The sequence below is a fragment of the Trichosurus vulpecula genome, chromosome 4 (genome assembly GCF_011100635.1).
Source record: "Trichosurus vulpecula isolate mTriVul1 chromosome 4, mTriVul1.pri, whole genome shotgun sequence".
Classification (NCBI taxonomy): Eukaryota; Metazoa; Chordata; class Mammalia; order Diprotodontia; family Phalangeridae; genus Trichosurus; species Trichosurus vulpecula.
The window spans coordinates 430953488-431019759 of record NC_050576.1 but is presented as its reverse complement, the minus strand read 5'-3'; the positions used below and the strand labels follow the sequence as shown (position 1 = coordinate 431019759).

At 43.8% G+C, this 66272-nt stretch overlaps 1 protein-coding gene across 1 annotated transcript; it reads left to right on the top strand.

Moving 5' to 3' along the window:
- Positions 1-10600: 10600 nt before the first annotated feature.
- On the top strand, positions 10601-65911 carry PASK (PAS domain containing serine/threonine kinase). The gene is made up of 17 exons (XM_036754753.1): positions 10601-10790; positions 25302-25531; positions 26335-26505; positions 27968-28108; positions 29486-29620; positions 30607-30870; positions 34463-34625; positions 37620-37767; positions 39345-40018; positions 57782-57960; positions 58311-58478; positions 59785-59910; positions 60024-60158; positions 61595-61794; positions 63183-63316; positions 64760-64909; positions 65868-65911. Exons 1-17 carry the CDS (start codon positions 10601-10603, stop codon positions 65888-65890), a joined length of 3231 nt encoding a protein of 1076 aa, XP_036610648.1. The 3' UTR covers positions 65891-65911.
- The last annotated feature ends 361 nt before the right edge of the window (positions 65912-66272 follow it).

The following is a 66272-nucleotide window of genomic DNA, read 5'->3' as shown; positions in this document are numbered from 1 at the left end:
GAAGCGGCCCGCCTCTTGGGGAGTCGAGAGTTCGAGCCTTCAGTCGGTGGGTCGGATCCGTCCTGCCGGCTTCTGCCGGAGTAGCCGCCGGCCCCTGCCCTCAGGTAGGCTTCGATTTCAGCCCCGGGCCGGCCTCCGAGCGGGGTGGGTGGGGGGAGCCCCAGCCCGCTGCCGGACTCCGCTGTGCGTCCGGGGAGCCCGAGGTGTCCGGGCGGGAGCGGGGCCCAGCGGGGAGGCGGCTCCGAGAGGAAACTGAGGCACGGGGCGGCCTCCCGGCCCCGGGGCGGCGAGCGGGACGTCCAGGTCGGGTCTGCCCTGTCAGCTGGCTACCCCGCTAGTGACGGCGCCTCGTGGCCTCGGTGTCCTCACCACTGGGACCAGGCCAGATCGTGGGTTTGGGAAGCTCCAGTGGCCGGAGACCGACAGGGTTGGCCCGGGAGGAACAGCCCGTGTGTGTTTGCGTGTGTGTGTGCACGTGTGTGAGTGCGTGTGGACATGTGTGCCTAGGTGTGTGCACACGTAAGGATCTGAGCATCTCCATGTGCATCTATCTCTAGGGTCTGCTGGCCCGCCCTTTGATGGGCTGGCCCTGGAGCCGGCCGTCGGGTTAGAGGACCCCGCCCTGGGTGTGAGAGCGAGGGCCCTGTGGCCGCAGGCAGGTGCCCTGCTCAGGGTGCCTCAGGAAGTGCCCGCTGCACCCAGGGCTCTCGGTTTCGTTCCTTTCCTGCCGCTGCCTGTGGCTCCTGCTGCCCTAGGGCGGGTGTGCCTCTGGGGTCTGTTAGGTTGTGACAATAGTAAGGAACCCAACCCCCAGGGCTGGGGAGGTGGCCACGTCCTGAGGGAGGCTCCAGTGGCCGGTGGGCGGGGCCCTGAGCTTAGACCAGATCTCTTCTGACTCCACAAGTCTTTCCTAGAGCCCTGGGCAGCAAGGACCTTGGATGCCGCCCCAGGGGCCGTGGATCTGGTTGAGCCTCACACCCCAAACCAGTAGCCATGTGGACCCATGCTTTGAAGATGTGGGGAAGGCTCTCTTACTTCATTCTGAGGCGGCCTGAACCTTGGAGGGACCCTGACTTCTGAGCTCTCTGCGCCTCCTTCTGCCTTTGGGACCAGACAGAACTAGGCTCAGCCTTTGGCTCCATGATCGTTCCTCCCGACCTTGAAGACAGCTGTGTTCCCCCTCACTCACTTCTGTCTGTACGTGCGTCTCCAAATCCTTCACCTGATGCTCAGTCACCTCCTTCTCCTGGCTGGGCACAGGGCGATCACATAATCTTAGAGTTGGGGCAGACAGGCTAGGTCAGGGGTGGGGAACCTTCGGCCTGGAGGCCACGTGTGACCCTCTAGGTCCTCAAGTGCAGCTCTTGGACTGAATCCAAACTTCATAAAAAGATTTGTTCTGTAAAACTTGGACTCAGTCAAAAGGCTGCAGCCAAGGACCTAGAAGGCCACATGTGGCCTCAAGACCGCGGGTTCCCCAGCCCTGGTCTAGGTCAACCTGTACTGAAACAGGCGTTCTCTCCACAGTGTCCTGGCAGCCCTCACCCTGGGTTGTGCCATGATTCCTTTTATCTCGACCTGTTCCTGAGCTGCTCAGTGGAATGGGAGATCACCCTCATGCTGGTCGTGGTTGCCCTTGGCCGCCATATCTCTGCTTGAAAAATAAACCAGCTCTTTTTGGACGAAGGTGCCTTTCAGGCTCGTTTGATACGGTTATGGCATTTGATTTGTATCTTTTAAATTTCTGTGCAAAATTACTATCGTTGGTACCTATCCTTTCCTCCATTTGTTTCCCATTTTTTGGCATCAAAACTTGCTTAAATAGGTCAGTGTTGGAATTGCTTTCATTGTACACTATGATTTTTTCACTTCTATCTTTTCTCCAGCTGCTGGCTTATTTCTACATTTGCATATAGACTGTTGATTCAGAAATGGCTTCCACATCTGTAATGTGTTCTTTTGTGTATGTTAAAATAGAATGAATTTGCTGGGAAAATCTGGCATTTCTTAACGCCCAGCACAACACATTTATAAGTATGTCTTCTTTCTTCTCCTTGGTCTACCACAACTGAGCGGGGGCACTAAGCTTCCTTGCTTTCTATAGAATACTTCCTTGCCCAGTAAACAAACAAGTCAGAACCAGTAAATCATTCATATAGTAAATCAGGTCTGGTCTGGGGATAGAGCAGCTAGTTTTGGGAACAAAGTGGGAGGCGGGAACACCTTTCTTATTCATAATTCTAGTGCCTTCCCTCTGTTCATTATTTTCTATTGATCCTGCATAGCGCTGGTTTGTACAAATTTATTTGCTCATCACTCCCATTAGACTGTAAGCTCCCTGAAGGCAAGGACTGTCTTGCCTCTTTTTGTATCCCCAGTGACTGGCACACAATTGGTGTTTAATCAGTGTTTATTGGCTAACTGTTTGATGTTGTGTTGTAATTCCCCGTGCCAGTGCCTTTCTGTTGTGAGACTTCTGTATAGATGACAAGTCTTTTTCCACCGTCATTCCTTATTCCTCAATTCTTCACTGGCCTTTGAATGGAAAGCACTGAGTATCAAAATATGTGCTTTAATGAAGGCATATTAATAAAATGTTGCTTTCAAAACTACCCCATTTGTCTATACTTCCTTCTCTCCCCTGTGTGTTTAACAAATGTTATAATAGCATGTTTTTTTGGCATTGGCATTACAACCTTCACTTCCCATTACAAACTGAGATAGGAAAAAACAAACCCAAAGCTAAAACCTTTTTAACAGATAAGCATCTCAAGCAAAATGACCATACGGTGGCCATGGTCAAAGACACCCATCCCTATTACCTTTCTGTCAGGAGGTGAGTAATGGGTCACCACAGGTCTCTCTAGAGACATGATAGATTGTTGCATTATGCGGGTTCTTAAATCTTTCAAAGTTGTTTTTCTTTATAGTGTTGTTGTTTTTGTAGAAATGATTCTCCTGGTTCTCTTTCCGTATTCCCTCCTGCTTCCCACAAGGCAGAGATGAGCCAGCCAAGCTGAAGCTGCAGGACCCCTTGAGGGAGAGATGGAAGGCAGTATGTATCAGGAAAATCAGATCACCACAACCACCACCACCCTCCTGACCCTCATCTTTCTTTGGACCTTGATGGTGACAGTCTAGGGTGCTGAACTGAAGTGCTGTGGCAATAGCATTGCTTCCAGCCCGCTGCCCACAGCCATCATCTCAGGAAGCAAATCCTGGAGAGATGCAGCTGGGTCTTGCTGGTGCTACAGCCACTGAAGACCCAGAGAGGAAAATTCTCGCCAGCAAAGTCCTTGACCTTGTCGGATGCTTTAACATTCAGAAACTGATGCCAACTTCTGTCAGTAGAAATGACATTAAAGAAGAGGCATTATTACCAACCGCTTCGCTGCTGCCCCTCCTAGGGACCAGGCGACCTTTCTGTCTGATGTGCAGCTGAAACCTTCCAAAGGTGTTTTCTCTCTCATTAGACTGGAGCTCTGACTGTTTTGTGTCCCTAGTGTTTAGTACAGGGCTTTGTACATAGTAAGTGCTTAATAAATGCCTTATTCTTTCATTCATTCATTCCTTACTTTGATCTCCATCAGTTCATACTTCCCAGGATTCTTTGAAGTGGTCTCTTTTGTTGTTTCTTAGAACACAATAATATTTCATGACATTCACGTGTTATGGTTGGTTTAGCCTTTCCCTTGTTGGTGGTGCCCTTAGATCTTGGTTGTTTGCTTTCAGAATCATGTAGTTTGTTTGGTTTGACTCGTATTCCCTCTCCGGTAATGTAAGTCCCTGGGGACTCTTTGAAGATGTTAGGATTCTGAAGGAAGACTTGTTTATCTCCCTATTAGAATGTTAGCACTACAGCATCATCCGGGCCCTTCTGACAACTCAAATGAATTGACCTTTCCAGGTTTCTCTTGACTCTTGTATTTGTATTTCAAAGCTCCTACTTATCTCTTACCTTTTCATCAGGCATGCTTGAAAGTCCCCTATTCCATTAAAGTTCCATTTTATTTTTCTCCTGTACAATTATACTAGTTTTGCAGGTGAAGTTAGTCTTAATTTGCCTTTTGGAATGTGGCATTTAAAGATCTCTTTCTTTATCACAGAAACTGTCAGACATTGTGTGATCTTGATTAATTCCTTGGTACTTGACCTATTCCTTTCTGGTTGATTGCAGTATTTTTTTCTGTAGTGCAGGAGATCTTGATTTTTGCTATGACATTACTGTGATTTTTCTTTTTGGAGTTTCCTGAAGTGATTGATGGATTCTTTGTATCTTCACTTTGGCCTCTGGTTCTAATATATTTGGGCATTTTTCATTTATGATTTCTTAAAATATAGTGCTTGTACTTTAAAAAAAAATACCATTTCATGGAGTCCAATAATTCTTAAATTATTTCTCCTTACCCGGTTTTCCAAGTCCACTATTTTTTAAATGTATTTTACATTTTCTCCTATTTTTTCAGTCTTTTTATTTTGTTCTAACATTTGTTGTCTCATGGAGTAAGATTGATTTCTTTGGTCTAGTCTAGTTTTAAGGGAGTCTGTTACTTTAGTAAGCATCATCACTTGTTCTGTTGAGCTGTTTATTCTCTTTCTAGTTCCTTCTTCTGGAACTTTCACTGCATTTTTTATCTCTTGCTTCATTTCTATGAGGTGTTCATGGAGTTACTTGCTTCTTTTTAAGGATCTCCAGATCTACAATAATTCTTTTTTACTGTTAGTCCTTTCTTTATCTCATCTTTCCAAATTAAGTTCCTGAATGAGGCCCCTTTTTCCTGCTATGCTTTTGGATGGGATGGTCTGCCCTTCTTGGTCTGGCTCTGGGACCCCTGGATTCCTTCTCTAACTTGTACCTCCTAAGCTCCACTCTGGATCTTTAAGATTCAGACCATAGTTTAGTTGTACAGTGGTCAGCGTGTCTTACACAAAGTCAGGAAATCCTGTATTCAGATCTGGCTTCAGAGACTTCCTATCAGTGTGACCCTGGGCAAATCACTTTACCTCTTTCCTCCTCAAAAATAGGGATGATAATCGCACCTACTTTCCAGGGTTATTGTGAGGAAAAAAAATGGGATTATATTTGTAGAGTGCTTAGCACAGGGCCTGGCTCATAGTAGGTATTAAATACATGCTTGTTTCCTCCCTCCTTTTGTCCTTCTCTTAGAACAAAGTGCTAGGGACCTTGGAGCCCCTGGGCCTCAGCTATCCCTGTTTGAGTACTACTGCTCTGCTTTCCAGTCTCTGCTCCTCCCAGGGCTTCTAAGGTCCAAAGTTTTCTAACACCCTTGGGTCTCTGGGGGACAGGAAGGGCACAGAGCCTTGCAAGCTGAATGTGTTTCTGACCTTTCAGGGTTGTGTGAGAAGCATCATTCACCTGTGCTGGGGCTGGTGTTGATGGCAGCCCTCTTTCCCTTTGCCTTATGGAAGAAGTCGCTATAGTTTCTTATCGGATTTCTTGATTATTTTTTGATCTGGTGCAGATTTCAGGTTTTTTATGGAGTAGGTATGTGGAAGATGGGTAATTAGCCTTGTTTTAGATAGTTAACAACAATATTACTTGCAGCTACCGTGGCTGTGGAAGGCCCATAACACCAGCTCACAGGAGGGCTGTTAGCACGGGTTCTTTGATCTGCTTTTCTAAGGAAAGCAACTTTAAGGGGTTTACAATCTCACTTTAATTAAACATACATATATCATTCACTTAGTTAAGGGGAAAAAGTCAGTACCCTGAACTTCAGAGAAAAAACAAAATTTATATAAACAGAGCAAATAAACACAAATCAATAGACAGGCTTCTAGCTGTCTGACCAAAACATTACATACATAGTTACCAGAGAGAAGCACCAACATCTGGGTTTTCAAAGCTGGGGTTGGGGGGGGGGTGCTCCTTAATGGCTACCCAGAATCTCATCTGGCCAAATCACACAAATGCTCTTCCAATGAGTGAGTTCCCAAAGCAAAAAGCTAACCTCCGAATATATATATATATATATATATATATATATATATATGCTTCTTCAGGGTGAGAGAGTGTCACAACCATGTGACTCAAACCCATGTGACCTAGGCCTTCCTGTGACTTAAGCAGGTCATCAAAGATTCCTGATTCAATCAAAGACTCTTGATTGAAACAGAGGCAAGACTCAAAGGCATTTGATTGCCTTAGTGCTGAGAAGCACTCCAAAACAAAAGATAATAAGATGTTCCACTTTGCTTGCCATTACAGACAGCTATCTTGACTGGAAGTCTGAACATATACTTTAATTCTGTATAATGAAGGCTTGCTTTTAGCACATTGTACCTTTGATGAACAGCCCATTTCTTGAAGTTTAGCCTTGATTATAGCCAACAGATTTTCTTTAAAAAAAATATTTTCAGTTCCGAATTCTCTCCCTCCTTCCAGATACTCCTCCACCCACTGAGAAGGCAAGAAATATGATATTCATTATGCATATGAAATCATGTAAGACATATTTTTGCATTATCCAAAATAAAGTAAAAAACAGTATGCTTCAAGCTGCACTCAAAGTCCATCAGTTCTCTTTCTGAGGGAGGACAGCATTTTTCATCATGATTCCTTTGGAATTATCCTGGATCATTGCATTGATTACAGTAGCTATGTCTTTCATAGTAGATCATTGATACAATACTGATGTTACTATATATAATATTATTCTGGTTCTGCTCACTTCACTTTGCATCAGTTCATATAAGCCTTCCCAGGTTTTTCTGAGACCTTACTTGTCATTTCTTATAGAACAATACTATTCCATCATAATCATACACCACAGCTTGTTCAACCATTCTCCAGTTGATAGGCATCCTCTCAGTTTCCCATTCTCTGCCACTACAAAAAGAGCTGCTACAAATATTTTTGTTCAAGTAGGTACTTTTCCTCTTTCTTTGATCTCTTTGGGGCACCAACCTAGTAGCAGGGTCAGAGGTTTTATGACCCTTTGGCCATAGTTCCCAATTGTTCTCCAGAGTGGTTGGATCAGTTCACAACTGCCAATAGTGCATAGTGTCCCTATTTTCCAACACCACCCCCACCCCCAGCATTTGTCATTTTCCTTTTCTTTCATGTTAGCCAATCTGAAATAGGAGTGAGGTGGTACCTCAAAGTTGTTTTAATTTGCATTTCTCTAATTAAAAGTGATTTAGAGCATTTTTTAATGGGACTGTTAATAGCTTTGATTTCTTCTTCTGAAAACTTCGTATTTATATCCTTTGACCACTTATCAATCGGGGAATGGCTCTTGTTTTTATAAATTTGGCTCAGTTTCCCTATATAGTTGAGAAATGAGACCTTTATTACAGAAACTTTCTGTGAAATTTCCCCCATTTTGTGCTTTCCTTCTAGTTTTGGCTGTATTGGTTTTGCTTGTGCAAAAACTTTAAAATTTAATGTAATCAAAATGATGTATTTTACCTCCTGTTATCCTCTCTATCTCTTATTGGTCATGAATTCTTCCCTTATGCATAGATCTGACAGGTAAAAATTTCCATGCTCCTCTAATTTGCTTTTGATATCACCCTTTATGTCTAAATTATGTACCCATTTTGAGTTTATTTTGGTGTACGGTATAAGATGTTGATCTGTGCCTGTTTTTGTTGAACAGTGAGTTCTTGCCCCAAAAGTTTGTATCTTAAGGTTTATCCACACTGGGTTAGTGTGGTCATTTACTTCTGTGTATTGTGTGCCTAATCTGTTCTATAGATTAATCTGTTTTATTTATCTAGTACTGGATTGTTTTGATGATTACTGCTTTGTAGTATAGTTTGATATCTGTTACTGCTAGGCCGCCTTCCTTCACTTTTCATTGATTCCCTTGGTATTCTTGACTTTCTGTTCCTCCAAATGAACTTTGTTATATTTTTTCTAGCTCTATAAAATAATTCTTTGGTAATTTGATTGGTATGGCAATGAATAAGTAAATTAATTTCGGTAGAAGTGTAATTTTTATTATATTATTCTACCTACCCATAAGCAATTAATATTTCTCTGTTTAGATCTATATTTGTATGAAAAGCATTTTTATAATTGTATTCATATAGTTCCTAGGTTTGTCATGGTAGGTAGATTCCCTGCATTTTATACTATCTGCAGTTATTTTAAATGGCATTGCTCTATCTCCTTATTTTTGTTGATTTTGGCTTTTGTTGATAATATATAGAAATGCTGATGATTTTATGTGGGTTTGTTTTACATTTTGTAACTTTGCTAAAGTTGTTAATTGTTCCAACTGGTTTTTTAGTTGATTAGGGTTATCTACGTATATCATCATTTGCAAAGAGTGATAGTTTTGTTTCTTCATTGCCTATTATTATTCCTTCAATTTCTTTTTCTTGTTTTATTGCCAGTTAGTCTTTCTAATACAATATTGAATAGTAATAATAATAATAATGGACATCTTTGCTTCACCCCTGATCTTATTGGGAAGATGTCAAGTTTGTCCCTATTATTTTAGATCAATACTACTTATCATTTTAAGAAAAGTTCCATTTATTCCTAGCCCAGAGGCTAGGTTTAGATGTTTAAATCACATGAGTTCCCAGTCCATTGAAGCATGTTTATCCCTATCTCTAGTATATTTTTTTTCTGACTTAAAAAAAACCACCTCAGTAAGTACCTATTTTCTCATTACCTTTTTCCCAGCTGAAAAAGAAAAAAAAAAGAGAAGAAAGCCCTAATAACAAATATGTAAAGTCAATGAAGCCCATTCCCCACTGGCCATGTTGAAAAATGTGTGTCTCGTTTTGCATTTTGAGTCCATCACCTCTCTTCATCTTCAGTCTGTCTGGTGCTTTATCATTGCATTGGTCAGCATTCTAAAGGTTTTTGAAATTAGTTTTCTTTATAATTCTGTTATCATTATATAAATTGTTCAGGGTGTTGTTCACTTCACTCTGTGTCAGTTCATACAGGTCTTCCTAGTTTTCTCTGAAATTGTCGGTTTTGTGATTCCCTATGACAGAGTAGTATTTCCTGAATAACATTCGTGACCTTTTGTGATACATGGTATGGTACAAGGTTTTATATACTTCAAATATTGTAGTATTCCATCACCATTTGGAAATTTCTGTAATTCTAAAATTATTTACTTTCTCAGAATATTGATATGTTTATCAAAGTTCATTGTTCTTAATTGGGAAGAAGACTTTTAGGCCTACTGGAAAGAAAAAAAATTCCCCAAGCATTTTTGAGTGAATGACTTATAGTCTGATACAGATACCCAAATATTATAGATTTACAGGGACTTTTTCTGACAATGGTTTTGGTTTAGTCTTTTTTTTTTGTTGTTGTTGTTTTTTTTTTTTTTTTTTAGTAAGGCAATTGGGGTTAAGTGACTTGCCCATGGTCAGACAGCTAATAAGTGTCAAGTGTCTCAGGCTGGATTTGAACTCAGGTCTTCCTGACTCCAGGGCCAGTGCTGTATCCACTGTGCCACCTAGCTGTCCCTGGTTTAGTCTTGAATGAAAAAGTGAGTTTCATCAGTAAAAACTGCCTTTTCTCAATTTTTAGGACTCTCGTTTTTATATTTTTATTTTTCTGACAACTATTTTTTCTCCCTGTAGTAACAGCAGCTTTTTATTTCTAGTCTTCCCTCTGTTTTTCCAACTTTAGGAAGCATATTCCATATTGTAGAAGAGTCAATAACAACCCCTGCTACTTTCAGGTCCTTCTGAATGTCCGTGTTTATTTTATGAGGATTAATCTGGTTGTTTCTTAGCAATGGTTTGTGAATTCTTGGTGTTTTTACTTTTCAACTGCACCTTCCTTTGGGCTTTAGCACTGCTGATTTTGTTTCTTTCTGGGCTTGAAAGACCTCTCCACACCAATAGCCACTGCAATATCTCTTAACAGTCATTGAAGCTTTCTTTAAGAGAACTACAACTTTTGTATGTTTTCCTGGGGGTAATAGCTGTCCTTGAAAACTGCAGAATTAAAACCACTGCAAATGAAAGCAATGAAATGTGTGTATGGCTTGCAATCCAGCATTCAGATGACAAAGAACTCATTAAAGATGGGGAAACTGACTCCGTTGGGTTTCATCTTGTCAAGGTTAGACATTCTGAGTCAGCCCAGTGTTTGGACTACCCATGCACGTGGTCTTTATTATCAAAAAATAAAATTGTATTAAAATTATTGCTTGTCCCAAGGAACTAATAGAACATTGTCTATCTAGTTTAAATCTATAATGTTTCTATCATAAGCTTCCAGGGGTTGTGGCACATAGTAGAGAGAGAGCTGACTGCTGAGTACCTCTGGACTAATCATTGAAACTCGCAGTGTTTGGGCAGCTTTCTAAGAAGATAAGTTCTGGAACAGTTGCTGACCTGCTGCGGTAGAGGAAGTCTTCTCACTGGGGGTGCCCAATACCAGTGAAATCAATTTATTGAAAAAAAGGTGGTAATGAATCATGGTTCTTTATGCCTGGTTATTTTTGTGCAGTGCTTAATATACTACTATGGCCAGTCAGGCATTTGGTAAAGACTTTTTGATGATAATAACGAATAGATTTGAATGAATTTTTCTTTTCTTTTTCTAGTTGATTTCTTAGGGGTGAAAAGTAGGTGATCTACTTCAGGTCTTAAGATGTCCTTGAAGATTTTCCTGGAAGATGGTTGCATATATGCACCAAGGGGATTATCCTTATTAGGAAATACGGAGATTCCATTTGAAGAAAATTGCTTAGAACTGAGCAGACTCTTTCCCAGGGTTTTCCAGCACCTGAGCAGGAAGAATGGCTTTACCAGACTCTGTAACAGTAAAAAGTCACTAACGGGTAATTATCTCTTTGGATTTCTTTGGGAAATTGTACACTTGCTAATTAGAAACTTTCAATTTCACTTGTTCTTTTAATTTTCTAACTATTATATGTTTTTATTCATTATTTTAAAAAAGTGATATATTTGAGAGAGAAAGAGAATTCAGTTATGGAAGAACTTTTCATTTTCATGTGCATTCCTTTTTTATGATCTTTGTAAATTGAAATATTGGTGTTTGTTAAATTTGGAAAAAAAAAGAAAACATATTACTCTAATACTTGGTTACTATTAGGTTTGTGTCCCTGAGGCAGATTTATGAAAAATTACCTGGGTCCATAGTAATTTTGTGCTTGGGAGAGAAAACTCCGTGGGATGATATCCCAGCCTGTAGGTAGGCTGGGTGGCTGATGAGTGACTCCCAGAGGACGTGTGTCCTCATGCTGAAATAAAGGACAGGGCTAACTAGATAATATTAACTCCATCAAATGTAGTCTTTGACAAAATCCAAAAACAACACTCAATTAAGGGGCAGTGAGGCAGGGGTGGAGGCAGGACCACCAGCCCCTCTCAGCCCTCTAGCTCCTGGGTAGTGGCCCACGGTAACAAGCATCCCTTCCCATCTGCCCAGCAGGCCATTGCTTCTCCTGCTCCCAGATCTGCTGAGGTTGTGGTGCTGCTGGGGCTGAGGCCACTTTCCCCTTCCTCCTTCTTTGTCTGCTTGTAGAGCTCCTCCAAAAACATGCCTGGAGGCCAGTCCTGGTCTCCCGTTGGCTTCCTCTCTTTCCAGATTGGCCATCCAAAGCCGTGCCAGAAACCGGGCTGTGACAAAAGAACTCAGTTCAGGCATTCCAGAGGCTTTAGAAGCTGAGTATGTGTTCTGGTATTTTGATGGGACCAAAGAAGCTGGACTTCAGGGTGGAGCTGAGCTCACTGTCGATTTAGCTGCCCTGTATAAGGAGGGTTTGTAAACATATACTGGCTGGAAGAGATTATCTGTGCCTCTTTTTGTGTTCCTACTGCTTATCATAGTGCCTGGCTTGTACAGTAAGTGCCTAAGAAATGTTTAGTGATCGACCGACCATTATTAAGTGTCTGCTGTGTTCCAGAAACTGTGGTAAACATTGAGAATACAAGAAAGGCAAAAACAGTTCCTGCCTTAAGGAGCATATTCTAATGGAGGAGATGACCTGCAAACAGCTATGTGTATACAAGATATAGGCCAAGTAAATTGGAAGCACTCGTCGGGGGAAGGCACTAGGTTTCTGGGGGACAGAAGACTTGAAGGAGGCCATGGAGGTGAGGAGGGAGAGCATTCTGGGCCTGGGGGGGTCAGCCAAGGAAGAGTGAAGAGGTGGAGGGTCCAGCACATAGAACAGCCAGAAAGCCAGGTCACTAGGCTCTAGAGCGTTTCCAGTAGAAAATGAAAGCCAATAAAACAGATATAAAGATCTCTCCGGACTATACAGTAACTTAGAAAACCACACTTTTATCTGTTGCCTTTTTTTAATTACTATATCAATGCATTACAGTCAGATAGGAACTATATTTTACTCTGGCTTAGGCTACACTTCTGGGTGTGGTGGGCTCCATGTGACCCCCAGGCCATGGGTTTGATGCCTCTGCCAGAGAGTCCACAGAAAGGAGGAGAGTGCAGGAAGAAAGGAAAAGCCAGGTTATGAAGGGCTTTAAATGCCTGACAGAAGATTTTACATTGGGTCCTAGAGGCAATAGCAGTTTATTGAATGGGGAGGTGACCTGGTCCTACCCACGCCTTAGGAAGGTCACTTTGGCAGCTGAGTGGAAGATGGACCAGAGGGAGGAAAGACTTGAGTCAGAGACCAGCCAAAATGCTTTTCCAGTAGCGAAGGTCTGCACCTTCAGGTGCAGGTGGTAGGGTGGCTGTGTGAGAGGAGAGAAGGGGACAGATAGCAGAGATGTGGTGCAGGTAGCATCAGGAGGCCTTGTCCACATCAGACGTGTGGGCTGAGTGAGAGAGAGGACTTGAAGATGGCACCTCCACCGGATAACTAGGCAGATGGTGGTTTCCTGGATAGGAAGAGGGAAGTTCAGAAGGAGAGAGTGGTTTTTGGGGAAAGACAATGACTTCAGTGTTTGAGATGTCCAAGGGGTAGTTGGAGAAGGAAGACTGGAGGTCAAGAAAGTGGTTAGGGCTGATTAGAGAGATCCTAGAATCATTAATATAGAGAGGATAGCTGAACTTACGGGAGCTGAGATCACCAACTAAGACAGCCTAGGAGGAGAAGGAGAAGGGGTCCTGGGACAAAGCCCTGCGGGCACGCATGGTCAGAGGGCATGACCGAGATGAAGAATAAGCAAAAGAGGCTGGGGAGCCATCAGACAGAAAGGACAGGAAACAGGAGAGACCCGGAGATGAGAATATCAAGGAGAAAAGGATGATTAAGAGAAGTCGAGGGTGATGATCGAGAAAAGGCCATTAGAATTAAGCAATCCCTAGGAGGTAGTCAAGATGGGCAGCTAGGTGGCATAGTGGATGGAGTGCCAGGCCCAGAGTCAGGAAAACCTGGGTCCAAATATGGCATCAGGATACTTACTAGCCATGTGACCTTGGGCAAGTCACTTAACACTGTTTGTCTCAGTTTTCCCATTTGTAAAAATGAGCTGGAGAGGGAAATGACAAGCCCCTCCAGTATCTTTGCCAAGAAAACCCCAAATGGGGCTACAAAGAGTCAGACATGACTGAAAGATGACTCAACAACAACAATATTGTGGAGTAGCAGGAAGTAATGTAGCTCAATTTCTCTACCAAACCTCCTCCACAAAAATCTACAAAGCATTTTGAACAGGAAATCTAAGAAAAAGTCACATTGAGTTATTTTTCCAATCCATGGAGATGTAGGGAGTCAGAGACATATGTGGATGTGGGCGACAGGGTCTGGCCAGGAGCATGCCACATGGGACAGGGCTCCAGGGCTGGAAGAGATCCAAGGGGATCCCTGAACTAGCACAGGGTACAAGAACTGGTGGCATCTGATAGCTCTGTTGCCAGCTACACAGTTCGGGATCAGAGTGAGGGGGCAGATCTGCATAAAGAGATGGTAGACAAAAGTGTTTGCTAGTAGACCCTAGCTGTTTATTGAACAGTTGTATGATTTATCTGGGGAGCAGATCAAGGACTTAGTTCTAGCCTCCAGCCTGGGGAAGCAGGGCAGGAGTCCCAGACCAGAGGGGAGTGGTTCTGAACCCGTAGAACCTCTCACTGGGCTAATAGTGGCCGAGTCCATCTTCTGTCTGTTGGAACTCCCAACTAGGGACAAACCTGGATTTTGAACTTCTTGCAGAGCTCATCACCCCAGATCACATCACTTTGAGAGCATTGAAAGCTTGCAGACCCCCAGCCTGAGCTGTGAAAGCAGCACAAGTATGTAAGAAGACAGAAACTCAGGCCAGACATTCTTGCCAGGAGTGTTCAGAGTCCAGCATGAATATCATGTCCAGAGTCAACAAGGTGGCTGGAAGAATGAGCAAACAAAAAAAAGAATCCCGCCAAAAAGAGCTGTCATGGGGACAGGGAAGCTCAAGACACAAACCCAAAAGAAGAAAATGACTTAAAAACATTTACAAGCAAAGCCTCAAAGAGAAATGCATCTGGGACACAAGTCCAATCAGAATTCCTGAAATAAAGTGTAACAGTTAAAATAAGGTAAACTGAGGCCCAAAGTTCTGAGCATGATCAATTTATTTGTGAAGTGTAAATTTACCAATAAATAGGATCTCAGCTTCCTCAGTAGGCAAAGACCCCAAATGAGGGGGACAGTTTTCTTTTATAGGTTTTGGGGAGTACAGAACAAAGAACAGCAGCGTAGGTAACATCATGGGACTGAGGACAATATGATTGGTTACATAGCTGAGGTATGGGGAACAATATGATGGGTTGGAAGTTGGTAACAAGGGGCTCCCCGTGATCCTCCCCTTTCTCCCTGTGACTAAGAAGTGTTCCTTGTTTTAGTCCTCCTGCAAGACAGTGGCCCAGACTTCTTTGGATAGCAAACCAGTCATCCTTGAAGGATAACTTGATGGTGTAAAGATAAAAGGCCTGACTCCCTTATAGCAAGCCACGTCCTCCAAGGTTATCAGGATTCTTTGAGGCAAGAATAGAACTGTGATTACAATGAGAACAGGATTGCTGAACTTAACCTATTACAGGCCAACTGAATTTCCACACTAAGTTCAGAGACAAAGAACTATGACTTAGGCAGTTACAGGACAAAATCAATTAGTTGCAATAAGATCAATTAAAAAATGGTACAGGATCAATCTTGATCATTTCAAAAGCAAGAGTTAAAAAGGAAAAAGAAATAAAAATGATTTTAAAAACTAGTTGAGAACAGTAGAGGAAAAAAATGGGAAAAGAAATGAGAACTGTGGAAGAAAGATATGAAAAGAAAATTAACAGCTTGGAGCAAAAGTAAGGTACAAAGGCTTACTCAAGATAATAACTCCCTGAAAATTAGAATCATCCAAATAGAAGCTAATGACTCCATGATACATTAAGAAATATTAAAACAAAGTTAAAAGACTGAAAAAATAGAAGAAAATATGAGGCAGCTCATTGTAAAATCACTGACTTGGAAAACAGATTGAGAAGAGAGATAATTTAAGAATCACTGGATGAGGGGCAGCTAGATGGTGCAGTGTCTAGAGTATTGGCCTTGGAGTCAGGAGTTCAAATTCGACCTCAGACACTTGACACTTAACTAGCTGTGTGACCCTGGGCAAATCAGTTAACCCTGATAGCTTCAAACACCCCACCCCCCCAAAATTAGATGACCTGAAAGCCCTGATCAAAAAAGAGCTGGACATCATATTTCAAGAAATCATAAAAGAAAACTGCTCAGATCTCTTAGAATCAGAGAGGTGGAATAAGAGGGAGGATAGATTGAGGGAAGGGTTACTCAGAGGCAAAACAAACTCTTAAAGAGGAGTCAGGAAAAAAGTATAACAGAATAGTATGGAGGGAAATACTTGATTAATATCACAGCTGGGAATAGAATGAAGTCACCCGTCAAACAGAAGACTATAGCAGACTGGATCAGAAACTAGAATCTAACAATATGTTGTTTCTAAAAAACATAATTAAAATCAAAAGATACACATAGGGTTAAAATAGGAGACTGGAGCAGAATCTACAGAATTACACTTCGGCTAAAGTAAAAAAAAAAAATAGCAAGGATAACAATCATGATCTCAGACAAAGCAACACCAAAATTGGACCTAATTAAAAGAGATAAACAGGGAAACTATATTTTGCTCAATGACACTATAATCAGTGAATTAATATCTATACTAAACATATATAAACCAAATGGCATAGTATTGAAATTTTTAAAGGCAAAGTTAAATGAGTTATAGGGAAAAATCATTAAAAAACTATAATAGTGAGGGACCTCAGTTTACCACTCTCAGACATAGATAAATCTAACCAAAAATATAAAAAAAATTAAGGACCTGAACAGAATTTTAGAAAGGCTAGATATGATGGACCTTTGAAGATTAAATGAGTACAGAAGGGAGTATGCCTATTTCTGAACTGTGCATGGCATTGTTACAAAACCTGACCATATATTTGAGCATAAAACCTCATAAACAAGTACAAAAAAGCAGGAATATTAAATTGTGTTTTGCCAACCATAATACAGTAAAAATTACATTCAATAAAAGACCTTTGAAATGAGGAAAAAACATTAATTGGAAACTTAATCCTAAAGAATGGGTGAGTCAAATCATAGAAGTAATTAATAATTTCATTAAGGATAATGATAACAATGAGACAACACACCAACATTTTGAGGACTTAGGGGGAAAATCATTAGTAACTTTGGAGAGACCAGTTTTAATTGGATGAGTCTGACAGACTACAGAGAGTTAAGAATGTGAGAGTTTGTTTATAATGAGACTCTTTCAAAGTGGTCTTTTGCTCTTCAAAATAGGGTTTATACCTCCTCAAAGCTTTCCATTTAAGGGAATCTTTCTTTTAAGTGAGCTTTTATTTATATTTTCTGTTTCTCATATCCTGTAGTTATCCCAAGTATCTTTCCCTTTTCCCCTCCTAGAGCACCATCTCAAATGACAAAAATGGGCCTGGCTTGTGCTTAAAGTGACATAGAGGCATTTTTATTCTCTTTGTTTTTAAGCCACTAGCGTAGAGGAATCAAACAGCCAGATTTGTGCTCAAAGAAGGTTGCTATGGCAGCAGCATGCAGGATAGACTTGAAGCAGTTAAGAGGCTCCAGTCATCTAGGTAAGAGGTGGTGAGGGCCTGCACTAAGATGCTCACCAGATGCTCAGAGAGACACAGTGGGAGGAAGTCTGTGCTGTGCTGGGTGCTGTGAGGAGGAGTGAGGAGGCTACGTGATGTCAAGGTCATGAACCTGGTGGACTGAAAGGACACTGGGGCCTTTGACCGAGTTGGGGAAGTCTGCTGGAGGTGTGGATGTGTTGAGTTTGATTTGAAATGTCTGAGAGGCGATTGGTGATTAGACTAAAGCTCAGGAGAGATACTGGGGCTGGATATACCTGAATTTTTAAGTGCTTCTTGTCTTATATCCTGTGGACATTTAGCCATGTACTTCCTCCTCCTCTCTTTTTTCCTCTTTAAGAGATTATTCATATTATATGCCTGGGCTGATACCACAGCCTCTATTTCCAGATTAATCAGTGTTGATCTTTGCCCTTTGAAAAATCGTATTAAATTCCTGCTGCGCAAAGTCGGCCCAAGAGATTCCATGTTTAACTCTTGCTTGATCTTTGGGTGATGTGCAACCAGCCTGTGGGGAATGGTGGTCTGAGGATGCCCCTGTGCATGTAGACTTAGCCAGGGGGAAAAGCTGAGGTAGCATAAAACCCATGTCCTCATCCTACATGTACTAATTAGTGTTTTCCTGCCTTTATATGGAAGTCATTTCCTCCTGTGTATAAAAGCAGTGTATGGTTATCAGGGCTGGGTGTACTTTAGCTGCTTGCTTTCTTGGTGTGCTAACAAAATACTTTTTGCCTTCCTTTTCCTGAGTTTGCCTCATTGACCAGAGTGAGGCCCAGGGTGAGGCTTTGGGTAGGTGGTTAGAATGGATGACATTTAAGATTCTGCAGAATTCTAATATTTTATGATTCCAAAGATTTAAAGATTTTTACTTAAAAGAAATAATCTTGAAACATAAAAAAAATACCCCTTTGCCTAGGAACAGTGTAATTGTAAGTATAGAAGTATAGAAGGCAACACTGCTTTGGCTAGGGTTTTGATTGGCTCATTTCTTTTTTTAAAAAACTTTATTTTTCTTGCTTTTTTTTCAACATGACTTATATGGAAATACATTTTTCATGATTTCCCATGTATAATTGATATCACATGCTTGCCTTCTCAATGAGTGGGAGAAGTGCAGGAGGGAGGAGGAGAATTCAGACCTGAAAATTTAAAAAAATCAATGTTAAAAATAAAATTTAAACAATATAGCAGTAGGCAATGCTAAAGAGATCCATTTCATAAAATCATGCTGTGACTATTATACATTGCTGGGACTTCTATCTCCTAGTGCCATGTTTTCGCTTGCTCTCATTCCCTCTTTCATAGAATCAGAGATCAGTAAGCCCTCTGGGTTTTCTTCCTTCCACCTCTCTTTTCTTCTCTCTTCTTTTTTAAAAAGATTTTTTTGATTCATTTCATCTTTAAATATATAAAGGCAAAAGAGAGAACATTTTCATGTATATAGCACAACCTAAAAAGAGGATTCACTAAAAAGCCATGAATTTACAATTCACACTCTTTACTTTTTTTTTTTGACAAACTATATAAGGATTACTCGTCGTTTTCAAAGCTATTTGGCTTTCTATGATTCCTTCTCCATTTTCTTTTATTCTCTGCTGTGCACCTTTTAGATTTTTTCCCCTCCCTCTGATTTGCTAATTTCTAACGATTCTTTTCTAGTTATTAAAACAATACTTCTCCTTTCCAACACATTGTTACTTTTTTACTAGGTCAAAGCACTAAATATATTGTGATGATTAAAAAGGTTTGAGAGACATAATTTCTGGGCAATTTAGGGATTTTGTTAATAAGGCCAGCACATCTATTAATAAAAGGATGGTTATTCAGCCCTCTCTCTTAGACCAAAGACAATCATGCCGGCTGGGCTCAGGGCTTATGTGTTCTTTTGGAGGAGGAGTGGCAATCATCTCTGATTGGTTAACAGTTAATGAGAGAAAGAATCTTATAATGAGGGCTTGAGAGTGACTTCATGGCAGACTTGGGCTGAGAGACTCTTCCTCTCTGCCTAGAAGGTCTCCAGCCTAGTGCAATCTATTCAAAGAATGTTTGCCTCACCTGGCTACTCCACCTGGGTGGAATCTGAACAAGAGAGTCCAGTCTCATGCTCAGCAATGTCCTTCAAGGGACTGAACTTCTAAAAATCAGAACAAAGCAGAAGGGCCTTTCTTTAGTTATATCTAATTAATAAGGTTTTACTATACTTTTTGTCCTTTCATGTTTTATAGAAACCTTTTAAAAAGTCTCCCATTTGCTCCATCTCTGAATAAGATCTAATTTTAGAGAGTCTGCAATACTGCAAGACCATCAGTAAAGGTCAGAGGATGAGGAGATAAGTGGCTGGTGGAGGCTCCTTTGGTTCCCAGGCAACTTTTTGTTGACACGATGACAACAGAGAATTCAGGTGGCTTTTTGCAGCCTGGATCCCAGACATCACAGAGAACCTGCCAAAGACTTTTGAAAACAGATGACTTCTCCACACTTCTGGTGGCTCTCATACGCACAGATGGTATGGCCAGGAAGGACCCAGAAAGTCTTAGCCAAGATGACCAAGCCTTAGGCAAGGAACCTAAGACCACCAGGACAAGTGGGCTGTGCCTGATTGCCACCCATTGCAGTCAAAGGGATGTGGAAAAGAAGAGCTCGTCTGGGGATGAGCATCTGGCTAAGAAGATGGTGCAAAAGGTGGGCTGAGGATCTAGCCTGTGGCTTCAAGCAGTGGTACCAGACTCAAATAAGAACGGATCCCTGCATATTGACTTGGAAAAACCACAAATTAACACTCTGTGTTGTGTCGTGTTTTTCTTCATTTTGTTAAACATTTCCCAATTACACTTTCATCTAGTCCTGGCAGGACTCTGGGAGTTTGGCTGTAGGTGGTGAGTCTGATACCTCTGGCTTAAAGGAGAGTAAGATCAACATCTGCGTGAGGGCTGAGTGAGGCTGCCAGCATGGCGGTCTTACAAATTTGACTCAAAAGGATAGAGGAGGGAGGAAACTATGTTAGTTTATTCATCCGGCTAGATACGACAGGGACTCGCTATAACAGAGAAAGAAGACATTCTGTGGACTCGGTGTTCGCAGCAAGGAGAGTGGGGCTTCCCACATTTAGGCAAAGACAACATGGACATAAGGTCTTAGTGCAGAGAGGCCTGTTGGGCCCTGGCTCTCACCGAGATCTTGTGACTAGAATGTGGCCCTGGGTGGGTCTGCCTTGTTCAAAAGACACAGGTCACGAAAAGGGAGTCAGAAGGTTGTATAGGAAGGTGGACTTGCAAGAACATTCAGTGACAAGGGAATGGGGGGAAGGTGGAGAATCCCTTCGGAAAGCCTGTGAGTAAAGATTGATGGAAGCAGAGCAAGACGTTTTCCTAAAGAAATGGCTCAAGAACATCTGGAGCCCGCAGAGAGCCAACATGGCTCCGTGGAGGACAGGTCACGAGGGCCTCTGTCAGGAGAGGGAGCGGTGTGGGCGAGGTGGCTTCGATGTCTAGACCCAACGAGTGTTCCTTGGTGGGCTGGTGTCGACTCAGAAGGTCTCTGTAAAGGTGGAGTGAGCAGATGGCCAATGAAACTGGACCCCCTCCATTGAAGAATTAGTGCCAAACCTTTCCTGACTCAGCTTCCCCATGTGACCCCTTTCCCTCCATCCCTGAAATTACTTTGTGTTTACCTTGCATGTAGAAAGAAACCCCTTGAGGGTAGGGACTGTTTACTTTTTTAACGATGTTCCTAAACACAGTAGGCACTTAATAAATGCTAATTGTTTAGTTGGTTGATTGAATACATATTTGTTATCTGCTTCCTTCCTGGACTGTAAAATGGAATGACGACAGGTTTTCTTTTTTGCTTTGGTATCTTCACTTGTTAGCAAATCATCACCATCATGACAGCCGATAACATTTTACATCTACTTTAGGATTTACGTTTGTTATCTCATTTGGTTTCACAGTCAAAACAACTCTGTGAGGCAGGTGCTTGTATCATCTCCATTTTGAAGATGAGGAAGCTGAGACAGACAGAAGTTAAGTGACTTGCTCAGGGTCACACAGTTACTAAATGTCTGAGGCTGGATTTGAATTCAGGTTCTTAACTCCAGGACCAGCAGTTCTGAGCTTGAACCTGAGTTCAAATCCTGCCTCCTATGATTACTGGCTGTGTGACCCTGTGCAAATCACTTAACTGTTGTTTGTCCTAGTTTCTTTATTTGTAAAATGGAGGTACTAGTATTTACCTCCCAGGGTTGTTGTGAGGATCACACGAGATATTTGTAAAGCTGTCCGTACACTTTAATGTGCTTTATAAATGCTGTGATGATCAGATGCCACCTAGCTGCCAAGAGGCACTTAATAAATGCTTATTGAATGATAAGGCTTGCAGAAGGTGTGGGACCAGATCGTGCCAAGGCCCATGAGAGTGGCAGACCTGGCAGCTGACCCAGGGAACTCCAGGGCTGTAAGCTGCAGAGGTTGCATGGAGGTAAAGGAAGTGCTTTCTTCAGCTTCCTATACCAATGAAATGATAAGTGAAAAATGAAAATATAAAAGAATGAAGTTTCAAAATTGCTTCCCTCATAACAAAGCCTGTGAGGTTTCTTATCCACATTTTACAGGTGAGTAAACTGAGGCTCAGTGAATGTGTAGGTCCCTGAACTCTCAGCCCATGGCGGTTTCTACTCCTCCAGCAATTAAGTGACTTCATAACCCAAACCGTGTGGTGTTGATTATTGCTGGTGGTGCTTCTGAGGCCATTTTGATAGGTTTCTAGGACTTTCTTTTCTCAGAAAAATCAATGGAAAATTGAATCTTGGAATGAATTTTCAATATTCAAACTCATAATACTTTGGTCTTTCTGCAAGATTTTGTACTGTGTTTCATGTGTTTTAAAGACATTTTCACATAAGAGGAAGCTCTTAAGAAGTGATAAGGGATAAAGGGGACAAACATAAAAGCAAAAGATATCAATAAAATTGAATTTAAAAAGTCAAATGCAAAGACAAAGCCCAGATAGCAGAGTAGCAGGAAGACATTCAGCTGAGTTTCCATCCTCAACTCCCCCCTCCAAACTCCTCCAAACAAATCTAGAACATGTGCCTGTCTGAATCCTGTTGAGGAAATCTGAGGCAAAGTCAGTGTGTTAGCTTTTCAGCCAAAGTGGGCAACAGGAGACATATAGAAAGGTTAGTAGACACTGGGAACAGGGTTTGATCAGGAGCACCCTGATGGGTACACAGAGAGAGGCAGAGCTCCAAGGAGAAAGGAGGTCCCAGGCCCATACCAGCACACCTAGAACTACAGGAAGGTGAGAAGAGGTGCCAACTGGCAGCTTTGTCACCTGCTACCCAGTCCCAAGGCAGAGATCCAGGGTGGACTGAGGAGGGGCTCTGTGCCCAAGGGTCCTAGGCTGTGTATGCCAGATCCCAGGAGCAGAGCAGGGTCTCACTTTGAAACCTGCAGAGGAATGATTAGCTCAGGAATCCTACTCCAAAGGGAAACCTGAGGTTCTGTCACTGTGGATGAGCAGGACTTTGTAGCTCACTAATGGGGGAAGCAGAGCCCAGACCAGGGGCAGCAATCAGACTGCCTGGGATCAGAGCACTGTGAGAGCACCGGAGGCTAGCAGGTTCCCAGCCTGAGCTGTCCCTGAGAGCCCCAAATAACCCAAGAAAGCAGCCACAAGAGCAGCTCAGACCTTCACTATCTGCCTCCCTTATCAGCTCACCATCCTGATCCACATCTGGTCATCCCTCCTCAAACCTCCTTTGACTCCCCCTGCCCCTCCCCCCCCTCAGCTGAGAAGCTGCCCCTTCACTGTGAGCTGTCTCTCATCTGCACCCTTTTTCATCTCCTACCACTCGGGGGGCCCTCTACCTTCATCTCCTTCACCACTGTCTCACATGAAGAGGGGGCCTTACTTCTTACCAAGGCAAACCTGTGCGCGCACAAGCCATCCCATTCCATACCATCCCCAACAGACTGCTCTCTGTCGTTCCCCCCTTTCACTTAGTTTCAATTTCCCCCTCTACTGGCTCCTTCTCTACTGACTGCAAACACTTGAGCCTTGTCTCCCTGCTAACAGGAACTCTTCTGTTCTGGAGAAGGTGCCTCTACCTTCCCTCGTCTCACTCTTAACCCCCTACAATCTTGTTTTTTTGCCTCATCACTCCAACAAAACTTCCTTCTCCACAGTTATCAGTGATCTCTTAACTGCCAAATCCAATGACCTTTCTCAGTCCTCATCCTTCTTGACCTCTCTGCAGTCTTTGATACTGTTGATCCCCCGTCCTCCTTGATACTCCCTAGGTTTACAGACATCTCTCCCCTAGTTCTCCTCTTCCCTATTGGACCTCTTCTCACTCTCCTTTGCTGGATCCTCATCCAGGTCACACCCTCTACCTGTACATGTCTCCTCTATCCTAGGCCCACTTCTCTTGCCTCTTTATACAACTTCATTTGGTGATCTCATCAGCTCCCATGGATTTAATTACCATCTCTATGATGATGATTCTCAAGCCTACCCATCCTGCCCCCCAAATTTCAGATATCTTGAACAGGATGTCCAGCAGGCATCATAAACTCAACATGCCCAAAACAGAATTCATTATCTTTCCCCCAACTCCTCCCCTGCTCATCTACCTTCCCTGTCACTGTAGAGGGCCGTACCACCCATCCACCCACAGTCAGGACCACACATGATTTAGCAGCAACTCCTTCGAAGGAGCAGAGAACTTGAACCATGATATTCCAGAAGGCAAAGGGCATACTTACAGCTAAGAATAACTTACCCAGAAAAACTGAGGATGATTCTACTGAGGAAAAAATAGATTTTTAATGAAATAGAAGACTTTCAAATAGTCTTGATGAAAATACTGGAGCTACATAGAAACTTTGAAGTTCAAACATAGTAGTTACGAGAAACATAAAAAGATAAATATGATTAAGCCATCATAAGGGACTAAAATGATAATTTGTTTACATTCAAATATGGGGACATGATCTGTGTGTCTCCCTTGAACCCCATCATCATCAGGGTTGTGGAGTGAGTCTAATTAGACAAAGCCTGGGAATGGTTCTGCTATATCTTGATGATCTTAAGAGAAGACTGGAAAAATGGGAAGAGGAATATACTAGCTGGGGAAGGGAAAGGAGGTTGGGGGAAATGGTGTCACGTAATCAGGGTGTGCAAGTAGACATCTGTAGAAACAAGGAGGAAGCGGCCGACACTTGAACTTCCCTCTCATCTAAACTGGTCAGAGGAAGAATAACACAGATACAGACCTAGGTACAGAATTAGTTCATTCGACAGGGAAGTATGAGGGTGAAGGGGAGACTTAGAGGGAAGGCAGGGTAAGGGCGGCTAGGTGGTGTCATAGTGCACAGAGCTCTGTGCCTGGAGTCAGGAAGACTTATCTTCCTGGGTTCAAATCTGGCCTCGGACTCTAGCTATATGACCTTGGGCAAGTCACTTTACCCTGTTTGCCTCAGTTTCCTCATCTGTAAAATGAGCTAGAGAAGGAAATGACAAACCTCTTTAGTATCTCTGCCAAGGAAACCCTAAATGGGGTCATGGTGAGTTGGACCCAACTGAAATGAGGGAACAACACAAAGGTTAAGGGGGAGGGATTAGTCCTAAGCAAGACAAAGGATAAAAATATGTATACCTCTTTTTTCAGATGACAAAGAATGGGAATTTCAGAGGGTGCCCATCCGTTGGGGAACAGCTAAATGAGTTGTGGTATATAAATGTGATGAAACACTTTTGTGCTGTAAGAAATGATGACGGGGATTGTTTCAGAGAAACCTGGGAAGACTTGAATGAACTGATGCAGAGCAAAGTTTACAGAACTAGGGAACAGTTTATACAGTGACAACAATATAGTAAAGACGAACACGTCTAAAAGAATTAGGAGCTTTGCTCAGTGTAATGACCATCCCTGATTCCACAGAATTGATGATGAGACCTGCTTCCTGAGAGAGAGGTGAAGGACTCAGCATGCACAATGAGATACACAGATTTCTGTACATGGACAAAGAGGAAATTTGTTTTGCTTCACTATGAATTTTTGTAATAAGTTTTGTTTTTCTTTCATTTTCAGTTGTGGGGAAAGGCAGGGGTGTAAGGGAGAAAGGGTGAATTTTTGCTGATTGAAAAAAAGTAATTAAAAAAGCCTCCCAGATTCTTAACAGCTGCAGAAATTCTCACCTTTCCTTTGTCTTCCTTTCCTTTTCAGAAGACAAATGGAATGCCTATTGCTTGTCTTCACTGGCTGCCCAAAATATTTGTATGAGCCGATTCAGCATCATGTCCCAGACAGAGCATTCTGAATTGTCCAGCACCATATGCAGTTCCTACTCCTCCTTGCTGAATAGCTCGCCTTCGGGGCCATCCCTCCGCTCTCTGTCCTCATCTCCGTATGCCCCAAGTAAAGTCATATTCGTAGTGGATTTGAAGACGAGGAAGGTAGTGTGAACTTTGGCCCTTGCTTACTGGCCAGAGAAATGCCTTTTTTTGTGTTGTGCTTTAAGGGGGATTTGCACGCTTGTTAAGTAGTCTTAGGGCTTGAACACATGTGAAGTGGAAGTTAGGCTATAATTAGGTTTATCACTCCTTCTCCACCATATTCATTGAAGGGTAAATGATTTTTTTATCCGATTCTCCAGGTACATCTTCTCGATGATAACAGGGGATTATGGTCTGTGTTGATAGGGGACACGGATAAATTTATAGATCCTTTCTATATTGACATAATTTATTTATAAGGCTAGAGATTCAAGGGTAAATCATTTCCCTTTATCTGCTTAGCCATAAGCCCAGTTAAGAGAAAAATGAACTTAAAATGTTTCTGTTCTCTAAATGCATTTGCTTAGAAGCTATTGGCCCAGATCAACAGAAGAGGGGAGCTGTTGATGTGATCTCCCATTTATGATTAGGAGAAGGTTGCCTGTAGTTCAGTGAGTGGATGAAATAGTGTTCTTCTTGGTAGTATCTGAGACGCTATCATCACAATTTCTGATTTGGAGTCTAGTCTATAGGGTAGGAAAAGCTAAGTGGTGCATAGGGAAGGAAAGCCTTGTGACCTTGTTTAAGCATACTTCCTGGAGCTATAGAAGACAGGGAAGCAAGAAGCAGCATTCTGGGAGCTTATATGTTTACATTTTTTTTATTGGGCTATAAGTGAGGTAAGAGATTACAGCATCAGTATTTGAGTGTTGGGGGAATTGCTTCGGGTGATTGGTGATGTCTCGTGCTCTGTCTCTTTTTAGATCCTTGTTGTCAATGACCAAGCTTGTGAGCTCCTCGGGTATTGTGGTCAGGAGTTGATTGGCCAGAGGCTGTCGCTGTTCTTTTCGAAATCCAGCACTTCAGTAGTGGAGGCATTACTTAACGAGTCTGGGGAGGCGGATGAACAAAATGTCGTCGCTTTTGGAACGGTGGTGAGTGGGACACTTGGGCAGGCGATGCCTTGGAAGCTGGGCCTTTTTAGATCCTTTAAATGGTTGTTTTGCATTTTGCCTAGAGCCCACCTTGATTTGTTTCAGCCTTCAAAATGAATAATTGTTCCTATCCTCAAAGTCAGCATTTCCATGTATTTTTTTCATATCCAAGGTTTAGTTGGCAGATCTCTTTGATAAATGAATGTTTAAGTCATGGGAGAGTATGCTCTCCTGCCACCTGCTTTTGGTAGAAGTTTTTTTTGACTGTACACCATCTTTGGGCATGCCTAGATGGTGGTGGAAGTTGGGTTTAAGATTAGAATACTGAAGTTTAATTTCTCTGAATATATCTGGCCGCATAAAAGTGCATGTGAAATGAACCTAAATGAACTATAAAATATGTCAAGGATTTAAAAAAGTATTTATAGCAGTTTCTATTTCAGTTTTCTTCGTGTACCACCTTATTATTATGTCATGGGAGTAGTTCTCCAAGGCCATACTGGCAGAATGTGAGCTGGAAAGACATGGAAGCTGAGTGGGCTTGGCCACTCCCTTCAGGGCTGGCCACCCATCAAGCCATTGTGTTAACCCCAGCACCTCCAGAAATTTCAAGGGCTTACAGGGACTCCTGAGCTAGAAGGGATTCAGAGAACAGAGGAGGACTAAGTGAGGGCAAGATTGGTGCAGTGGCCGGTCGTGAGAGAGGTGATGTGGGCACACAAGTGGTAAGAAGTAGAATGAAAGCTGCACCCTATGTTCTTTGCCTCCCGCTGCCAGGGTCGCCAGGGGATCGGGCTCAGGAAGGTCTGGGTTTGGGTCTGGGCAGATCCAACAGTTCTATACGCCTCAGATGGGCGTGGTAACAGCATCTACCTCCTGGTGTTGTTGTGAGCATTGAAGGAGGTAATACTAAGATCCTTTCTACCTTTAACATTCTGTGACTGGTTCGGATGGATCATTCAGAGGTGCTAATTCTTCAGAAAGAGAAGCAAGGTAAGAAAAAACAGTGTATATAATTGTGTGAATAGTCATTTTAGGAAGTGACACGCTTTTCCCCCCTTTTCCTGATGCTTCAAATATAGCTGAGAAAGAAAAAAGCAGTTTGATTTTTCTCCTCAATTAAATCCTATTTCAGCGCCTCATCAAGGCTGCGTCTGGCAGGCCTTCCTCAGCTGGGAAGACGGGTGGCTGGAGAGCGCTGCTCTCCATGACCATCTCCCACGTCCCTTAGGGAAGCACCACCCACAATGCTGAGCTCGTGGGGTCGCTGAGTAGCTTGTTTTCCTTAGAATCGTCCAGCTTTGAAAGGCTTTGGTGGAAGTAGGCCTAAAGTGTGGATCCCTGGGCTGCTTAGGGGTGGGCTTGTCCTCCCCTGGACGCAAAGCCTCGTTCTCTGAGCGCATGGGGATCCGCTGGTGCTGTGGGCTTTGTGGAGGGGTTCTGAGCCCGGCCCTGTTCCCAGGTGGACCTCATCTGTGCCAACAAGGAGAAGGTTCCTGTCTCCATCTGGATGAAGAATCTGGAGCATGACTGCTCCCCGTGCTGCGTTGTTTTGCTGGAGCCCGTGGAGAGATTCACAGTTTGGGTCACTTTCCACAGTGATGTGAGTTTGCTTCTCAGTTTCCAAAATGAAATATCTTCTCTGGTATTTCACCTTCACCGAGGTTTTTTTTAATCCACTTAGTGCTTCAAAAACCACTCCTCCCAATTATACAGTTAGGGAAATGAAGCAAGCCAAGCCAGCTCAGTGCCTGCTATAAGTGTCTGAGGCTGGATTTGAACTCAGGTCTCTCAGGTGTTTCTGAAGCCAGGCCTGGCATTCTGCATCCACAGACATGCACACATTTTCATTATCATTATATATTGAAAGGTGTCACCTAGTGTAGTAGATAGAGCATGGGATTGGGGGTCAGGAAGACCTCTGCCCAGATCCTGGCCCCGACACTTACTAGCTGTGAAGTCACCTGCCCTTTCTGGGCTTCCTACAGTTCCCTCTGGTTTATCTCCCAAATGATAGGTGGGGTTTTGTTAGAACTGGTGAAAGGCAGTTCTCACAATGGAACTTTCTCATACATGTTCAATCAGTTTGACAATAAAAATATACATCTAAGTAGCATCATTTGGAAAAATGTTATCTCATCTTGTGTGGGAAGGGAAAGCTTTTTTTTTTTTTTGGAGGGGGGAAGACAGGGCAATTGGGGTTAAGTGACTTGCCCAAGGTCACACAGCTAGTAGGTGTGTCAAGTGTCTGAGGTCAAATTTGAACTCAGGTCCTCCTGACTCCAGGGCCAGTGCTGTACTCACTGCGCCACCTAGCTTTTTTAAAGAAATGAACTTCTCTGAAATGTCACCTACCTAGACATGGTGGCACACCCCTCTCATCCCAGCAATGGGAGGCTGAGGCTGGTGGATCCTCTTGAGCTGCGGCAGGCACTAAGTTCATCACTGAGCCCTCAGGGACAACAGGCTACTAGGTTTCCTAAGAAGGGGTGAACAAGCCCAAATCAGCAACAGGCCAGGTCAGAGCTCCCATGCTGATCAGTAGTGGAATTGGGCTCCTGAGTGGCCCCCTGCACTTCCAGGTCAGGTGAGATGAGGAGCTCTACTATTTAAAGAAAAAGAAAGAGAAAAAACTCATACAGTATACAAAATATATGCAGGGTACTAAATGGCAGTAGCTGACCGTGGTTTTTTGAGAACCAGAGACAATCTTCCTAGGAAAAATGACAGGGAGGTATTGTATTTCAATTTTGAATTTTTCATGGTTGAGTTTTTAGGCATTTCTTTTGTAGAGGCAGAAAGTTGTATTTTTTAAAAAGTGGCTAGTTTTTAAATCTTCTGCACACCTAAAGTAGAGGAAGCTTGAACTAGTTTTTCTGACCTGAAAGAAGCTGAATTTTGATTAAACTGAGAGCTGGACAATGACCTGTGATTCTGGTGTATTTCACACTGAAGTCACCAGGTGACCTTTTCCTCTAAGGGCACGGTAATATCATGCGACAATCTTTTTGCTCAACTCTTCGGCTTCTCGTCCTTGGAAGAAGTGATCGGGAAGGACATCCTGGACCTGATTCCTTCTCTGCAGATGCCATCCCCAGGCCAGCAGATCAGAGAGGTACGAGCTCCTGCACTTGCTGTTGAGCAGACCCTCTTCTCCTGTGGCTTCGGCTGACCGGGGAACAAATCCCATTGAAGAGGCTCAGATTCTGTTTCCTGACATTTAAGCTCAGGATTCCCGATTGTAGAGTTTTTGGAATATCTGGATGTCATCCAAGGCAGGGACTTTTAACTTTGGGTCCACGAACTTGTTTTAAAAAATATTTTGATAACTGTATTTCAGTGTAAGTGGTTTCCTTTGCAATCCTCTGCACTTCATTTTATGTATTTAAAAGCCTGATTCTGAGAAGGGGCTCCCCGCCAGATCTCCAGACTGAGTTGGGGGAGGAGGGAGGTTGGAGAGGCCCTGGTCCAGGACATAAAAGAGAGGACAAATCCTGGCCTAGGGCTTTCTAACTGTTCTTTGAATGATTGTTTGCCACATCCACCAGGTAGAGTCTCTTCGCATTGATTCAGGCATTTGGAACACCTTCTAATTTGGATTCAGAGATTTTCCAACTTAAAGCCCTATTTTTCCCCCTTTTTTGTTGGTAGTTATTTGTAGTATGTTATCCACCAGGCCTTGAGGTGAGGAAAAAGGTGAATTGGAATAGAGACCTCTCTTGGGCTCCAGCTTTCTGCCCTTCTGACCACTGGAAACGGCTTTGGGACTAGGGGAGGTGGGAAATCCTTATTAGAAGTAAAGACATCAGCAAGAAGGGAAGGTCAGAGGGATGAGCGTCAGTTGGTCATTAAATATTTATTAAGTGCCTGCCATGTGCCAGGTGCTGTGGATGCAGTGAAAGCACAAATACAGTTCTGATCCTCAGGGAGTTTGTAGTCTAACACATGCCAGCCAACTGTAGATGTGGTCACCTCAGAAGAGTTAGGGAGGCCTTGTGGTGTGCACACATGGAGAAAGTGAAGACGGGAAAGAGGGGAGGGAGTCTGCCGTCATTCTTTGCCCCAGCCTTGCTCTAAACCAGCTGCCTTGGCTTTTCACAGGACCTTGGGATTCAGAGACTAACAGGGAGAGCCAAGGACAGCAGCGCCTTCCCTCTGAGCTTAAAGCTGCGGATGGACCTCCCTGACGACGATGAGGAGGAGGGCCAGGAGGCCTCTTCACTGTTCACCTACTCAGCTTCCCTCTGGATTTTTACCACCATCAGTGGCTTAATCACCCTTCTGCCTGATGGGACCATCTATGGCATCAACCACAACTTTGCTCTAACACTGTTTGGTTACGAAAAGGCAGATGTGCTGGGGAAGGTAGGGACTCCTTTGGTCCGTGTACTCTTTCTGTCCGTTCTTTCCTGGGGAGCAGAGACAGTGGTGATTCACAGGGACTGCACAGTACAAGTCGGACGCAACAGGAGTGCTCCTCCACGGGCCTGACCTGTGGAGGGGTACCTGGGGGAAGGGAGCCCTCCTCCCCTGTAGCCTAGAGTTGCCTCCTGCTCATCTTTGTGAGGCTCCGGTTCAGGATTTCTGTGCTTCCTCTTCTACTCCACAGCACTTTAAGATCTTGGAGAAAGCTGTGGTTGTTTCATTCAGTCAAGAAGCATTTATTAAGCACCAGCTGTGTTCTAGGCACAACATTAGGTGCTGGGGAAGCAGACCCAAAGAAGGAAGCAGCTCCTTGTCTGAAGGGGAGATGATGAGTAGTTGGAGAACAAACATGAGGAAAGCCAATGCAAAGAAAGATGAGTCTTTCCCTACTGGGTCATTTGAGAGGGCGGGCTGCAGCAGGAGGCAGAGGTAAGGAGGGTGAGCCTTTCAGGCTGGGACAGCCACCATCAGGGTAAGGCATGAGTTCAGGCCCAGAGATGGGATGTGGAGCATTGGCTGAGATGCAAGAGGTGCGGGCCAGAAGTGGGGAGAATGAATTTAGGGAGCGCCCACTGTATGCCAGGTGCCATGCCAAGCACTCTGTATAAAGGATCTCTTTTGGAGTCAGGCTGTGAAAGGTTTTAAAAGATCCAAAAGAGTCAATAGTTTATCGTAGAAGCAATAGGGAGCCATGGAATTGATTGAATGGGGGTGAATGGGTCAGCAGTATGTAGGGCACACTGGAGTAGGGAGAGAGTGGAGCTTGAGGCCAGGGAGGACACACTCTGAAAGAGGGGCAGTGTGGGGTGAAAGATGTTTTAAACATGTTTAAACAGTGGAAAGAAGGGTACAGTAGAAAACAGAGGCCCTGGGCACTCTGCCACTAGAGGGCTGGGAAGCAAACCCTGTTGCCTCTCTGGGCCTCTCATGGTTCCTGCTGGGTGTTCTCTATTTTAGAAGAAAAAAATTATTCTGAATTTAACAAACATCAAATAAAATGCACATTTACACATATAAAGTAGAACATAAAAAAGAGGCTTGTATATGAAACTGCAAATTTCTCTTAGGTAGAGCTTGCTTTTCTTTGAAGTCTATGCCAAATGCACATATCATTTTCAGAGCTGACCTGCTTGTCTGTCCTTCTGTCTGGCCTGCCTTCTCTTCCCTTCTGGGCATTTAAATTAAAAAAAAAATTTTGAATTTAACAAACACCACACTAGGCATTTCATAGACATGGTAGAAATGAAAAAGAGGATTGTCCATGAAAACTGTAGATCTCTCTTATGTACAGTTTGCTTTTCTTTTAAAATATATAGTAAGCTTTACCTGTATCTTTCTTTTTTTAATTAAAAAAATTTTCTTTTTAAAAATTTTTAAATTTATTTTTAGTTTTCAACATTCATTTCCACAAGATTTTTACCTGTATCTTTCAAGCTGTCCTTTTTTGTGCTTCCTCATAGCTTTCCTTCTCATTTTTTCATTTCTAAAAAATGCTTCAATAACCCTATTTCTTCCTTCCCTCCTTCCTTCCCTCCTTCCTTCTCTTCTTCCTTCCCTCCTTCCTTCCCTCCTTCCTTCTCTTCTTCCTTCCCTCCTTCCTTCCCCCCTCCCTGCCTTTCTTCCTCCCTTCCTTTTTTTTCCTATGCTAGCCCTGTCTCCCCTCTTGCTGCTATCATCCTTCCACCAGAGGGGAAAATAGAAGGAAAACAACGCCCTTGTAACCAATACGCGTGGTGGCTGTGTCTGAAAATGTCCACTTTGTTCTTCGTAATGAGTCCATCCCCTCTCCTTGTCAAGTCGTGGCTAACAGGCTTCATCATCATTCCTCTGGAACCTTGGTTTGTTATTCCATTGATCGGTTTCTCAAGTGTTTCAACATGTTTCTTTATGTTCCTATTGTATACATTATTCTCCTGGTTTTGCTGACTTCCCCCTGCATCAGTTCTCCCCAGATTTCTTTGAAACTCTCCATTTTGCCATTTCTCATAGCATAAATTATCCTATTGTATTATAGACTAAGATTTGTTTAGCTGCGAACCGAGTGAAGGGCAGCGTCTCAGTTTCACCACCACCACAAAAAGAGTTTCCGTAAATATTTTTGTACACATGAGTCCTTTTACTCTTTGATCTTTCTACTTTATTGACCTAGTAATGCATAGCTGGGTCCGGGTTTGCACAGTTCAGTGACTTCTGCGGTATGGTTCCAAATTGCTTTCCAGAATGACTAAACTGATTTTTATCTCTGCTAACAGTGCATGGGGGTATCTGTAGCCCTTTCCAACAATAATAATTTTCCTTTTTTTTCTTCTTTTTGTCTTTTCCAATCTGATATGTATGAGGTGAAACCTCAGAGTTACTTTAAATTGCATTTCTCCAATTATTAATGATTTGGAACATTTCTTCATAGTTGTTAGTAGTTGAACATGCCCATTTTCTTCCATAGAGCTTTGCATGGTATGTTTTCAAGGCCCTTTACCATCCTGATTGCCCTCTGGATACTATTTTCACTTCAGTGCCTAGTACACAGTAGGCACTTAATAAGTGCACATTGATTAATGAATGCATTTACTTCACTGGCTTCCATAGCATAGTGTTGCCTTACATGGAACAGTGGTCGGTTCACTGCATCCCACAGATCTTACTCAGACAAACTGTGACCTTGCCATTCCTCCTTTGTCTTCTATGGAGGCTCCTCTGACTTGTCCAGGGTCTTACCATGCCTTCAGTGGAGGTGTCTGCACAGACTCATGGAGTTTTAGAGTTGTATGCTTCAGTACAGATACTCTCCCCTCCTCATTTTATCCCTGAGGCCCAGAGAGGCAACAGGGTTTGCTTCCCAGCCCTCTAGTGGCAGAGTGCCCAGGGCCTCTGTTTTCTACTGTACCCTTCTTTCCACTGGCACTACTGCTGGTTTTTCCTCCTTACCCTCTCTACTAGAGGAAGTAGACTTTTTAGCAAGTAGACAGAATAAGGGAGAGCCCTTTCAAATTAGTTGACCTAGTAAAAACCTGCACTCATAGCCTCTTTTTTGATGTAGTTGAGAAAGACAAAAGGGACCACTCCATGAAGGTCAAATCATGAGCTCACCCTACTATTGGGTGAACGAGCCATAGAATCTTCTGATTTCCAACGGAGGTTGTTTACTCCAGCCTGTAGTCAAAGCATGAATTCCCCCTATAAAAAGGTCACTGTCTTTATCCATTGAACTTCAATAAGAGGCAGATCTCTGCATGCCTGCGTGTGTGTGTACGTGTGTGTATACGTGTGTGCGTGTGGCATGATAAAGAGAAGGGACAGAGCCAAAGGAATGAAAACCTTCTACAGATCTGTTTGTTAAAATGTTTGTACTTTCTTTGATCTCTCTCATTTCTCATTCTCTATGTCTCACTTTTCTCTCTCGTTCTTCCCTTCTGTCCCCCTCTGTCTCTCACTTGCTCCTTCTCTCTGTCTTCCCCTCCCCCTATCCTCTTCTTCTTTGTTGTCATTATAGACTCTGCTTGGGTTCTGAATCTTAAGCGTTGTATGTTTCTAGAACATCACATTTCTGATTCCTGATTTCTACAACTATATGAACCTGGTAGAAAGTAGCTCTGTGCCATTGCTCACCGCTGTTACCTCCTCGGAAAGAAGAAATGAGAATAAGGCTGAGAAGGGCAAGGAAGACAAAGAGTGGAATCACGCAGACAGTGCCAAAGGTAAAAATGGCCATAGGAATGCCTTGACATTGCAAGCTTTTGTTGAAAGCCTTCTCCTGCTGCACTAGCACACTGAGTATCATCGTAGGCAAGAGTAAACTCACAGTTGAATTAGGAAGGCATGATAGACATAGAGTTTCCACAGCATCTCAAAATTGCCCAGTTTGAAGATGCCTCAGAGAACATCTAGTCCAGCTCCTACCTGAAGCAGGCATCTCCTTCACAACATGCCCAGTGAGTGCTCATCCACTCTCCATGTACGTGGTTCCAGAGATGAGGGATTGAGAACCTCCTGATGTGGCCAGTTCCACTTTTTGGACCACTCCATTACTCCAAAATCATTCCTCATTGTGACCTAAAAGCTGCCTCTTAGCAATGTCAATGATTTATTTATGTTTGTAGGGGCCAAACAAAATAAATCTCACCTGTGATGATAGAATTTCTGCAAAGGGAGAAGGACCACTTCCCTCTTATCTCTTTCTCCCTTTGTTTTCCCAACCTGGCCAGAAGTAGGAACACAAAGGAGATTATATCTTTTGAAAGCTTTGAAACTTTTGGAAAAAAAGAGTTCCCACTCTTTTCCTGCCTGTTGTTAAATATCTCTCACTGAAAAGTTCATCAAAGGGTTAGTGGATGTCCCTGTTTATTGAGCAGGCAAGATTAGTATCAGAATTGCATAATTACAGAAACCAGGGACAGCTGATTTGCGTATGAATCCTTAACAATTAATTTAAGTATATGTAATATTTCTAAATCAAAAGATCCTCTCTGGGGCCAAGGATAGTGTATTTTGGCTGTAACTACAGACCATATATTTTTATAGTGTTTCACCAGGCCAGAGTTCCCATATTGAGAGTAGATTCAACCAGAAATAATTTAGCTGGAACATTTGATCTTGAGCTGACCTAGCCTGTCCCATCTGACAGGCAGTTGTCACAAACCAGAATTACCAGAACCAGCCCAGTGTTATTAGAATCTGAGGACTGTCATAATGATCACTGGCTATTCAAGGCATAATTGAGATGTCAGATTTATGTTATTAGTGATAGGGATCCTCCTAACCATTTGAAATTTATATCAGACCAGGCTAGATGAAGACTACCCAGGAATTTAAACAGGAATGGTAGCCAAGACCGTACATTAAATACAAATGGCAGACAATCAGACAGATTTTCTTGCTTTTTTGCCTGTAGGGTTTGGAAGAATCCTAGACCTAGCCAGATATTCACCCAGAAAGAAAGAAGGCCTTACTATTAAAACATTAAGTCCCTCCACCAAACCCTTGCTTTTGAGACCTGAATCACAGCACAGTGCTCATCAGGATATCAGTATGGCCACCTGACTGAGCCCTCACAAGAAACAGATGGACAATTAGGCAATACAGACCAATACATAAAACACTCACCTGTTTCTGTGATTTTTCCTGTCCATAATTCTCCCAACCTTGTGCATGCTGGAGGGGTTAATGGGTTGGAACATTTGATCTTGAGCTGACTTCGCCTGTCCCATCTGGGTTGCCAAGAATTTTGAAAAAATGGTCCTAGAGTCAGCTTACTGGGTATTGCTATCAATCACCAATCGGAGATGCAGAGATAGGAGAGCAAACTACAGTTTTATTTTGTTCAGAGTGCAGGTTTCATCATACACCAATTAGTCAGTGAGCCTTGAGCTTCAGCTTCCAGCAACTTCATATAGAATCTGAATACATAAGCAGGGTGGGTAACAGAGGCATTTTACAGAGAGCAGAAGATATAGACTTACATTTTAGGAAACAGAGTAGGAGGAGATAAGGATGTTTGCATCAGGAATGTCAGGGGACTAGCTGGTCCAAACTAGAGCTGCAGTTTGTCTCCAGCTTGATTTTTGCAGACTTCAGCAGCAAATATGACTTGCTTCTTCATGCCAGCAGTGGCAGGAAGTTGGGATCTGAGCCAGAGTTTTTCTTAGCACTGTGGTAGCAAGAAGCCTGAGCCAGAAATTGTTTAATCACCCACTCAATTCACATGGCAACCTTTCAGATATCTGAGGAGAGTGATTATGTTTGCTCCAAGTCTCTTCTTCTTTAGGCTAAACACCATTAGTTCTTTCATATGTTTTGTTTTGTTTTGTTTTTTGGTAGGGGGAAGGCAAGGCAATTGGGGTTAAGTGACTTGCCCAAGGTCACACAGCTAGTGTGTCAAGTGTCTGAGGCCAGCTTTGAACTCAGGTCTTCCTGACTCCAGGGCTGGTGCTCAACTCACTGAGCCACCTAGCTGCCCCACCACTAGTTCTTTCTAATGATGGTCGATAAACATTTATTAAGTGCCTACTTATGTGCCATGTACTCTGCTGAGCACTGGGAATACAGCTGTGGAAAAAGTCCGCCCCTGCCCTCAAGGATCTTCCAGTTTAGTGGGGAAAGACAACATAAAAAAGGAAGCTGAAAAGGGTGGTGCCTGGTATGGGCAGCCTGATGGAGTCTAGGCCAAAGGTGTGCAGCTTGTGGGATCCCATCTAAAGATGGGAGGGCTTTGGGAGGGCTTCTTTGGCTGTCCTCTGGACCTCCAGTCAGAAGGAGAGAGGGTATTGAGGGTCCTGATGAGGTGTGAGTACCAAAGCTGATGCAGTTGGACTGGATAAGATTCCTTGAGGCATAAGGGTTGGGATCCAGTGCATAGTGGTACAGCTGGGTGGGAAACGATCTCTGTTGGTGTTTTGGTTGTCTTCCTTTAGACACTCTATCTTGTCCATGTCCTGCCTAAAATGTGGGTATTTGAAATGGAATCCTGTCTCCTTTTCTCCAGACCTCGCATATAAGCACAGTTTATGGTGCATTTCTTTCAGTGGAGGTTGGTATTCTTTTCAAGATAATTATTAATTCTGCTCCTGTATGTAAAGAGAAAGAAGGCTGAGATCAAGCTAGTTCCCTGTCTCCTTGAGCTGCTGAAAATTAGGACGCATTTGTTCAACGCTGACTCGCTAGGAAAAAAGAATATTTCTTCTTTTTCCTCTTAGGTCTTGGAGTTAATATCTTGCATTCTGCAAATGAACTTCAGCAAATCCTGGAGGACCAAGAATTATCAGAACCCTTGAGAGACCCCAGCAAGATGGTGACCCTAGTTGAAAATGATGGGAACAGTTTGCCAGCTTCTTCTTTACCAGGGTGAGCTACTTGAAAAATCTAACCGTGCTGGTATGCCCACAGACAAAGGAGTTCTCCTGTGGTGTGTTCACAGGAGAAGAATAGAATTTTAGACTTGCAGGAGAACTTTGAGATCATTTGGTCCAGCTGCCTCATTTTCCAGATGGAGAAATGGTAACATCAGTATGATGTGAATGATCTGATGTTGCCAAGACCAGGAGGAGCCCAACCAGGACTAGCACTTGGGCTGCCTGTCTCTGAGCCCCAGGCCCTCTCCATCTCTTATTTTACTCCTGCACCTGTGGGCTCCACTTTGCGGGGCACAGATGGGTTTTTTAATTTCTCGTTCCTTGGCTATATACCCGTATGCATGCATGTAGATGTATGTTTATGTGCACAGGTCCATGTGTGTATATATACAAATATGTATACTTACTCACTCACACACACATATATTAACAGCAGTTTCAGGGAACTCAAAATTCTGAACAAGTTTTATTAACTTCTATAAGATCCTGTTAGAAGAAAAAGATGTTGGGAGTTTTCAGATAGATTTAGTTACAGATTGAGGCATGAGCAATGGAAGGACTTGCCCGTTGCCCTAAAAAGCCACTTCCCAGATGGACTTGAGAACCACATCTCATGCACTTTAGGTTGCATTGGCCCTATCCATCAGACGTGACCCCCTAGAATTTGGCCTGTGGTGCACTGTGACGTTGATCTCCACAAACAGCCTAGGGGGGCTGTATGGCCCTGTGATTTGGATTCACTTCGCATTTTGGAGGGCCCCTTGTGTATGTGTGTTGTCCTGAATGAGATCTTTTAGGCATTTTAGGTTAATGAGATTGAAGGCATAACCCCTCCGCCCTCTTCTCCCTTGGCAGCTGATAGTATGCTTGGGGTGGTAAGAGATGAGTCCATGGAACAGCTCGTTCCCATGTGGGCTGGATTATTGATGACCTCAGAGGGTCTTTTGAATCCAAGCTGAATGAGGCAGCTTAAGCACAGCAGGCTTCTGTGGGAGCTGAGTGTAGAGAAGGCCATAGGCCGAAGGAGGCCATCAGATGGTAGGCAAAGGGAATTTGTAGAAGATGTTACAATACAGGCCCGTATTTTAAAGGAGGGCTATTGAGGGGGGAATCATAGCTCAATGTGCTACATTCACAATTGGAGTAAGTGGTGCCTATTTTAAGCCTTATCCCGCCATGGAAGGAAGGGCCCTTGCATTCCTGAAGGCTTTATGTACTGTTGCTAGCCCAAGCTGGAAAGGTTTGCAGTGCAGAGTATGTGGTGGCCCACCTGTGTTATTTCTCGAGGCTCACCTCAGTAGAATGGCCACTGGGAGAAAGGCATTTTTGGCTCTAGCAGCCCATGAAGCTGGCATCCATGAGGGAGCCATCCCCTGGGTGACATAATAGATAATATTCCCACTGGAATCTTTTTCTTCCTTTGATAAAGCTCCTGGGGACAGAAGCCTGAGATCTTCGGTAGAGAGGCAGTCAGCCTTTTTGGCACAGTTGAGATAGTAAATGGCATACTCTTGTTTTTGTTTCTTAACGGTTGTGATGTGACTATGTAATCCATGTTACTATCTGCAGCATGGTTAATGTCACTGCTGAGAGTCCACGTGCACAAGAGGAACAGCCCTCATCTGTGGAAGCTTCTGAGGAGGAACCTGCAGAGATGGGGATGGTGCAAGGTCAAAAAAGCGTAACTGGCATCTTAAAAAAGGAGTACCATGGTCAACCGAAAAGAGACCCTAAAAACCAACAACGGAATTCAGTGGTTATAGTAGGAGAATCCACTTCTCAACCAAGGGTCTTGGAAAATGCCAGTGTAGTGGGTTCTTTCCCTGCTTCTGATCCAAAAGAAAGTGGCTTGTCAGGGGACCCAGTTGTTACTGAAGTCACAGATGATGATGTGAACTCCTCTGCTCCTGGCGGTAGAGATCACTTCCCTGATACTTTAGACTCCCAAATGACACCTCCACCCAATGTGGAGTCCCCAGATATGGATGGGCAGAAGCTGGATGCCTCAGAGGACAGCCAGGGAGGATCAGCACCAGAGGACACTGTTTCAGCCCATAGCCCTCCAAAATATAATAATGTGGATCCCTCAGAAGACCCACTAGAAAAGCAAACACTGCCTGCTCGAGCAACCTCCACCCCTGTGAAAACGGGAAGGCAACCGATGCCCAGACTTAGCCTCCCATCGGAGATCGTGGAAGGCACTTACACCGGGACCTGTAATCACAGAGATGGGGCTAAGCTCAGTAAGTACATCACAGGGATTCGAGAGAATGGGCATAACTACTTGATTTGCATTAATTCTTCAATTTTACTGCTATCACCAGCTTTAAGTAGCTTCACATTTCTCTTTGGATGCTACCATATTAGTGTCTATATAATTGGGGGAACTTTTTTGTGAGTTTTAAAAATCTTTGTAGTAATTTTGGTGAAAAGGATTCATTAATGTGTTTCTGATTTCTGTGTACTTTCGTGAAATGTATGATTTTAAAGTATGCATTAAGTATAAGTCTTAAATCTAGTAAGTTCATAGTTTGTTGTCCGGAATGTTAAGCTCTCACTTCCCAGGGGATCTCTAATGTTTACAGAGCTCACCCTTCAGTATTTCATATTTATTAGTCTTACTAATGGGTTTTCGTTTGATTTCCCAAGCAAGTTTGTGCCTTACTCTTAAATTCAGATCTCTATAGTGCTTTCCCCTTTCACAACACTTTTCTACCGCTCTCTCTCAAGACATTTTCAGGATAGATTGTGGAAGTTTTCTAGACTATGGCGTTTCTGAATTTTAACAAGGTATTTCACAATCTGATGATACTTTAGTGAACAAGATGGTTAAATGCAGACTGAATTATAGTACATTTAAGTAGCTTCTCAACTGGTTGTATCTAAAGAATGTAGATTTCACAGCTGACCTCTTGAAGTTCCCTGGGCCTCGCTATTCGCCCTGCTGCTGCATTCTATTCCAACCTCTGTATAGTCGAATTCTTTTCTGTGTGGTGTCCCTCGGAGTGCCAGATGAGAGAAGGGGGGCATATGGAAGAGATGTTACAAAGGTAGAAATGACAGGACTTGAGCACTGATTGGATGGGTGGGTGGGGGATGAGAAAGGGTGTGAGAGATCAAGGGTGATAATTTGTGGGCCTGGGTACTGGGAGGAGGGAAGGCTTTTTTTTTTAAGAAAGATCTTAAGTTCATTTTTGGACGTGTTACATTTAAGATATCTGTGGGATGTCCAATTCAAGATATCTAGTGGAGAGTTGGAGATGTGAGCCTGGAAGTGAGTAGAAAGGTTAGGGCTGAGTAGATCTGAGAATCATCAGCATAGAGACAGTAACTGAGTCCATAGAGCTGATGAGATCACCAAACAATCATGGATTATGGTTTTTAATCCATTCTGCTATCCGCTTCCATTTTATGGGAGAATTCATCCCATTCACATGCACAGTTATGCTTACTATCTGTGTCTTTTTCTCCATCCTGTTTCCCTCCTGTTTATGCTTTTATTTCTCCCTTCCACTCCTCAACAGTTTTCCTTTTGACCGCCTTCCTCAGTTTACCCTCCCTCTTGATTCCCCTCCCTTATCTAACCTTTTTCCCCTTGCTACTTCTTCACTCCCTTCTGACCACCCCCTCCCTCTTCCTTCCCCTTCCCCCTCCTACTGTCTGTAGGACAAGTTTGATTTCTATACTTATCATATACTTATTCCCTTCTTGAACCAAATCCGATGAGAGTAAAGCTCAGATACCGCTCTTCTCCCTCCCTTCTTTTCCTCTACTCTGTTTTTGTGCCTCTTCATGTGATGTAATTTACCCTTTTCTACTCCTTACCTCTTCTCCCAGAACCATTCCTTTGTATCTCTTAATTATATTTTTTATCATTATATCAGCTATTTTATACTAACACCCACAGTTTATGAGTATCCCTTTCAATTGTCATAATAACTATACTGTTCTCAAGATTGACATAGATACAAAACATATGTAAAACAATATAATCCTATATCAGGATGTAACTAATTAGCCCCGTTGATTAACTAGGGTCCCCCCCCCCCCGCCCCATTTACCTTTTCATGTCTCTCTTGAGTTTTGTATTTGAAGATCAGATTTTCCATTGAGCTCTGGCCTTTTCATCAGGAAGGTCTGGAATATCATATTCTAATTTCTCCTGTCATTTAATGTAGAAGCTGACAGATCCTGCGTGATCCTGACTATAGTTCTGTGATATTTGAATTGTTTCTTTCTAGCTGCTTGCAGTATTTTCTCCTTAACCTGGTAGTTCTGGAATTTGGCTATAATATTCCTTGGAGTTTTCAATTTGGGATCTTTTTCCAGGGGTGATCGATGGATTCTTCTGATGACTGTTTTACCCTCTGGTTCTAGGACCTCTGGGCAATTTTCTTTAAGGATTTCATGGAAGACACTGTCCAGGCTCTTTTTTTCATCATAGCTTTCAGGTAGACCAATGATTCTTAGATTGTCTCTCCTGGATCTATTTTCCAGGTCGGTTGTTTTTCCAATCAGATATTTCATGTTTTCTTCTATTTTTTCATTCTTTAGATTTTTGTTTGACCGATTCTTGATGTCTCATAGAGTTGTTAGCTTCTACTTGCCCAATTCTAATTTTTAATGTTTTGTTTTCTTCCTTTATCTTCTCTATCTCCTTTTCCATTTGGTTGATTTTACTTTTCAATGAGACATTTTCTCCATGTATATTCTGATTCTCCTTAACCATTTCACTGATTTTACTTTTTAAAGATTTGTTTTCCTCAGTGAATTTTTTTTCCATTTTTTCCATTTTTTATTTTACCTCCCTAATTTGGTTTTTAAAGGCCTCCTTGAGTTCTTCCAGGAGTGCTTTTTGGTTTGGAGACCAGTTCACTTTCCATTTTGAGGTTTCAGATGTGGGTATAGTGTCCATGCTGTCCTCTTCTGAACTGGTATTTCGATCTTCTCTGTCTCCATAACATGAATCAATGGTCTTTGGCTTTTTAGTGTGTTTTTTCATGGTGTTTTTTTTTCCTCCTGGCTTCTAAAGTGGATCTCTGTTTCTGAGGCTCAGGGGGCTCTGTCCCAAGTTTCTTGTGTTGGAATCTGTGGGCCTGCTCATTGGCTTTATGTTCTACGGCCTCTGGTTTCGTGAGGTGTGGGAGAGGGGTGGTCTGGCTGCTGGAAGTCTCCTCTTCCCCAGGACTGCTCTACAGCAGGGGTGGTCTCAGTTGTTGTCTGTGCTGGTGTCTGCCACTTCCCCTGGCTGTTCAAAGCCACGTCTGGGGTCCTGGTGTTGATGTTAGTTAGCTCCGCCCCCTGGGGCTCAGTTACTTTTGTTCTGCTGAGGTGAGGGCTGCTGGGACACCTCTCTTCCTGCACGATTCCCCTTCTGCCACCACAGGAAGGGCCTTCTCCCCAACTTCTCTCGCTACTGAAGCCCCACATCTGGTTCCTCTGTTTCTCCTGTGGAAGTATTCTATCGGTTTATTCAAGGGAGGGATGAGAGCCATTTTACCTGGACATCATGGCTCCTGGAAGTTCAAGGCGAGTTTCAAACCTTTAGACTGTGGGCTGGAGGCCTTCGGGCTGGCTGCTCCCATGGCCGCAGGCTCTGCGCTCTGACAGACTCCTGTCCTGGGCTGAGAAGCCTGGGGCTTGACTGCGGCTGTAGCTGGTACTTCTGCCCTGGGCCTGTTCCTGCTCGGTAAGATTGAAGATTACCGTAAATTTTAAAAAGATATTTTGTGTTGTTGTGACACAGTAGAAACTTCCCAAGGGAAAAACACCAGGAAATCCTGGCTACAAAGTTTATTCTTCCCAAAATGGTTCACTTATGGATTTTCAAGCCTGAGTCAGTGATACTTAGCACACATACGGTCCCTCTCGGCATCAGAATGCTTTAGGCTCTTGATTGTTAACAGAAAAATTGGATCGTCCTGACCCTGAACCCTGCATATGGCCTCATCAGATGGACTGAGGTGCCTGTGCACTCATCACTTGGGTGCCACACACGAGCTGCTGCAAGGAACCGTATGGAAATGGTATTGGGAAATAGTTAGCAAAATAGAGAAAAATGCAGAAGAACCGGGACAATGTTAACCTGCAGGAGTGATCTGTTTGTATTGAAGTTTATGCTGCCACTGATTTACACGGCTGTGCTCTCTCCACACATATGTCTTTGGATGCTTTATGTTTGTAATTCCTTATGGTGTAGTAATGTTCCATCAATTCAGATACCATGATTTGTTCAGCCTTTCCCCTGGTGTTGGGTACTTCTCTTGTTATTTCAAATAATACTGCTTCGAACATGTTCAAGCATGTGATATTTTCTTGTCATCCATAGCTTTCCTGGGATATAATGCCAGTAGTGGAATCTCTCTAGGTTATTGAATTTTTAAAGTAACATTTTATTTCCTACTCTCCCCGGGGTGGGGGGAACGCTGGATTTCCCTGTATTGCCTAAGCTGGAAATAAAGCCATCGACCCTGAACCTGATTGGTATGTAGAGTTCTCTGTTTCCTGACTCCCTTCACAAACAGCTTGGCCACTCTCCACTCCTAGATGCCCACCTTAGTGCACACATCCTAATGGCTTTAGCCCTTCTGTGACTCCCATGAAACACTAAGCCTCAGCCTCCCCCACAACTAGAACTGCCAGAGTCTGCTACCACACTTGGTTCCCAATGTTTTTCCAAAGCAGTTCTACCTGTTTAAAGCTCCACCAGCAATGAATAACTGTGCCTGTCTTCCCACGGTGGGTTTTCTGATCATCTTATCCTGTCTTTGGTAGCTTGATAGCTGCAAAAAACTGTCATTTAGAAGAGTTCCTGAAAAAAGGAGGGTTTGTCTGTTTCAACAATCCAGCTAGCAGCTGTTGTGGGGGTGTAAGATCAACCCAAGCCCAACAACAAGAACGCTACCAGCATGCTGCAAAAGCACAGGTTCTTTTGATCTGCTTAACTAAGGAAAGCTATGTTAAGGGGTTGACAAGCTTACTTTAATTCAGCATACAAATATCATTCACTTATTAAGGTTTGGGGGAAAGACCAGCACCCTGAACTTCAGAGCAAAATACAAAGTACAAACATCAACAGACAGACCTTGTCTGATTCAAATCCCAGTACATAGTTACCAGAGTTTAACAAAGTCCCAACATCCAGGTTTATGAGCTGGAGGGCTTCTTAGCTACAGCTGCCCGGGAGTCTCCAAATGCCACCAAGAGTGACAGCCCTGCGCAAATGGCTCTGTCTTCTCTTATAGGGTTTCAGACATCATCAAATGTCATCTGAAGGACCAGAACTTAGGCTGCTATGATTGGCTCTTGAGTTAGCCCCTCCCCTTAGGACCCTGGGAGGTTCACATCCACATAGGTTAGGTTAACACCTAATAGGGGTTAGAGCCTGGGGCTTAGCCCTTAGTAAGACTCAATGAAATACACTGAATTACTCAAAGGAAAAAAAGCCAAACTCTTCAAGGGCACTTGTTGAACTAAGTGCTAAGAGCCCATTTTGCTTACCAACACATTGTCTGACCCTTTATCTTTTCTGGCAGAGCCCCAGTAATTGAATATGAGAAAACTGATGAACAGAAGACAATCTGCCAGTCTCATCATAGCCCTTACAGATCCTGGGTTATGGCCTTTGGTTTGCACAACACACACAGCTTTTCAGAGGTTCATGAACTTGATGTTTCAACACTTTCTGGGTTAATGGGGGGTGGGTGGGTGGTAGTATCCTGTCTCCATGGGAGCCTCACCTATTTCTGGGATTCTGCCCATTGTGCTCAATGGGCCGAGGCCACCTTTAGGAGCCTTGGAGAGTACTGGCTATTGCCTGAGTTCTAGAGATGCCAATTTGAGGAGAAGATGAAATCTTGGGGACACAATAATGAGTTAGATAGGAGCCCTTATGTTTTTTATTTAGTTGAGACCTTACTACTGTAGGGGGGATCCCTGCATAAGCAGAAAACTCGCAGGAATTCTTGTGTCTTTTGATTCATACACAAGTTTTCTGCTCTGATAGCACCCTTCTCTGATCTCTCGTGACACTCCAGGAGTATGAAGCGGAGACCAGATCCTGACAGGCCTCTACAGGACATTAAAAATTTGTTTCCTTTGCCCTCCCTCCTGATCTTCCTAGAGGAGGTGGGTTCAGGGTCACTGGAGAGGCCAGGTCTCCCCAGAGTTTATCCCTTTCCCTCAAGTGGCTTCCTGCAGAAAAGAACTCCATGGTGGAGGTCTTCAGAGGTCTGTCATATCTACTTTTTCTAAAATTCTATTCACCTTCTTAACTTCTTTCTTGTTTATTTTGAGGTTAGATTTATCAAGTTCAGAGAGGGGAGGTTGAGGTCCCCCACCAGTATAGTTTTGCTGTCTATTTCTTCCTGTAACTCCCTTAACTTCTTCTCTAACAATTTGGATGTTATACCACTTGGTGCATATATGTTAAGTAATGATATTGCTTCATTGTCTATGGTGCCTTTTAGCAGTATATAGTTTGTTTCCTTATCTCTTTTAATTAGATCTGTCTTTGCTTTTGCTTTGTCTGAAGCTAGGATTGCTACCCCTGCTTTTTTTTACTTTAGCTGAAGCATAATATATTCTACTCCAGTCTTCTACCTTTACCCTGTGTGTATCCCTGTTTCAAATGTGTTTCTTATAAGCAACATATTATAGGATTATGGTTTCTAATCCATTCTGCTATCTGTCTCCATTTTATAGGAGAGTTCATCCTATTCACATTCATAGTTATGATTACTATCTGTATCTTTCTCTCCATCCTATTCCCCCCCATTTATGCTTTTATTTCTCCCCTCCCTCAAAAGAGTTTTGCTTTTGACCACTGCCTCCCTTAATTTTTCTTTCCTATCAGCCCCCCTTCCTTATCTTACCCTTTTCCTTTACTAATTCTTCCCTCCCTTCTAACCCCACCCCCCCTTTTCTTTCCCCTTTCCCGTCCTACTGCCTATAGGACAAGTTAGATTTCTATACTTAACAGAGTATGTTATTCCCTCTTTGAATCAAATCCAATGAGTAAAGCTGAAACAGTGCTCATCTCCCTCCCTTCTTTCCCTCTACTATAATATGTTTTTGTGCCTTTTCACGTGATGTGATTTACCCTTTTCTGCCTCCTCCTTTCCTCTTCTCCCATTACAATCCCTTTCTGCCCCTCAGGTTTTTTATCATCACACCAGTTAATTTATACCCACACCATCTATCCATGCAGATCCCTTTTAAATGTCATAATAAATACACAATTCTCAAGATTAACAAGTAGCATCCTCCCATATAGGAATGTAAACAGTTTGGCCTTATTGAATAACAAGGTTTTTTTTTTTCTATTTTTTTTCCTTTTACCTTTTCATGCCTCACTTGAGTCCTGTATTTGAAGATCAAATTTTCCATTGAGCTCTGGTCTTTTCATCAGGAAGGTCTGGAAATCTCTTGTTTCATTGAATGTCCATCCCTTGCCTGAAAGATTATGCTCAATTTTGTGGGTAGTTGATCCTTGGTTGTAGTCTAAGCTCCTTTGCCTTACGGAATATCACATTCCAATCCCTCTGATCTTTTAATGTAGAAGCTTCAAGATCTCGTGTGACCCTAACTGTAGTTCCTTGATATCTGGATTGGTTTTTTTTTTGGCTGCTTGTAGTATTTTCTCCTTAACCTGGTAACTCTGGCATTTGGCTACAATATTCCTTGGCATCTTCAATTTGGGATCTCTTCCAGGAGGTGCTCTGTGGATTCTTTCGATGATTACTTTGCCCTGTGGTTCTAGGACCTCAGGACAGTTTTCTTTGATGATTTCTTAGAAGATACTTACCAGACTCTTTTTTTCACCATGGCTTTCTGGTAAACCAATGATTCTTATATTTTCTCTCCTGGATCTGTTTTCCAGGTCAGTTGTTTTTCCAATGAGATATGTTTTCTTCTATTTTTTCATTCTTTAAATTTTGTTTGGCTGATTGTTTATGCCTCATAGATTCATTAGCTTCTACTTGCCCAATTCTAATTTTTAGTGAATTATTCTCTTCAATTAGCTTTTGTACCTCCTTTTCCACTTGGTCAGTTTTTCCTTTTAAGTAGTTGTTTTCTTCATATAGGCTCTGTAAGTCCTTATCTAGTTGGCCAATTTTACCTTTTAAGAAATTGTTCTCTTCAGTGAATTTTTTTCATTTTGTCATTTGTATTTTTAAAATCATTGGTCAGTTTTTCTTCTACCTCTCTAATTTGGCTTTTAAATTCCTCCTTGAGCTCTTCCAAGAATTCTTTTTGGGTTTGAGACCAGTTCATGTTCCCTTTTGATATTTCAGATGTGGGTACAGTGTCAATGCTGTCCTCTTCTGAATTTGTATTTTGATCTTCCCTGTCCCCGTAGTAAGATTCTATAATCTTTACTTTTCTAGTCTGCTTCTTATTCATGGTGGTTGCCTTTTTCCTGGCTTTTAAAGTGGATCTCTGCTTCTAAGGCACACACACGCATGCGCGTGTACACACACACATACACACACACACACACACACACATATGTATACATAAAATGCTGCTGCTCACCTGGTACTGAGCTGGAGCTGGCTGGTGTGTGCCAAGGCCAGGTCCTCCTGATTTTCCCCAGGGTTACACTGAAACTCACAGCATGAGGTGTGGGGGAGGGGTTGTCTGGCCACTGGAAGTCACCTCCTCCCCTAGGGCTGCATAGGCTCAACCTCTGGTGGATGCTGGCACTGATGTCTGCTGATTCCCCTGGCTGTGCAGAGCCACGCCTGGAGTCCTGGTATTGGTGCTTGTCGGCTCCACCCCCCTGGGGCTCAGGGTCTCCTGCTGGTCTGCTGAGGTGGGGCTTGCTGGAATGACTGTGGTCCTGCCCTGGACTCCTTTTGCCACCGCAGGAGGGACCCTTCCCTTGGATCTCCCTAGCCTCCAGGGCTAAAAGACTGCTATACTCCTAGGAGCCACTGTTCCAGGGTTTTTCCTGGGGCAATATCCTCTAGGTTTTTCAAGGTTAGGAATTGGGGAACGAGAGCACTTACTTTAACTCTGCCATCATGGCTCCCAGGAGTTCAAGCATGTGACTTGTCTGTGGGCTAATATCCCCAGGAGTAGTTGCTGCTGCTGCCGCAGGCCCTATGTTTCTGTCTCATCCAGTTCTGAGAGACCACCATCCCGTGCTAAGAGGCTTGGGGATCACTACCGCTGCCAGTGATTGAGTTCACTGGGGCCGGACCCACTTCAGCTCCACTACGGCCCAGTCTGCGCTGGTGTAGCCCGCGCACTCTGTGATCTCCCAGCCAGGAGCCACTGATACTTCCCATTAACCTTTCCAGCCTGTCCTGGGCTGGAAATCCGCCACACTCTATCTCCCAGTGGATTCTGCCTTCTCAAAATTGTTCAAATTCCGTCCCATCCATTTCTTTTCCTCAGTCAGGCTGAACGGGCAGCACTCCGCCCAGTTTCCCAGGTACAACACGAATCTACTCAAAGCCCCATACCTATTAACCTGTAAGTGTTGGTGGCCACAAACGAGACACAGAACTTCCAGGATGTCCAGTCCTGCGAGGTACGTTCTTGGGCGCAGGCCTTTGTGGAGCGCTTGTTTTCATACTTGCTGACTCCTCTTTAATCCCTGGGTGATGTCATGCTGTCTGGGCTTCATCACAAGCCTGCCTGATTATTGGGGTATGATGTGATTTTGTTACAGGTTGGTAACCTGGCAGACGATTGGCTTCTTCCCCTGTGATGGACTTTCAGCTATAGCTAGAGTTGCCGCTTTGTTCCTGAAGCTTATTGGCTTCGCACGCCTTTCTCTCCATATCGTGTCCAGTTGGGTTCCCAATTGATTTTCCATTTCTAGACTGAAGCATTTATGACCTTATAGGTAAAAATCCACTTGTTACTACGTTATCACTTTTAGTTAATGAAAAAACAAACCAAAGAACAACGCGTGAACGAAGCCCTGAAAACAGTATCTGCGCCCTAAGTGGATGGTTGGTAGCCTCTCGCCCTTAGGTGCGTGGGGTCGGGCCTAGCTGTTCTCTCAAAGCGTCTGCGCCAACATCTAGTCTGGTGTCAGTCGTATTCTGTGATTCACAAGCGTCTCGTGAATGCCTTTCCTGCCTCTCTCTTTTACTAGCTTCTCTTCTCCCGCCGTCTTCCCACGTACAAGTAACGTTCCACGCCTCCTCTCTAGGGGCTGGACTTTGGAAGTCCCGGCCGCTTGCGCGGCTATCCCCGCCGTGTGTAGGCAGACCTGTCTCCTGAGCTCTGCCCAGCCCTGGCCTCGTCGTTTGTGGAAGAGCTCCATGCAGGCGGGCCACTTCCACCTCCGAGGAGCGACATCCCACCACGCTCCAGAAACCTCCGCCACCCTGGCACCCCCCCTCTGCCCGCCTTATTTGCCCATTTTGAGCAACAATACCATCGCCGTCCCATTGCCCTCGCTCGAAATCTTATGGTCATTTTGCTTCCGTCCTGTCAGTAATTCTCCCTTTACAGCGTCTCACACCCACCCCCCATTTCCATTTCCACTTTTACCCTTCGAATCGAGGGCTTGGTTACTTCATACCTAATGTGTTAAGGTGGTCACCTGCCTCTCACCTCCCAACTCTGGCTGTACCCCTTATCCCCCCCACATCTCTCTCCTGAACATCATTGTCAGATTAATCTTCCTTCGTAATGGAGCTACCTAGCCCAATAAAAAAGTTAATCTGGCGTGACTTGTCCTGGGTGAAGTCATGCTCCGCTTTTCTAAACGATCACACACCCGTCTTTCTGATAGTATCTTCTAGGTTTTGCCAGGAATCTAAGTCAGTCTCACTGGCCTAAAGTTTTGAAAATCTACCTTCTCCCCTTTTTGGAAAATCAGGACAAAATGTGTTATCCTCCAGCCTGGTAGCACTTTTTCCATTCTCTACAGTCTTTAAAAGATAACATACACGGTTGCCGAGACAAACCCAGGGACTCTATGAACACCACTATAAAACGTTTTTTTACACAAATAAAGATATATCTAGTAGTCACTCATCGGTAGGCAGAGTCAATATAATAAAAATGACAATCGTATCTAAATTAATTTCCTCATTCAGTGCCGCACCGATCAAACCACCAAAAATTACTTTATAGAGCTAGAAAAAATAATAACAAAAGGTGAAAAATATCAAGGGAATCGATGAAAAAAATAGGAGGCGACCTAGCAGTACCAGATTGCACACTACGTTACAGAGTAGCATTCATGAATACAGTCTGGTATTGAATAAAAACCAAGCGGTGGATCAATGGGACAGAGTAGGTACACAATATGCAGTAGTGAACGACCATAGTCATCTAGTGTTTGATAAACCCAAAGATCCAGGCTTTGGGGGCAAGAACTTACATTTGGCAAAAACAGCTGGGAAGACTGGAAAGCAGTTCAGCAGAAATGAGGCATAGACCAACATTTCACCCCATATACCAAGATAAAGTCAAAATGGGTAGATGATTTAGACATAAAGGGTGATGTCGTAAATAAGTGAACGTGGACATTTTTACCTGTCAGCTCTGTGGATAAGGGAGTTTATGACCAAGCAAGAAATAGAGAGGGTTGTGGGAATTAAAATTGATAATTTTGATTGCATGAAATTAAAAAGGTTTCACACAAAACCGTTGCAGCTAAGATTAGAAGAAACACAGGAAACTGGGGAAAATTTTTTACAGCAACCATCTCTGATAAAAGCCTCATTTCTCAAGTACATACAGAACTCAACCACATTTATAAAAACAAGAGCCATTCCCTAGTTGATAAATGATCAAAGGATATGAATAGGCAGTTTTCAGAAGAACAAATCAAAGCTATGGATAGTTACATGAAGAAATGCTCTAAATCACTATTGATTAGAGAAATGCAAATTAAAATAACTCAGGTATCACTTCACACCTATCTGATTGGTTAACCTGAAAGAAAAGGAAAATGACAAGTGCTGGAAAGGATGTGGAAAAATTGGGACACTAATGCATTGTTGATGGAATTGTGAACTGATCCAACCATTCTGGAGAGCAATTTGGAACTCTGCCCACAGGACAGCCAAACTGTGCTTACCCTTTGACCCAACCCAGTGATACCACTACTAGGTCTGTATCCAAAACGGATTTTAAAAATGGGAAGAAAAACCCATTTGTACAAAAATATTTATGGCAGCTCTTTTTGTGTTGGTAAAGAATTGGAAATTGAGGGAATGCCCATTAATTGGGGAATGGCTGAACAAGTTGTGGTGTATGATTTTGATGGAATACTATTGTTCCATAAGATATCACAAGCAGGATGATTTCAGAAAAAACCTGGGAAGCCTCATATGAACTGATGCTGAGTGAAGTGAACAGAACCAGGAGAACACGGTACGTAGTAACCACAATATTGTAATGATGATTAAATGTGAAAGACTTGGCTATGCTGATCAAGACAATGATTCAGGACAGTTCTGAAGGGCACGTGATAAATAACGCCATCCCCGTCCGGAGAGAGAACTGAATGAAGACTGAAGCGCTCTTTTTTTAAGCTTCCTTTTTCTTTTTTTTTTTTTTTTTGATGTTTTCTTTTGCAACATGGTTAATGTGGAAATATGTTTTGCATGATTTCACATATATAGTTGGTATAATATTATTCGTCTTCTTGATGAGTGGGGGAAGGAGGGGAGGGAGAGAATTTGAAACTCAAAATTTTAAAAATGAATGCTAAAAATAAGAAATAATTTTAATAAAGGTAATAGACATGGGTTCAGAAATCATATCCACCAGTTAGTTTTTTCCTCAGTACCCTGGGATATAGTTCATCTGGGCACCTCTTACTGTTCTTTCCATTTATTTTTGGTTCAATTAAAATTTAATTATCATCTCAATGCAGATTACTCACAGAACTCTATATCCAGTGCCAGTCTGTCCTCTGAGCTTTAATCCCATGTCACCAGTTGCCTACTGGACATTTCAAACTGTAATTTCTGGAGACATTGCAAGATCACTATGTTTAAAACTGAATTCCTTTCCCCTACATTATACTATATTTACATATTTTCCTATGCCTCTCTTGAAAGACCACATTTCTTCCCATCTTCCTGGTTTCTAACCTCCTCACGATCTTAGACTTGTTGCTTTCCCTAATCGCACACATCCAATCATCTGCTAAATTTAACTTTTCACCTCCATAACATCTCTTGCACCTGACCCCCTCTCTCGGCTCACAGCTGCCATTCTGGTTCTGGCCCTCAGCGCTTCCTGCTTAGGTCATCACAATCACCTGTCTCCAGGCTCTTCCTGATCCGGTCGATCTTTCAGACAGCTGCTCAAGTGATTTTCCTTACTCGGAGATTTGACCATGTTACTCCAACTTCATTGGCTTTGTGTTGGCTTGAGAATAACATAAACTCATTTGTTTAGCTTTTAAAGCCAACACCATCTGGCCCCACATTATCTTTCCAGCCACACAGGCCATTATTCAGCTTCCCACATTCTATGGTCTGGCCAAACTGGCTTCTCTCTGAACTTCACACAGAACACTCCCCTCCAGCCTCTGGACCTTTACACAGGTCATCCCCCGTGCACTCCCTCCTCTTCTTTGCTCTGTAGAATCTCTTTCCTCAAGATCCAGCTAAAGCACCACCTTGAAGAGTTTCATGACCCTTCAACTACTGGGCCTTCCTCGTAAAGTACCTTGTGTTTAACTCTTTGTGTTGATTCTTCTGTAAATCTCTATGTATTCATGTACCTGTCGGCTCTCTCATTGTTCAGTCATTTTGATCATGTCCAACTCTTTGTGACTCCATTTGGGGTTTTCCTGGCCAAGATCCAGAGTGCTTTGCTGTTTCTTGGGAGCAAGATCTGTATGCTCAGTGCTTAGCACAGTGCCCGTAACAGATGCTTGGTGATTGATTGGTCATCTGAAGTTTCACCTCCCCATTGTCCACTTATTCTTTTTGGAAGAGAAAGGGGACGAAATAAAAGTTGACTGTTTTGGCCTTCTTTTCAACATTAATTAGTCACATAATCTGTTTACTTCAGGTTCCTCAACTGTGAAATGAGGATATGAACAGCACCTACCTCCCAGGGTTATTGTGAGAAGCAATGAGATTGTGTTTGTGAAGTGCATAGCATCTAGTGCTCGGTGCACAGGAGGTGTGGGTAAATGTTTATTCCCTTCCCCTTCCTTTTCCCCCTTCACAGCAGGCCTGTCTTTTATTTGAGCTTCTTTCCGCCCTCCATTATAGCTTTCAACCCTCCATTTATTATGTCTCTGAGAGGCAGTTTGGCATGGTAGGCATATCTCTGGATTTGGAGTCCAGGACACTTGCCTTTGGATTCCATCTCAGCTGGTAAGTGTCTGGAATTCACTTTTGTCAAGGCCTTTATCAGGTCTTAGCTTCTAGCCTTTCCCAATTCCCCCAGTTCTCAGGGCTTTTCCCTGCTAAAGTGATCTTGTATCAACTTCCCTGTACATGTCCTTCATCATTGAGGGGAGTAGAAGCTCCTTGAGGGAAGACAGAAGTTTTCGTTTTTGTCTTTGTAGCCCCAAAGCCTAGAACAGTATCTGGCACATCCATAATAGGTAAATGTTTAATTAAATTGAAAGTGGGATAAGCAGTGAATTATTGAAGCCAGAGCTTCAGTTGGAAGGCAGGATGTTGTAGGAGCAGTGACTTGGGTGTTGGGAAGAGATGTAGATTGCAGGGGAAAGGTAGTAAGTTTTGTTTTGGATGTGTTGAATTTGAGGTGCTGATGGGAGAGCTCAGTGGAGAGGTTTAAAGGATATTAAAACTTAGTGTAACGAAAGGTTAGTGACTTAGTTGAGGATTGATAGGGCCTTGTGGGGGTTAGAAGAGATCATATGATTCTCCGGTCCACTTTCCTTACCATTTGCATTGGTAATTAAGATGGGCTTTTAACACTTATTCAACCAAGTGCCCTTGAAGAGTTTGGCCTTTGTTTCCTTGATTAAATTAGGAGACCTTGATGACCTCCTTGCCTCAAGAGAAAGCCTAGTTTACATGGGTTTGAATGACATGTTTGCGACATCAGAGGCTTTTAGACTACATGGGTTTAAGTTGAATTTTTGTGACACTTTTAGGTCATGTGAGTGAGGCGCATGTGTGACTCACCTTTGACCCTGAACAAGATATATAAACCCAGAGGCTGGCGTTCTCCATTGGGGCTCTGAGCCACAGGAGGAGTGGCGAGTGACTCTGGGCCAGCTGTTTGTTATGGGCTCCCTGGCTCCTGAACTCAGATGTTGATGTTTTCTTGGTAACTATGAATTGTATTTGGTCTGTTTATAATGTATGTTTGTAATTTGTTTGTATTTGCTCTGAAGTTCAGGGTGCTGGCTTTTTCCCCTGAACTAAGCGAATGATATTTGTATGTTGGTTTGAAGTAAGATTGTTAACCCCCTAACGCTACTTTCCTTAGTAAAGCAGATCAAAAGAACCTGTGCTGGCAGCATCCTTGTTGTTGGACTCGTGTTCGTCTTTCACTCCCACGGCAGCTGCTAGCTGAATTGTTGCAACACCATTTCACAGCACATACTTGCTCAATGGATCCTTCTGTGGTAAGCCAGCAGCCCTCTTTGTTGAGGGTAAAACATGACTTGGATCTTAGGTGGTGCTTCAGACACTTCCTTGCTGAGTATCCTGGGCAAATTACTTCTCTCTCTGCCTCAGTTTCCTCAATTGTAAAATGGGGACAATAATATCCCCTCTCAGGGTTGTTGTAGGATCAAGTGAGATAACATGGTTAAAGAAAGGCTGATTCCCTTCCCTCTTCTCCTCTTCTGGCCTCTGGGATTCCCGAGTCTTACGTCAGCTGGTGACTCAGACCTTGAAAAGCCCCCAAGGCAGACCCAGATTGCAAAATGACTGCAGAGCGCTGGGTTCCCAGCATTTTCCTTATATAGAGGAAAGATTGCATCTCTGACTTCCTTCACATCCTTCCAGTACACTGGAGCCATCTGGAAGATGAAGGAGGCTGAGAGGAGAAATGGTCTTGCTTCAGGTCGTAGTGAGTCAGGAGCTGAGATGGAACTAAATTTCAGGTCATGGATGGTGGGGGTCTGACTTGGCCTCCATCCCGTTTAGAAAGAAAGGGGTCTCCAGGATGTGCCCCTTAGCTGATCCATTTCTGGGCCTTGGCACGATGGAGGTGTTCATAGTTTTGTTTGACCGGTGCTATTGGAGCGTCAACATTCTGTGCTCTGCGGTCCCTTCCAGTGGCGACATCCTACGGCTCATGTTCTTACTTGCTCTGTATTAGGCTCTGAGGCCCCTTCCTTCTCTGGCTTTCTGCGATCCATGACCTTGGACATTCTGTGCTATTTGCCAATGTTCTAAGGTCTGGAATAAAAATACTTTTCTCCTCTTCTCCCCTCTCCCTTCTTCTCTCTGAAAAGCTGGAAGTTTGTTGGCGCTTCAACACCTCTCCTTGAACATTTGTCATTATGCTTTTATTTGCTTTGACTTGATTTATTCCCTCCATATTTTCCTTCCAGTCAACATTATCATGCCCTCTACTCTTTCCTCCCTCAGAGTGATTTAACTTAGTTCATTCTCATCCTCTGGAAACAGAACATGCTTGGTGTATTTACTATCCCTCAAGTATACTCTCCGATATTTTGCCGTTTGCCACATATGGCACGTTGGTGACTGACCTGCTGAAAGCACACTTGGGAAATAGTGCTGAGCCTGCATTCGTGGTCCTCTTTCATAAACAGGGGAGGGGAGCAGTGTCATTGCCTTCTCCTTGTAGACAGGGACAGAGAGCATGGTTGGGGAAAGCCGCCTGGAGTGTTGGGCTTCTTGCTTTCTGTGTGCCCTGGGAAGCTGCGCTGGAAACGGACAATTGTGAGGGGAGTAGACCCTCTTACCCCCTTGCCTCCTGCCTTCCATCCACAGGTGTCCCATAGGGTTCCTCCCTCACCTTCTTCTCTTCTCTCTCTACTGTTTCATTTGATGAGCTCACCTACTCTCATGGATTCAGATATCATCTCCCTGTGGATGATTCTCAGATCTACTTCTCCATCTCTGTTCACCTCCGGTCTCACATCTCCAGCTGCCTCTTGGACGTTTCAAATTGGATGTCTCTTAGACCTCTTAAACTCAGCTTATCCAACACTGAACTCACTATCTTCCTCCCATCTTCCTCCCAGGTCCTCAGGCTCCCACTTGAGGAATCATCTCGGACTTCTCACTCTCTTGCACGCCTCCCAGATCCAAGCTGTTGCCATGGATTGTTGATTTTCCTTTGTAACGTCTCTCACATGCGCCCCTTTTTTCCTCTGACAGTGCCGCCTTGGGGGACTCTTCTAATAGCCTCACTGGTGGGTCTACCGGCTTTAAGTGTGGCTCTGACCAGGTCACCCCTTTCTCCTCCTCTCTCTCAGTAAAACTAGGGGCTCCCTATAAGCTCCAGGGTCACATAGCAAGCCACCCCTGTCACAAACCTTTCTAGTCTCCTTACCCCTTTCGCAGTCCAGCGACACTGGCCTCCTTCCAGTTCCCTGAACAATATGCTCCGGTGCCCGATTGTGGAGATTTTCACTGGCTGTCCATCCCTCAGGCCTGCAGTGTTTCTCCTCCTCATTTCTACCTCCTGGCTTCTTCTGGGAAACCTCTCCCAATCCATTTTCATTTCAGTGCCTTCCCTGTTGACATCTTGTTTGTACAGTTGTTTGCATGTTGTCTCCTCCATCAGACAGGGAGCTTCTTGAGAGCTGGAACTATCTTTTGCCCTTGTTTGTACCCCCAGGGTGTAGCACGGTGTCTGGCACATAGTAAGAGCTTAATCAAGGTTTACTGACTGACTGACCTTCCGATATCTCCTCCCTTGTTGGCGGCCTGTGTCACCGGGCCACGATCAGCCTGGCTTCTGTGCCATGGGCGTCCAGTACTGATATTGTCACATTGCCCTGTGATGGTGGTCGTGTTTCCTGACCCCGCTGAAGCCCAGCCCTGGCTGTGCCCTTCCTTATACTGTGTCTGGTGCCTCCATATCCTCTTGTTTTTCCCCTCCTTTAGGTATACAGTTTGAACTAAAGCACGTGGAGCTAAGGGGACCTACAGATTTGTTTTGCTGCTGGATGGTGAAAGACTTCTTCCAGAACCATCGCTCAATAGGAAGGGCCCAGCATCTGTTTTCCAGGTTGTATTCCTCATCTCAGTCCTTATTTGAAGAGCCTCGGATCAGCACAGGAGAAGTAGGTATCTGATGTCCTCTTGGGCTAGTCACTGACCTCCCAGAGCATGGGCCAGATGATCTCCTTAGGGCCTCTCCTACACCTCCCTTAGTGCTATCCATCTTTTGGCCTTTCCTTTCCTCTTCTGAATGGGAGGAGGTGAGAGAATTTATGTTGATTTTTTAGTATGTCTGCTTTGGTGCTGAAAGACTCAATTCTCCTCTCTGTAGCCTGGCAAGCATCATGGCTTCAGATGTTGTAAGGAATGGCTCATTCAGTGCCCCTTTTGTGGCCTGGACCAGGCTGGGCCAGGCCACTGCTTGTCCACTTCACCATCTGGCCTCTGGGGCCCCTGTTTCATTCTGTTCCAGATTAAAAAACTAAAAGACCATTTGGATGAATCCTCCCGGGGTAAAGACTTAGAAGGACTGAGGGCTTATGATGGAGAATATTCAAAGCATTATGTCACCCTGAGGCCCATCGGCAGCGGCGCCTTTGGCTCTGTTTGGATTGCTAAGCCTAAGGAAGATGACCAGGAGGTAAAGACCCTCTTGATGGGTGTGGAGCGGGTCTCAGCCCCTCTGCCCCATGCCCCTTGTAGTAATTCTTCCTGCCTACGCGTTGCTCTTTTATGTCCTTTGGTGGTGGTCTGCCAGCATGGGATGGGCAGAGGGCAGCTTTGGGAGGTTTTTAATATCACTTATTTGTGTGGATGCTTCACAAGAGTGCAAAGATACACCTGGGACCTCCTTGTCCATCTTATGATAGGCAGCAAATGGCAGAAGACTGAAAAGCTGGTTCTGAGCAGAGTCGGTAGTGACAGTGGGTGGGTCCCACATCACATCTATTGGTGTCACAGAATATTCATGAGCCTTGCCAGGTGCTGCTTTCTGAATGCCTCCCAAAATGGGGAACTACACCCCGTGGCCTCTGAGTGATCAGGCAGAGACATACTGCTGTCTGCTCAGGAACAACTGAGACATGATGGGCTACCTCCCCAGTGAGCTCTCGAACTGTTGGGGTCATGGACCTTCCTCATGCTCACATTGGAGCAAGTCAGCTAGGGCTAGCACTGGATCACTGGCTCACTTTGGAGGAGTGGCAAGTGTTTCAGGATCTGACGACTTGAAAAACTTCACTGAAAAGGCTTTCGGAGTATTCTGCAAACATAATAGGGCTAATATGTGTTAAAGAGGAATGAAGTATTTTTTGCCCCAGATAAACAGGCAGGGGAAGACGTAGAGACCTAAGGGGCCTTCTCAGCTGATTTTATGTGGATGCACAGATTTGTTTTGCTGATATGTGTGTTATATGTACATTGTATGTATACATAAACATATACATATATATACACATACATATACCTATGTACATACAGTTAGCGAGGTGGCCCAGTGGAAAGAGCATTGGGCCTGGAGTCAGGAAGACCTGAGTTCAAATCTGGCCTTTGTGACCCTGGGCAAGTCACTTCACCCTGTTTGCCTCAGTTTCCTCATTTGTCAAATGAGGAAATGGCAAACCACTCCAGTATTTTTGCTGAGAAAACCCCAAACAAGGTCATGAAGTGTCAGACGTGACTGAAAGATGACTGAACAACAAAACGAGATATATCCATGTGTGTGCACGTAACTTTATAATTTGCATTGCTACTTTAAATTTCTTTTTGAAAGATTGAGGAAATAAATCAAATGTTAAAAGTCTACAATTTGAAAAGTAACAGAACTCTGTCAGTTTGGCTGCTCATTCATCCTGTGGGTTTACAGGGTTAAAAACAAACTTTGGAGCAGCAGGGATAAAGGTTGAGGAAGTGCTTGATGGTCTTTTTGCCCTCTGCTCTTGGTCTAGGTTGTGGTCAAGTTTATCAGGAAGGAGAAGGTGTTGGAGGACTGTTGGGTGATAGATCCAGAACTGGGAAAAGTGACTCGAGAGATTGCCATTCTCTCACGGGTGCAGCATCCCAACATCATCAAGGTATGTGACTGGTAACTGCTTTGGTGCTCTCATCTCCGTTATCTGAAAGGGAGTAGCAACAAAAAGATGAATGAGCTTGGCGTTGTCATGGGCTGCTCTCTTCCTCCTTCCAGATGATAGATGTGTTTGAAAACGAAGGATTTTTCCAGCTTGTGATGGAGAAGCATGGCTCTGGTATGGATCTCTTCACGTTCATCGACAGCCACCCCAGTGTGGACGAGCCCCTGGCGAGCTACATCTTCAGACAAGTGAGAGCCGGCCTGTGTGGGGTCGGGGGGGCTCATGTGTCACCTCCAAAACACGGACATCCTGAGGGTTGTGTGTACCATGATGGAGAGAGATTCTGAAGTGGTTAGGGCTGAAGAGGCGCCTATTTGCTGGGGGGTCTTCACACAAAGGCGAGGGACCATATGCTAGGTAGCTTGGAGGGGATTCTTGTTTGGGTACAAGTTGGAGTGGATGATTTGGGAGGTCCCACCTCACTCTAAACTGTTGGCGCTTCAGTGTATTGTGGCAGCATAGACAAGTAGAGTCCATGCGGTCTTTAGTTTGTCATGACCAATAATATTTATTGAGCTCTTCCAGCATCCAGAAGACGTGAAAGAAAACTTTTTTGCATCTTGAAGCTCCTCCTTTCTTAACAGGTAGTGTTAAGGAAGTAAGGGGGCCTTGATCCTCTCAGTGAAGATTTGGGGTCTTCGGGGGGGGGGAAATTATAAAGAACACGTGTTATAAAACTCTCCTTTCCCTCAATGTAAGACTGATATCCCCACATGTCCCATGTGACAAAAGGGTGTAATGTAGCCAAATTATTAACAAAAGACACCATCCAGACAGATACATACATATTACACACCTGATATGTATATGTGTGTGTATGTATGTATATGTGTATGTCTGTGTGTGTGTGTGTGTGTATGGTGTTCATTGCTCCCTCAAAGTAAGAGCTACCATACTATACCGTACTTCTAAAATGAAGCCTGTATTTTGAGGGAATTCTTAGAATCTTTATTATTCGGAACTTTGAAAATGGTGTGGACAGTGTAACACTGACTAAAACTGAATATTCAGGATTCTCTCAGGTGTCCATACATCTTGACTTTCGATTTTTTAGTTTTCTAATTCAAACTTGAGTTCATATAAAACACCCCTCCCACACACACACTTCCCTGATTTTCTTCCTATTTGATTACTAGTTCAAGTTCAGAAAATGGTCTGATGTGCCTCCCATGAGAGGAAGAGGCACTGACGCCCCCCTGTCCCCTCCACAAACCCAGAGTCTGTAGAGCATTGCTGTCATGGAGCAGGGAATGAGGTCAGCCCCCTGTCACCTCCAGCACCAGCATGCTCATGAGCATGACCAGTCGACATTCTGGGATTTCAGATGGCATGGCTCTGAGCAGGCTCCCAGCCTAGTGTGGTGCCCACTTCCCCTGTGTAAAGCTCCTTTCTGTGGCCCTGTTGCCTGGGCAGGAGAGCAGATTCGTTTTCCTTGAGAATGACCCCTATTTCTTTCTTTCTTTTTTTTGGGGGGGCAGGGCAATTGGGGTTAAGTGACACAGCTAGTACGTGTCAAGCATCTGAGGTCAGATTTGAACTCAGGTCCTCCTGACTCCAGGGCTGGTGTTCTGCTCACTGCGCCACCTAGCTGCCCCCATGACCCCTATTTGTACCTGTGTTTTAGGTGGTATCAGCAATAGTGTACCTCCGGTCCCAAAACATCATCCATAGAGACATTAAGGATGAAAATATCATCATTGCAGAGGACTTCACAATTAAGCTGGTGGATTTTGGCTCAGCTGTTTATATGGAACCTGGCAAATGCTTCTACACCTTCTGTGGCACTATTGAGTACTGCTCCCCGGAAGTCCTCATGGGACATGCGTATGTACCCCAGTGCAGCTGGGCTCCCTCCCGTCTTGATCCCCGTGCCATTGGCTGGTTATAAAAAGGGCTCTGAGGGCCTCCAATAGGATAAGGAGAGGTAACAAAGAGCAAGGAGCTCTGAGCTCAGCACCTTGGATCCAGGGCGGCCTTCGACAGGAGGCTCTGAAGCACCTGGATGTTGGGTGTCCTGTGCAGATCAGTGGAGAAAATGCTAGTTACAAAGGAATAGTTACACCGGCACCTAGAATGACAGCAGTTTGTTCACTCAAAAGATAAAGTATTGATGATCTGGCTGGCAAATTAGGTTAACATCGGGGATTCACATTTAAGATTCTTGCTGTTTCCCAAACTGAGGACCTTCCATGCATAGTGCAGCTCACCAAATGAAGGACTGAGAGTTGTGGGGCATTGGTCCTAGGCCATCTGATTCCCAGCCTGGAGCCTCTGACACTCTAGGGATGCCAAGGGCCTACAAAGCACGCTTGGATCTCCCCGGGCTCGTCTTCTCTGAGGTCCTGAGGGGACCTCACTATTGTCTCTGAATTTGGTCTGTTACGTGAACGAGGGCTTAGGCTGATTCCATGATCTGCACAGGAAAACCTGTTACATGAACGAGGGCTTAGGCTGATTACATGATCTGCACAGGAAAACCAACCTTACCACGATGTCACAGACTTATTTCGATAGAGCTGTGTCCAGGAGCTTGTTCCAAAAGACCCTGACTTGCAAGGTGTTGCCCCTGAGTCACCCTGCATCATCTTTGGAAGTCCTGGTGCTGCTCCAGGCACCAGATGGCTCAGGTTCATTAGCTGACAATCCAGGTTGGGTGTGTCAGGGCCAGGAATCCACAAGGCATTGAGAGGTTGCCCTTGGCTTTGGCTGTAGGGATTTGGGAGTCTGCTCTGTGAAGGCTGTCAGACTGGGCAGAATTCTTGGCCCTGCTCTGAGCCCAGCATCTCTTGGATTAGGTTCCTGTCCTCCCTCTAAATGGTCAAATGTCGTTACTTTATCTCAACAAATGAGGGCTGAGTAGGTACTAAAGACACACAATTCCTCCCAGTAGAGAAGCATTCATCTTTCCTGTGGACATAACACCACCTGATATTCTTCATTCTCACAAAGGGTATGAACACCATGGGGGTAAGACCCATGCTTACAAGGCTGGCTTCATTCCTCTTAAGGTACAGTCTTGAGGGTATCTTCTCCTGTTGTTCAGGAGCAAATGAGTGGGAACAGTGACTTGCAGGTAGCTTCGTCCTGCCAGCTTGATGCAGGTGTGCCAGCCAGAGGAGGGGCTGCATGCCCAGGGCTAGTTCCAGTCAGTGTATCAGATGGTTGGGATATGCCTGTGAACGTGTTACTGACTGCTGCTTATTTCTGAACAGCTACCGAGGACCCGAAATGGAGATGTGGGCCCTCGGGGTGACTCTCTATACTTTGATGTTTGAAGAGAATCCTTTCAGTGAGCTGGACGAGGCCCTGGAGGCTGAAATACACCCTCCTTTTTCGGTCTCAGCTGGTAAGTGCATTTCATTTCATTGTGAATCCTCCCATAAGAGCTTCCATGTTTCCATTTTCTTTCTTCTTCCAGAGTGGTTGGTCACTTTATCTCCTTCTGGGGGGGTGGCCGTTTACTTTCCTTTTTCCCGATCCTCTAATTCTCTGACCCCAAAATTGTGGTCCTCCAAAAGCAATGAACCAAGATCTTCATTGAAGGCCAACATTACCATTCTTTGCTTTTTGATGCTAGAGGCAGAAAGGTAGCTTTCCTACACATTGGACTGAGTTGTCAGTGGCTTGTTGTGGGAATGTCCTTTCTTAAGATGGCACATGCCGCCTACTTCAAATGATTCTACAAATGAGCTCTTCACACTTTCTGTGCCCATGAGAAACCTGAGAACAGGATCTCCCTTGAGAAGGGTAGGAAGGAGAACAAGGAGTTGGGGGAATGTGTTTTCCTCCATGAAAAGCCTCCTTTGGGGTGGAAAGATGCTTTGTTGAAAATCCGGGGTGCGTGAGGATGGAAGGCCACATGCGGTGGCCACATCATCAGAGTGGGCGTCCACAGAAGTGCCACTCTCTTAATCCAGGTGGTGAAATGCTTTCCTCATGAGAACAGGTCACCAAGATTCGTGTTGTTCACCTCAGAAATATATGCAGGCCAAGCGGGGATGAGATGGAAGTATGTCACTTGAGGAAGGGATGGGGAGAGGAGATGAACACGTATTTGTGCACCAAGTACTAGAAGAGGTGAACTCTGACGTACCCCTCGAGTTTGTAGTACCCTTTGGTATTACACTGATGCTGAATATACTATGGGTGTGTCAGTCTTATCCTTTCAAAAACAGTTATTATGTACAAGTAAAAGGCCTGAACTAACCTATGATATGGTTGTTAGCACTGCCTCCTGGCAAGAGCTTTACAGAAATCCCGCTGTGGTGTTTGATGAAGAAGGTGGTAAATATATGGGACTCTTTTTCTTCTGAGCTTATGCAGACTGAAAAGATGCCTGGGGTTAAGAGAAGGGCCTGGATCTCATAGTAGATGATGGTTCTATAATAGGCGATTAAAGGGAAATAGGCCTGTTAAAGGCTTCTCCCTAGTCTTCTGAAGTTAATTTTGAAGTCCCAAAGCATCCCTTGATGCATTGTCTGAAACAAGGGTGGGCTGAATGGCCCAACTGTCTGGTTTACCCAGTCTTTGTGCTTTGTGGCCCTTGCTTATAAATGTGGCTCATTGCCCTGACATCCCCAGTTCAACCACTGACTCTCCTGCATATCCACCCCTCTCTCCTCCATCATGGGTGACATTCTAAGTCATGGGAAGGGACTTAGAGGTCTCCAGAAAGTCTCTGGTTTAAGGGTTGGGTGGCCTGAAAAGGGATTTGGAGTAGGAGGCATAAAAACCTGTTTGGTGTCAGTCGAACCTTTCTCCATGTGTGATCCTGTTCTGTTCTCCCTAGACCTTTTGAACCTTTTCTGTGGGCTCCTGCAGCCCAATCCAGAAGAGCGCATGACCTTGGACATGCTAATACACCATTCTTGGGTGGTCCAGCCTGTGAACTTAGCTAACTATTCCTGGGAGGAAGTGTATCACTCAGCCGCTGTACCAGGTAGGAGGCAGGGCAGGCAGAGGGGTCATCGATTGCTGGGGTGGGCTGCTTCCCCACATGTGGTCCCAGACATAGCTGGCATTTATTCACCTTAAGGTGAGGTGCGCCACAAACTTTAGCTGACTCTGCAAAGACTGTGCAATTCCAGGCACGTTTTAAAGAATGTCCACTGAAGGTTCTCTAGAATTCTTACAGGAAGAAACAAAACTCGTATGTTTAATACCTGGGACAATTATGTTTGAGGTCAATGTGAGCAGGTAATATGGAATTGTAACTTAGTTTTTAAAAATATCTTTTATTTATGTGTTTTGTCTTTACCTCATTGTCACTCCTGGAAAAAAAAAGTCCCCCCTCTTCCCTACATTAAACCACCCTTTGTAACCAAGAAAGAGGAGTAGGCAGAAATACCCAATGCAGCGGTTGCATCTGATGTGTACAACACTCTTAGTGCCCCTGGCCCTCTGCAGGGAGATGTGTGTGTGTGGGGGCTCATCATAGTGGTTCTTTAATGACCCACCCATGTCAGCTTCATTTACATGGTTCAGGGTTGGGGAGCAGTCCCCATGTTCCTTTGAGTTCCTCATTTGTTTTTTACTGAACAACGATAATATCCCTTTACATTTATATACCCCAATTTTTTCAGGCAATCTCCATTGCTGGACACCCACTTAATTTGTTTTTCCTGCCACGAACAATCTTGTGATAAATATTTTGGGGTTATGTGTGTGTGTACATGCAGGTCAAGGAACATGAACAGTGTAGGCATTCTTGGATTATATCAAGTTGATATCCATCCTGGTTGGCCTGGTGTGCAGCCCCACCTCTAGTCTGTTAGTGTGCCTGCCTTCCTACAGGTTTTCCACCACTAACTGGTTCTGCTTTTGTCATCTCAGTTAATTTGCAGGGTCTGCATTGTTTTAATTAGCATGCTTTTAATAACTTTGTCTTTTCATTTCAGAAAGTAGTGTTCATTCACCCTAGAGGGGAGAGAGGAGACTGAAGGAAATAGTAAGTAGGAGCTCAGAATGTCCAAGTAGATGAGTTGTGTCTTCTCAAGTACAGGGCCGCTGATGCTTCCAGTGTCTAGAGGACCGCAGCAAGGGGCCACTCCATGACTTGCACTTTCCTTTCCACCTTTACTACTGAGGAATAGCTTTGGGCTCATTCACCATCTTCATCGCCTTGTTTTTCAGAACCCTTCCTTGGGGGGTGAGGTGGGAGGCTGATAATTCTGATACTCTCTAGAGCGAATCTAACAAAAACCCACAATGTGCTCATCCTCTGAGTTTATGGAATAGTTTTTATCTTCAAATTTTCCTTGTCTGAATTTGAAAAGAACAATTGTAGTGAGAAGTTGGATATT

What these genes read in the sequence shown, in the direction of transcription:
- PASK (XM_036754753.1), top strand. Translation starts at nt 10,601, where the DNA reads ATGTCCTTGAAGATTTTCCTGGAAGATGGTTGCATATATGCACCAAGG. An exon ending in CTAAGGAAGATGACCAGGAG is followed by an intron (nt 58,479 to 59,784) that starts GTAAAGACCCTC and finishes CTCTTGGTCTAG; the next exon opens with GTTGTGGTCAAGTTTATCAG. An exon ending in CGAGCTACATCTTCAGACAA is followed by an intron (nt 60,159 to 61,594) that starts GTGAGAGCCGGC and finishes CCTGTGTTTTAG; the next exon opens with GTGGTATCAGCAATAGTGTA.